Genomic DNA, 72,089 nt, shown 5'->3' with positions numbered 1-72,089 from the left:
GTCATACGTTAGAAGCGGTCTTGAGTTCAATTTTATTTAACTACAATTTTTAACAAGAGGCTTTTCAAGTATTTGTTTAAAGCAAAAGAAGGAACCTAACCAACATGCCAAATATGAATACATGTCAAGTGGTGTCATTTTGTATTTATTATTCGTTTCGACGCAGTATAACTACATATGCTTAGTAAAATTTTCCGACGAAACGGTGACGCGTGACACCACTTTGTTCAATATATGTCCACCTCTGATTCCATCCTCTAGCAAGTATAACTTATCCCGGTAGTATTTTTAATCCTAGGATAACTTATTTTAGGATTAATAACCAAAAACGAGATAAAGCGGTACTAAATTTTTATCTCAGAATTATTTTTGTTTATCCATCATACCAAAGGACCCCTAAATATTTTAGTTTTAATTGATTTTTACTCAAATTGTGAAAACAATATGTTAGTAAATTATTTTCTCATTAAATCATTGATGAAGATTTCCAGAAAAAATCAAAATTATTGCAAAGGAAAACTAAAATGTTTGGATTCTCTTCTTTGTTTTGGAGTGAAGTTTAGTTGTGCACTTATGATTTTCAGTTACAAAAGATGCCATTAAAAAACTAGAATAGTAGGTCTAAGAAAAATAACACAAACGTGTATATATATATATATATATGTGCGCGCGCGCGCTTGAAGTCCTCAAAATTCTTAGATGGAAAGATTAGGTGTATATCCATCTTTTAACAAGTAATGAGACATAATTTCAAATTTGGATTTCACAAGGGTGAGAATCATGGAATAATACCTTCTTCGTAACTTCTCAATGGAAGGACCACCTCCAAATTCAATAACGCAATGCTACCAACCAAATAATATGTATTATATTATGTTGTTCGGCATTCTGGTGCACAAAATATTCTACAATCACACATAGTCCGAGAAAGGGAAAGGGTTGCACCCAGGTAATGCTGTATTCTGGCCCGGGCCCGGGCCTTAGTGGGCCTAACGGGCCGGGCCTCGCGGTCCCAGGCTTTGTGGTCCTGGGCTCTGGCGGTCCCGGGCCTGGCGGTCTCGGTCTTCGTGGGCTTAATGGGTGGAACCGGCCCGTGACGGGCCTAAGCCCACATGGTCCTGTGCTTAACGGGCCGGGCTCGTGGGCTTCGCGGGCCTAGCGGTTTTTTTTTAAGGCAATTTCTTGTAGTATCATGGCTATATTAAAAATATATATGTAGTATATATGTATATCTAATTATTAAAGTGCTTGACGAAAAAGAAAATAACAAAACAATAGTAAAACACTAAATTGTCATGCATAATATATTTTCTTGTAGTATATTATATTGTATCTTATGTATATATATTCTCTTATATATTTTCTTGTAGTATATATATTGTATCTTATGTATATATATTCGCATAATATATTGTATCTTATGTATATATATTGTATCTTATGTATATATGTTCGCATAATATATTTTCTTGTAGTATATATATTGTATATTATGTATATATTTTCGCATAATATATTTTCTTGTAGTATATTATATTGTATCTTATGTATATATATTCTCTTATATATTTTCTTGTAGTATATATATTGTATATTATGTATATATTGTAGCTTATAAATAATTCTAAGTATAGACAAAGAAATATTGCGAAAAGAAGCTCATGGGTAGAAGCAATAAATTTTATTACCAAAAATGGCATATCTTTCTTAGTCATCCTTCCCCCAATGGAATGAGCACAACAAGGTACTAATACCACCATTAGAAGGAAAAAAAACTAAGGAAGATGTGCCAAAATACAAGTTACATATTATTCTATGTATTATCTCTAACAAATCTCATAAATCCTTCAAGGTTCGGAGGAGGTTGCGTTGGTGGTGGTGGAAAAGAAGCTTGTTCATCACCACTTCCGGGCGAAGCCGAATCCTCCGCAAGTTCCGCTATCATTTCTTCATAAGCTTCATCTATCGCCGGTTGTGCTTCTGCAATTCCAAAGTTTCTTCTTTCCGAGCGGATCCAATCTCTAAACAATACTGATTTTTCCAAGCTATCCCTCATAGACGCTCTATGATCACCTATTTGCAGTCTTGCTTGACTGAAAGCGCTCTCTGATGCAACAGTTGAAGCTTGAATTGATAAAATATCCCGAGCCATCCTTGCAAGAACAGGAAAATGTTTTTCCCTTGCCTTCCACCATTCCAAAAGATCAAAAGAGCCGTCTGGATTCTCCTTTTCAAGTCCCTGAGACAAATAAACTTGAAGCTCATTTAGATGTGAAGTTTCATCATAATTTTCACCTTGAGACCCCCTGAACTCCGTCCAAGATTTAAGAGCTTTTAAGCCCGCAACTCTTTTAGACGATTGTGAGCTAGACGAAGTAGGGGTTGGAATAGTTGGCCTAGCATGCTCTAAGGCAAGTTGATAAGCATTATAAACTGTTTGAGCATTAATCTTAATTGAAGCTTTTGCATCTGCAAGTGTCGCAATTTCCTCATTTGAAAGATCTAAAGCCTTATAAATATTTGAATACCAAAAATGAGGACCTCCCAATTTCATTGTAGGATTTAGCATTGCAGCAAGACCATAAATAGGAGGGATAGGAAAAAAATATTTTTTAAACTTTTGTTTCATTTCATTTATAGCAAGTTCATAAATATCCCCACCCTCACTAAATTCAACAAACAAATCAGATAGTGCTGCAATATAAACTAAACAGTTTGAAATAGTAGGATAATATTGCCCAGAAAATGCATTTGTAGCAATTTGAAAATGTTCTAAAAAATCTAAAAGAATTTTAACATTAGTCCAATCTTGAGTGGTAAGCATTTCATCATCATCCTCACCACCTACCCGAGAATTAAACGTTGCATTAATTGGGTTTCTATATTCATATGCTACTACTAAACTTTCGTACATACAATTCCATCTAGTCGGGCAAGGTTTAGGAACCTTTCTTTCTCTAAGGCCATATTCATCACATTTTTTAAAATACTCTCTAAGTCTACTTCTACGGTTTGAATAAAAAAGCCAATTAAGAGCCATTCTAACCTTTTCAATTTCTATGTTTAATATTCGCATACCATCACCGACAATTAAATGATAAATATGACAAATACATCTAACATGGAAAATATTAGTAAATGCAGGATTTAGTGTTGTTGTAAGCATGCCTATAGCACTGGTGTTACTAGAAGCATTATCCATTGAAATTGCCATTATTTTATCGCTAAAGCAAAAATATCTACAAATATCTGCAACAGTGTTAGCTATAAACTTACCTGTGTGACGCGAATTAATTATTCTATATGCAATTATGCGTTTTTGCATTATCCATTCCTCATCTATCCAATGACTTGTAACAGTTAGATAATCACAATCATTACCACTTCTACCAATATCAGTAGTAATAGAAATCCGATTAGGTATATGAGTAAATAAATACCGCAAATATTGTTCATATTCATGTTTGAATTTATAAATATCACTCTTAACTGTTGCGCGAGGCCAACCTTTATAAGTAGGATTAAAAACTCTTCTAATATAATGAACCCAATTAGGATTAGATGCAAAAGTATAAGGTAAGCACATAACAGTAATCATCTTTGCTAATTCTTCACGATCTCTATTTGGATCGTAATATAAAATACCTCCGGTGACAGTGTTAATTCCTGGTTGAACTAGATTTGAACATGTACTAGGGTTAACCGCAGAATCTACACTTGTCCCCTCTAGTTGCGCTTTCATTTGAAAAAATCTAGCCTTATCTCTAAGGTGTGCTTTTATGTGCCTAGTCAAACTACCTGTGCCGCTACGGTCTCCAGTATATTTATGCACCATTAATTTCCCACAAGTTTTACACTTAGCCTTATTTTGTTCTCTTACTTGAGTAAAAAAATTCCAAACTAATGATGTTTCTAGGCGTTTAGCAGGTTCTCTATTAAAAGTAGGAGTTTCTACAGGTGGGTCGACCGGTGCATCAGTTGGGTTATTAAGAGGACTAGTAGGTGTATCATCTAAATCCGGTGCTTGGGTTTCATCATCATCCTCATTTTCCTCATTATTTTCTAAGATGGTTTCATTAGGATAAAGAGCATTCATAATTTCATCATCTAATCTTTCACCTGGTGCAACATTATGATAAAATTCACTATCGGTAAATTGAAAACAAGGGTGATCACTATCAAGAATTACGGAAGGAGGAGGACGTCTAGGTTGGCGACTACTTTCAACTTGCTTATCTTTTCTAGGTCGGGGAGCCGGGGGAAGGGTAGTTGGTTGGCCACTACTTTCACCGGTTTTATCTTTTCCTTTACCAAACATTTTTTTCAAAGTAAATGCCATATTAATTATAATTATGCAAACTAAACCACACAAAAATATATTCTAAAAACGTAAGAGTTGAAACGAGTTTACCGGATTGCCGAACAACTTCTTGAAAATTGAAAATCGTTGAACACTTGAAAACTTCAATTCAACAACTTCACAATTTTTCACGAAATTTCAACAATAAATTAAGTAATTGTAGTAGAGAGATTGAGAGAGATTGAGAGATATTGATGAATTGGTGAATAAAAATGAAAGAATGAGGGGGTATTTATAGTTGAAAAATGGGGAAAAGTGTAATTATATAAAGTTTGGGGTTAAAATAAAGTTTGGGGACTAAATGGCCATTTTTTAAACTTAAAAATGGTCATATTTTTAGACCAAACGGCTAGATTTTAAATATGGCCATTGGAGAATTTTAATTTTTTTTTTTTAAAAAAAAATAGCCGTTGGGCCCGCCAGGACCGGCCCAGGCCCGCCTGACGGTCCCGGGCTAAACGGTCCCGGGCTCGTGGGCTCAAATATGAAGACCGGCCTGTGAAGGGCTTAGGAGGACCACCAGGACCGGCCCACCAGGCCCACCAGGCCCGTTAGGACCACGGGCCCGGTCCGGTCCGGTTCAGGCCCGGCCCACCGAGCAGCCCTACACCCAGGGGCGAATTGGACCCGTAACTTTTATCCTAGACCTGAATTTCCAGTATAAAATTCATTAAAATTGCTGAAAAAATTGAGATATGAACCCATAACTCAAACAAGGTGATATATGGTTCAGACTTCAGTGGTTCCGCTAAGGGGCTTTTGTTTTTGGAACAGACGACAGTATTTTGCTGACGCCTCGAATCAAGCTTTTATTGTGATATGCTATGCTTTAATTTCTCCCCATTATTAGTAGGTTGATGGGTCGCCCGCTTGAAATCGAAATCAGGAATATGTTGTTCTCATGTTATCACGGGAACAAAAATTGGATATCTTTTTAGCTTAGAGTAGATCCATACATGATAAAAAGGAATTAAAAGATAAGAGATAGAGGTCAATGGTGGATTTTGAAACCTTGTATTTTGGTGACTAAACGTGGAGTTCTATTATTAGTGTTAGATTTAGATTGTAATCAATCCACGAAACACAAAAATACACTGCCAAGATGACTTCCTCTTATTTTACTTATTTTGGTCATACAAAAAACCCTGAGCTCAGCAGACAACGTTTTATTAGAGCAGAGGCGGCGGACCCATGATTCGACGATCGCGGGGACATCATAACATTTAATTAAATTTATTATTGTTCATAAATATTGATACGGGAATCTATACTAATATTTGACTATTTTTAAAGACATTTGCAAGTATACATAAAATTTTTGCCGAAGTTTTCGGATGCTGATAATCCCAGATCACTCACAATTACAAACCATACACAAAGAGTACAGTGGCGGGTGGCTGATGTAAAATTTTGCACAACTGGTGTTTATTTATTGTTATTATTCGGTTTGCAACTGTATTTGAATCTCGAGATTATGTTAATTTTTAGATTCTATATCATGATATAAACTAAAATTCATTTTTCTAATTTTCAAACATTGTTACCCTATTTTGTGCGTGTATATAAGGGTACGTAAACATAGATCTTCTATGACAATTCATTCGAACTCAAATAGATTTGATATGAAGTACAGATATGTATATGTGAAAATTGATCAAATTTTCAGCAACATTTAATTTTACCAACTCATAATTTTAGAAGTTTAATGTTGAAAACTTAAAAATGTAACCATAATATTTAAATCCTAGACTGCATCTATATACACATATTAATTTTGAACAAAATATTATTTATAAACACACGTATAAAAAAAAATTCTCTTTTTTGCCAAGTAGTGCCAAACGACAATCCTTACTAAAAAGTGTATGATGCACAAACTTTGTCGCTACACATGCATTGGTTTGTTAGCTCTGTACTTAATAAAAATGTATATTTTTTCGTGAAGGATTGCGTATAGGTGTTCGTAAAACGCAGCGGAAGACAATAATAATCCTAGACAGATCTTTTTGTGTTTAAACTTTATTTACATGTCAAATATCGGATCTAAGACGTACCTGGTGAAGAGAGTCTTGTTTCAAAATTTCTTCGATAGTGCGAAGACTGTATGCGTATCCACACCGAGACAGATCCTTGCTATCAACTCTTTGATTAATGAAACCCGCTAACAAATTGAACAAAGAATATTGTGTTGAAATTTTTCTCAAAAATCTCAACTCAAATTAGAAGAACAAGAAACACTTTTCTTGTAATTGTATTTTCTCTCTTGGCTTTGTATTGCACTCTCACTTTCACAAAGTGATTTTCTTTCTCAAAAAATATAATACGACAACTTTTCTCCATCACCCTTTATATAGTATCACCTACAAGCCTTTTTTTATTTGGTTGAGGTAATAATTTACTTAGGGTAAAAGTTTATTCCAAAAATAAACTTTGTATAATTTTCATTAAAATTTCGAATCCCATTCAAATGGGTTTAATAGTAATGTCACGTGATTATTCCAACTCAAAGTTGGAATTGCTTTCATATATTAATAGAATACTAATCCCATTCCAAATGGGATGAAATTGCACGTGAATCAATCCAATTTCAAATTGGAATTACTAATAAGTCATTCATTTATTTTATATTTTATATGCATCTCCTATATAAATAAATATTAAGTATATATATTACATATATATTTCAACCAAGAGATATAATTTAGTTTTCTATTCCAAATAGAAAATTTCAATTCGTTCACAATATTAATTATATCCTTTGTACTAGGAAAAAATATAATAATATTTCATTTGGACTGATAAATAAATTTATTTGACTAATTAAATTCATTAATTCAATTATCAAATAATAAGTTAATCAATCCTTTAGCAAAGATCAGAACACTCGTTAGTGTGCGACCCCATAGGTTCAATACTAAACAGGTAGTAAATTGATCACATCAATATACTAATCAAGGGTAGCGTCTAGCAACACTCCTTAACGACTGGAAGGAATGAAGTATACAATTTACTCTCAAGAACCAGTAGAAGAATAAAGTAATATTTCGTTCCGTCCTTATAGCTCTGAGTCACCCTAGGATATGGTTCAACTGTCAAATCCTAATAGGCGACCAACTATGTGTTCATGTCAAATATAATCGACCATCGAATGACCTAAGAAACTCATTTCTTCTTTCATTCAATTGCCCTGACCAAGGTCTTAATTTGGTCGTTTATAATTCATGACAACATGGAGCTTAAACTCATTACCAAAAGTTGACAGATTCCATCTTGATCAATCACTAATTCTACAAGCATTTAATCATGCCCAATATTCTTTCAACTATCGCCCTAGAGTCATAGGTGTCTGGTATCAAAGCACAATAAATAACTTGTCAATTACTATGACGATCTCAAGTCAAAGGAAACTTTTACATCACATTCTTCAAGAGAATATCCTATTGACAGTTTATGGTAATTCTAACCATTAGGAATTATCCAATGAGTCGATTCAATGATCATATCTCTATATGCATCATCTATCTATGTAATTTAGTTAATGAGATCAACTAATCTTTATCCCATAAAGACGATCACATAAATATTGATCTAATCGGATTACTAATATCCAAATTAATAATCCTACGATCAAGAACAAATTTAGATTAAATTATAAGAAATTTACTCTCATTATCATGATCTCCATCACAATGTCAAGTCTCAAAATTTAATCAAGGACCTTATCAAATTAATCAAACAATTAATAATAAATATGATAAAAGAATATCAAATGCAATATATTTTTATATCAAATAATGTTTACAAAAATATGTTCAAATCATCAAATATGATATTGGATATAGGGCATATCAACTATATCCCTAACATTTTATTATTTTTAAATTGTGCATGAGATAATACAGAAGTTGGCCCTGGTAGGACCAAACAAAATAAAGAATAAAAGATAGTCTGGATATTAAAAACATCTGTATTTTAGAAATTAAAAAAGAAAAATCATTTGGAGTGCACTTTCTTGGATGGCCAAATGCATCTGTTCTGTGCAGCCATTCTTCACCTACTCTCATATGTTATACCATTCGTCAAAGTCACACTTGTGTAGTCAAATTCGATGTGCTTTTTGTTCTTAATTTTCCCGTTTTATTTTATGCGATACTATTTTTGTTAAGGGAGTTGAATAGCTTATTTTTAAAAATTACTAAGTATTATAGGTTAGAATTTCTTTTAGTCTCTAAATATGCAATTTTTATTTTAAAAGAATAAAGGAATTCATGTTTAATTCTACGATAAATATTCTGGACATTTATTCCCAACCCCGGAATTTCCGATAAGAAATTATTAATGTTTTTCTTTTTCTTGTTTTCAAATTGAATGGGGCTCTACCACATAAATCCATAAAATAAAAAGCCGTCGAAGGCAGTTCAGTACTTTGTTGAAATGATCACTTTCTTAACTGACTTTATAGGCCTATGAATGTATTAGCAGTACGATTTATCAGTAGGCCAGAGTTGACTGCTTTACTACTTCTTCTTTTTTTCCTTTTTCCTTTTTTATTTGATGTTCGCTAATGTGATTAAGGATGAAGTGATTTTATTCATCCCACTAGGGCCGGCTCTAATGTGTTACTATCTCATAAGGCTTGTGCCTTGGACTCCAAATTTGGGCCCCCCCATAGATTTATAGATATTTAAAAAATTAATATTTAGTACTTTTAATATAAAAGTAAACTTTTTCATATAAGTGGAAAGAAATTCTTTTAGATATATAAATAAAGTAACAATTTGACTTACTTAAAAATGGGTAGTATGACTAGTTTGCCTATATTGTGATTGAAATCGAATTAACAAGTGAAACATTGATGTGTCATACATCAACTAAGATATCCGATTTCTTTTTCAAATAAAGAAGAAGGATTTACAATTGCCATAATTTCAACTAACGAAATTGCATTTGAAATGAATATATAACTTAAGTTTCATAAATTGTAATAAGGGTGTAATTTATAGAACAAAATAATTTGATGAGTTTCCTGAAAATAAAATCACAAAATCTCTTGAAGTGTTATAAAATAATAAAAGAAGAAGAGTATTGCAGAGCAAAGTAGAGAGAAGAGAATTCCTATTGATATGGGATGAATTACAATGGAATAGAACCCTCTATTTATAGAGAGAGATTGGCTTAGCCACCAAGCAATAAACCCTAGAATCTCTCTAAATATAGACATTCACCTTAAATAGAATTCTATTTATAACACTCCCCCTTGAATGTCTATTCAACGGATAATGTGCCTCGTTAAAACCTTAACTAAATAAAACCCAATGGGAAAAAAATTATAAAAAAGGAAAAAGAGTACACATATCTAACAATACGCTTTTTGGTTGCCTCGTTAAAAACCTTGCAAGGAAAACCCAATGGAAAAAATCTTGTAGGGAAAAAAGAGTACAACGCGTATTAACTCCCCCTGATGAGAGCATTAATTCACATCTTTAAGCATTTGCATTCCAATCTTGTGCACCATCTTCAAAACGATCTTTGGTAGAGACTTGATAAACAAATCAACCATATTAACTTGAATGAATATATTGCATCTTGAAATCATCATTCTTGATAGAGATGTAATGTCTTCATAAACTTTCGTAGAATGGCCTTTTCAATATATCCATAGAGGTATTCTCGCTATCACATTATCATGCTTATAGTTATAGCAAGATACATATGTGCACAAATTGCACTTAGGATGTGGTACTTCAAGACCAAGAATTGTATATATTTTAAGCGACTTAAATCCTTCATGGATTGTCATATAAGTTAAGTCATATAATCCATATAATAGACTTTATATGCATATCAAGTTTTTATGTCATGCTAGACACATAAGATATCGAAAACTGATTGCACATACCATTGACTTTATACTTTCAAGTATTTGAACAACATAGACAAAATTATATGTCTTTCATATGGAATCAATTCTACTTGAATTATGTCTCTTCCATTTGGCCAATACTTTTGTGTCTATATTCGATAGACTTAAGATCCTCATCTATACTTAGCGCTATGATAAATGTCGTCGACGAACATTTCATATCGGTTCTAATATTTTTTCATAAAGACATAACATAGAGATCTCTTCATCCATATATTCAGGTACCTGAATCTCTCATGAGATTTTATGAAGTGTTATGTCATGTGATCTTCTAGATCACTTGCCTCCTTATTATGATCAGTTTGATCATTTGCTCATCTTCTTTATCAAGAAGTTTTATTTGAAACCGATTTGTCTATACGCTTTAAGCGCACCATAGACTTTGTCCTTCTAGGACTTAATATGAGCATTTGCAATGAGAATATAGTTACTTTCTTTGGGTCAGCAAATGCGTATGGTATGCTTTAAAATATATTGCAAACGAATTATCTTTTTATGAACTTCAAGTTCATATTATGATATTCGAGGATCCATATATACAAATGATAATTCGTTCCACGTAACTTTTTCTCAAGTGTTTATCATGTCTGCCCCTCATGTTAGAAAAACTAACTTGTTTCCTCAACTTTGAGAGCCCATCTTTGTGTGTCATGGTGCTAATCAAAATATACACCGCACATCAATAATAATAAGATGAAATTATTTGGTTCCTGACCCCGAACCACTTGTGAGGGGAGAATGTAATATACAAACTGATATAGGTAACTTTGTTCTCATAAGCAATAGTTTAGCTATTAAGTGGAGGCACTCAATAAATTATTTTGCTAAACTAACTGTGATGTAAACCAACTTATCAAGATAAACTTTCTTGAGTAGAAAATATGGAAATTATGCTCGAAATTAAATTATTGAGCAAGTTACCTCGCAAAACATCATATTGCGGGTTAATAATAATCGCACATGTAACCATCTCATAGATGCATCTTATGTGGTATACATGGTAAGTGAATGGGCCCATATTCACTTTTGATATTTTCAGCATTTATGGGATTCAATCCCAATTTTAGTTGGTCTACTAATTAATGAGAACAAGCAACCTAGGAGAATTCGTAAAGAACTTTCTAGTTCTTTAATGTTTACTCATTTGAATTCTCTTTTATTTTTGCACATCATCCTTAAATTGATATGACTAAACCAGCTATGTCAACTGGATATCAATAAACTCTAAGTTTATTATGATATGAGTTTTATATCAATAAAGTTCTACTTTATTGTGACATTCTTTTATTTGTGTAGTACAAACTGAAGAATAAAGCGGGTAAATTTTCACATACATATTGCCCCGCTACAAGTTGTAGTAATAGAAGATATTAAATCTTTCCTTTATTTATAGTCTCAATATAATCAACTGCTTTCGCGTGTACTTTGGAAACTGAATAAGTTTCTTTGAGACTTACTACAACACAATACCTTATTGGTAATCAATTGTGTTTCTCCAAAATAGTATAATTGGCTCTTGTAGAGTTCTCAATTAATTTTGTTGTATCACATATTCATCAACATCCATATGGTGAATATCTCTTTTAAAGAGAATGTTATATCATTATGGTTATGGTCAAAATTATATGCAAGATAAGTTTCTTGCATTAATGTTATTCTTTAATAATCACATTACCAAAATATTTTAGTGTGCAATAGGTACGTGACCAATGACCATTCATGTCATAATAATGATATTATTTTCTTATATCATCTCAAACCTCATTCTAGAGGCGAGTGTGGTATATTCACTACCACTAGCACGTTCATATTCTTCCAAGAATGAATATGTATTCATAAATCAGATGTTGTCACATTCACATCATGAATGGACCATAATCATTTATATGTGCTTTATAAAATCTCATGTCAAATCGATGACAAATATTATTATCACAGAGTGAAGAATTATATTGAGAATTCTTATTATTCTCATTATCACAATAATGACGATTATAATTTCGTCTATTGCCATATCCACATCCATTGATACCTTTACGGTAATAATTTTGTCTTCTTTCAGACTTATTACATATTGCTACCACATTCTCTTAAGGGAATGAGAATGAAGCAAATTCAACGGGATGAGTTTTTACTTCTTGTGCTCACAATCATATATAACTTTGATCATGGCAAGACATAGAAGTTTTACCACTTCAAGTAGTTATAATTTCTTACTAACTCCATTAGAGTTATAATCAAAATTAACTTGTATTTAAAATCAAATTATAAACTTTCAAGAATTTAAAAGAGAAAAATAAGATAAAATACTTACCTTAAATCCAGAATTTATTCTCAAAGCTTGGAAATCCCTTGTCTTTTTACTTTTGCAGGTGGAAAACGTACATCTCTACTGCCTTTAATATATCTCATATTGTGGTGGCTCATCAATGGACAACGTGGTGGAATTTTAAAGGAAGACAGTGGCCAGCTTTCATGATTAAGCCTCTATTTATACCGTTGCATAGGCAAAACCAATGCATCAATTGTCCAATATAATATCCAAGAAACCAGAATTAGTTCATCTTGATTTCAGTCGCGGGTGGTACCATCAAGCTCTCAAAGACGAGTATTAATATAGGCTAAATTTCAATAGATAATTAGAGAGTTGTGCTGATAATGTGTTATAAAATAATAAAAAAAAGAAGAAGAGTATTGCAGAGCAAAGTAGAGAGAAGAGAATTCCTATTGATATGGGATGAATTACAATGGAATAGAACCCTCTATTTATAAAGAGAAATTGGCTTAGACACCAAGCAATAAACCCTATAATTTCTCTAAATATAGACATTCACCTTAAATAGAATTATATTTATAACATGAAGAATCTTTTAGAGTTAATTACTTCCTATACATAGTTGATCAAGTCATATTTTTTTTGGCGCAGACAAGTTTAGAGAGAGAGAGAAGGTCCTCCTTCTTTTAGTTTCCATCATCAATAACAAATGTCTACTTCATTATCCCACCCAATACCATCATCAATTCCTCCCAAACCTCTAGATATGGTAAATTCCAACTACACTACTGAGTCCTTAACCCCTCTAAACTCTAGTTTACACAACCCCCCATCATCTTTCAAAGAGGTACTCCTTGCAAACTCCCCTGAAAAACTCATCTCACTCCAGATGCCAAACTCCTTTGCTCCAATGGAAATTGGGAACACGAACGAGGCTACTGAGCATGAAATGGAGAAGTACGAAGGAGACCTACAGGTTAGTTTTTCAGCAGACGACCTCCAGGGGATCTACCATCCTTGGAGATACTCGCTAATTATAAAACTACTTGGCAAAAGAATCCAGCACCAATACCTCAAAAGAAAGGTGCAAGATATATGGAAAATCACAGAATCATTCCCACTAATTGACCTAGGTGCAGATTACTACATTGTCAAGTTCAACTCAGAGGAAAACATGGCAAGAGCACTTCAAGAAGGGTCATGGTTCATAAATGGTTGCTACCTATCAATACAGAGGTAGTCTCCAAACTTTGTAGCAACAGAGGCTAAACCACATATATCAGCGGTTCGGATTCGACTACCTTACCTACCAACGGAATTCTACGACAGCCTAATACTACAAAAGATTGGCAACAAAATCGGTAGGCTTCTCAAAATTGATGTCTGCACATCTACAACTGTTAGGGGAAGATATGCTCAACTTTGCATAGAAATTCCTCTGGACGTACTAGTGAAATCCTACATCTTCTTTGGAATCCACATGTAACTAATACAATATGAAGGAGAACATTTCCTTTGCAAAAACTACGGCAGATTAGGCCACACCATTCTCCACTGCCCCTATGCTAAACTAACAACTGGACATATGGACTTAGTGGGGCAGCCAGATATGAAGTACAATCAACTATCACAAACTAAGGCTCCTACAGAAGAGGAATGGCAAACAGTATCCTTCTCGAGGAAACGAACCATCTCACCTCGACATAGAGCTGAATCCAACCATGAAGCGGAAGGTATCAATGTCAAAATATTTAACGCAACGACAGGTAAGTATTTAAACACTCAAAAACTTAAATATGTTAGGAAAAATCTCCCTGCTAAAACTGACACAAACAAGAAACGATCCCAATCCCACATACGAGACTCATCCCATAATCATCTTGAAAATTTGAACAAATTTGCAGAGCTTCAGACCCAGCCCACAGTTTTCGATAATACCATCTTGTGCGTAGGGGATGGTTTTCCAACAGACCAATGCATGGCCTCCGACCTGGACCCTAATAAAAAAACCAATAGCCACGTAGTATCCAATCATTCCCAATTATTAACACCTCCCACGCACTCCACCCCTGATAATCAGTCACGCACTAATCATCCCCAGCCTAATCTCAGTACTAACCACTTCAATTTGCACCACTCTCTTCCTAAAGACGTCTTCCCAGGCCTGGATTTTCCCTAAATTATGGACATTAAAAAAATAGCTACTACAAACACTCACCACCTATTTATATCCATTGCATGCAAAAGCCACATGGCTAATGGCAATTCACACAAATCCCTCGAAACTCCTCCAAAAGATTTTAGCAAATCCCCTACGTTACCTCAAACCCTCTGTATGCAAATAGACTCTATAAGTATTGATTTACCTATGCCTAATATCATCACTCCTTCTAACAAAAGCAACTTCAATATATACTAAGTAAAAAATTATGCCGAGGAGTCCATTTTCCTTAAGGAGACGATACAGAATCATCCAAACTCTGAGTCACCACCACAATCTAACAATGAACAATCTTCCCTTCAAATGCACAATCCTCGACTCTACTACACATTTCCACCCATGCCACAAAACCACCAACCACTCTCCTGGCTAGAAATGGGGCTCATGGGCCATGCAATATCATATGATGATCAATGGAAAGGAAACTATACTAATCATTCAAAACTTCCACTATCTAGCATAACTAGTCTCGAAGGGGATGCATCTAGCCATGAACAACTATGTCAACCAGTTAGGAATCAACCACATTCTACAACCACTAGCACCAAACCTAAATCCCAACCTAATCCAAGACATGCATGCATATTGGAACCTCCCCCCCCACTATCACAACCAAGCAGCACTACTGCCACCAAACAATCTGTCGTTTTTCTCACTAGAAAATCTGACCACTCTCGATCCTATTTTTGTCTCATGGGAGGCTCAACCATATCAGAACCAGAACCCTCCCCAGGAGAATGCACCACACAATGAGAACAACCAAATACCAAACCAAGAGGTCGAGGCAGAAGAAATAGAACCACACCTCCTTGAGTCGACAGTGGAATTTGCAAGTCTAAGCGAGGTAAAGGTACTATTATTTAGGAAGATGCAGGACAAGAAGTTCATCTTCAGCTGTCCAATGGCATTGTACAAGTGCTCTCTGGACATCAGGCCTCCCCAAGACCCAACTTGTCACGACCCAAACTGATGGGTCGCGAGGAGCACCCGATGCCATACTCGATCCGAGGGTACCACTCTGTAACTGTGAACTCTGGAGAGGTAACCCTTAACTTAGGCCAATGAGGCCATACTCTAAATCATCTTAAAATATCATCTCTTTCATCTGAGGGGTAAACATACTCGAAAGTTCATATATATATAACTGTGCAGGCTGATGAGGCTGCCATGAACGTCTGTTGATTGACCAAAATATATAGGACTCGTCTACAAGCCTCTAGAGATAACTGAACTATATCATGATCGGGACAGGGCCTCAACCTACCCATCAAACCTGTATATATAAAATAGTCTCCAAGGTATAGAACTGGTAACTCCGAGAAAGTGGAGCGTACCAACTAAGCTGATGTTTGACTCTGTCTACTGGGAAGATCTATCCAGCTGTGTATCAGGACCTGCAGGCATGAAATGTAGCGTCCCCAACAAAAGGGACGTTAGTACGAAATAATATATCGAGTATATAAAGCAACAGAATAACTGAAAGCTGAAACTGAAATGATAATATAATAACTGGAAGTAATTGAGAGTTAAAGATAATCTGAAGATATGCTTACCTGCTGATACTGACTCAATTCTCTCAATATAGTAAGTAAAATAGTTGTCCGGCCCTTTAAGGCTCGGTATATATATATATATATATATATATATATATAACTGGTCTGTCGTAGTAGGCTCGCTCACAGGCATTCGACCATACTAGGCTCTGTATCTCGGTCATGTTGGGCTTACTTATAGGCGTTCGATCACAGTAGGCTCGGTATATAACTTATCATCTGATCAGAGGTTGCCTAATAGGGGCTTGCCTATCGATTATCGCTCGATGGTAATGAAAATACTGTAATAATGTATATATAGGCTCTCTGCTCTCTTGACTAAAAGAAGACAATACTCAATTGAATATGATAAGGGAGAATACTATAACTTATGAGACTAGAAAAATGTACATAAATTCAGGAATATGAATTTCTCTTTATGCCTCGTTATCAAACTTGTGTAATTACGAGATCATGCCAAAATGAAGGAAAGGCTTAGCCTTAACATACTTGTATGATCTCTTCCTTATTACTCAACCAAGCTCAACACAACTTCTTGCATCTACAACAAGTGAAATGATACTGCCGTTAACATATAATGTCGTACCATCATATTTGGCTAGTCGCATGACTTAAGAAAACTCGGGCAGCAACTCCCCTATTTTTAATACATCTCAAAGACCACTAAGGGTTATCAATAGCCCAACAACAATAAATATAATCCAATATGAGTTTCTCCGATTACCTTAACAATCATATTGAGCGGCAAACTCATTTTTTACTCATAACAAGATATAAACTGAATCCAACTCTTATTCCATAAAAATGTTTACAACTTTCAGAACATCATACTTATATGTACCATATTATTTCTAGTTTAAAACCTCCACAAAATGCCTTCCAAAATAGCCACATACGTCTAGCACCTTAATTTTTATCGTCAATCACTTGTTTTTCATCTTTTCTTCTTCAATCAACTTAATTAATACCTGGGAAAACTTAACAACAACAGCCACAACATTATCAAATTATTTCTCATAATTTTAAGCCACCACAAACCATATTTTTAACCACAAAATAGTCCAACCAAAAAGACAACCGTATCTCATGTTCCTTCAAGTGCATCTTATGGTTTTTCACTCAAACAACACAACCAACACAAGATTAGCCTTAGGCACAATCAAGAAGATGTTATACATGCCTTGGACAACAACTACAACTCAAAACTCCATCCCAACTTAGCTCACAATAGCCCTCAATCATACCACAACATCATAAAAATATTCTCTTGTAGTCTTTAACACCTTTGATGAGAATTTGTGTTGATTTCTCTTGAGTTTAGTTCTTGGAATCTTGGACAAGTTCTTGGAGAGTTTGAGAGTGTTTTGCAGTAATTGATCTTTGGATATTGACGAAATATAATGGATAAAAATAACTTATAAGCCCACCGCCTCAATTCTCCAAGAAGGTGGGTAAGCTGCCTGCTTGGCATCTTGAGCAGTGCTACTTCGGACACTTGTATCTCTCTACTCTAATATCGTATTGACAAACAATTTACAGAGTTGGAAACTAGACACATAGGGCTTTAATTTTATAAATATCTCCATGTAACTCTCAATATATTGGGAGAAAATTGTGTCGCAACTTGGCCTATAAACCTGCCAGCTTCTCCGAAGTGCGGCAATGTGACTTGGTGACCCTTACTTTAAAAATCCATATTTCTCTACCCTGATGTTGTATGAATAAATAGTTTAGACTGTTGGAAACTAGGTTCCAACACCTTCATTTTGGTATAATATATGTCCCAAAATGACACCATATAACGTACGAATTTAATTTCTCAAAACAGCTAGTTACGAGGTAAATCTTAACTTGATTTTTCCGTAAGTTAAATCCAATTTTTTCCAAACTTTATATTTTATGTCCAAATCATATATATATATATATATATATATATATATATATATATATATATTATGACTTTACACTCATTAAATTATGATTAACAAGTCTTATATTCATTATGTGTCACCTTAGGACGCATAGGGTGTAATACCAAACTTGTTGACTTTCGACAAAACTTACCTTCTTCAATTCGCTTAGCTTCTAAGCCTTCTAACCATCTTGGTACTTGTTATTTATGATCTTAAATATTATTAACTTCCATGGTAATATGATTAACTTACTTTATAAATTTTTCAAAGATGATTTCATTTTTGAGCTTACATCAATTGACTTATGACGTACTCTTAAGTACGAAAACATGGGGTGTAACACAATTGTAGGGAAGCATGCAGTGATTCTAGTGCCTTGCCTCAGGCGAACCCCACCTCTCTCACTGGAGGAGGGGAGGAATTTCAACAACCCCCAAAATCCACTAATGAATAAACCTGCTAGGATTATTTTGTAGAATGTTTGAGGGGCAAACAATGACAACTTTCGTAGGCACTTTCGTGACCTTATTGATACCCATAGACCATGCATAGTTACCCTACATGAAACAAGAATGGCATCCCACACTGCTCTTCTAAATGACCATGACTTCACCAACATGATTGAAATACATGCGGATGGCCAAGCAGGAGGGATGGTCATCCTTTGGAACATCAACTTTGTTAATGTCCACAACTTCACCAGAAGATATCAAGCCATCCTTGCAATGATTGAGGTAATTACAACTCGAAAAACTTGGCTCTTTAGTTCATTATATGCTAGAAAATGCAATACCAATAGAGATATCCTTTGGGATAACCTTAAAAATATTTATACCAATTACAAAGGGCCCTGAATGGTGGGAGGGGACTTCAATGATGTTTTGATGGATCAAGATAAATTTGGTGGTAGACCCGTTAATCTTAAGCGATCATCCCTTCTTTGGAAATATATTAGTGATTGTAGACTAATTGATATTGGATTTAAAGGATGTAAGTTTACTGAAGGTGTTGGTTTATATTTAGTCAACAATGGCATGCCAATTGGAAGAGTTGGTGGAAAGAGTTGGTGTGGATGCTAGGAGGAAGCTTCCTCCTTTGATGTCACCCATGACATCAAGAGGAGGTAGTTTGATGTCACCAATGACATCAAGAGGAGGTCTTTACCTCTATAAATAGATGCACTCCTTCATTTGTAGAAACCATCCCAAAAATAATACAACACATTGTAGTGAGTAGAGAGTTAAGAGAGAAATTCTCTTAAGTGTAATTGGGAACTCTCCCCTTCCTTTGTTAATATTAAAAAGGCAACTGTTCTCTGGTGGACGTAGGATTATTTTGATCCGAACCACGTTAAATCTTGTGTTCTTTCTTTTACGTTTCCGCTAACAATTGGTATCAGAGCAACAGGATTCTTTAACGATCCAAGGAGGAAGAACAAGCAAAGATGAGTTCCATGAAGTTTGAAATTGATAGATTCAGTGGACGCAACAACTTCAATATCTGGAAGATCCAGATGATGGCGTTACTGCGGAGGGAAGGTTCAATCCATGCTATTGACGGAAAGTATCCTAAGGATATATCAACTCCCGACAAGGAGAAGATTGAAGGGGATGCATTGAGTGCAATCCAACTATGTCTTGCACCTAACGTGCTTTGTGAAGTGAGTACGGGTACCTAAGAGACGACCAAACAGTTATGGGAAAAGCTAGAAGGGATATACCAAGACCGATCAGTGACAACAAGGATGTTGTTACAACGGTATCTTCACACATTTAAGATGGGGTCAGGTACTTCGTTACAAGATCATTTAGATGCATTCAATAAACTTGTCATGGACTTACAGATTGCAGGAATTAAAAAGGAGGAGGAGACGCTTGCATGTGCTTTGCTATTTTCATTGACTTCAGGATATCGTGATATTGAAAATTCAATGATGTATAGCAAGGAGCCTATCAAGCTTGAGCAAGTGCGGCAAACACTTAACTCTAGTGATGTGCGGAGGAACATTGAAGGAGATAGAGATAACCAGGCAAGTGGGCTCTTTGTGAGAGGCCGGACTAGCCAATAGGGAAAGAGCAAATCAAAGCACAGATCAAAGTCTCGTGTGAACAAGAAGAATACAGAGTGTTGGGGTTGTGGCAAGAAGGGGCACTTTGAACGAGACTGCCCAATGTCAAAGTCCAAGGAAAAGGCGAGTGCATCCACAGTTGAACAGGTACATGATTTTGATAATGATTATGTACTAACAACATCGTGTAATAATAATAGTAGTTATGGAAACAAATGGGTGTTAGACTCTGCTTGCACTCTGCATATGACGTTCCGAAAAGACTGGTTTAGCAGCTATGAGAAAAGTGGAGGAACCGTAGTAATGGGCAATAATGCAACTTGTGCAATAGTTGGCATTGGCTCAGTTCGGGTTCGCTGCCATGATGGAGTCGTGAGGACTATTACACAAGTCCATCATGTTCCTGATCTGAAGAAGAATTTGATCTCCCTGAGTACTCTGGATGAACAAGGCTATAGGTACATGAGCGAAGCAGGAACTATAAAGGTGACTAAAGGTTCTTTAGTCATGCTGAAAGGCAAGCTGGAGAACGGCCTTTACACATTGACCGGAAGCACCATTGTTGGATCTGCAAATGCATCTACAGTGCAGTTATCTAATGATGACAAGGCAAGACTATGGCACATGAGACTGGGTCATATGAACGCACGTGGACTGGAGATATTGAGCAATCGTAACCTTTTGGAAGGTGAGAAAATCAGCACACTTGACTTCTGTGAGCACTGCGTTCTAGGGAAGCAAAAGAAGGTCAGCTTCAGCACTGGAAAACACAAGACAAGAGGAGTGCTAGACTACATCCATTCAGATTGATGGTGTCCCTCTAAACTTCCATCGAAGGGCAAAAAGAGGTATCTTATCACTTTTATTGATGATTTCTCACGAAAGGTTTGGGTGCATTTTTTGAAGGCAAAAAGTGATGCTTTTGAAGCATTTAAAGAGTGGAAGATTTTGGTTGAAAATCAAATGGAGCGGAAAATCAAGTATCTTCGCACAGACAATGGCTTGGAGTTTTGCAATGAAGAGTTTAATGAATTCTGCAAGGTTCATGGGATCTCAAGACATAGGACTGTCAGGCATACCCCACAGCAGAATGGAGTTGCCGAGAGAATGAACAGAACTCTTCTTGAAAAGGCTCGTTGTATGCTCCTACAAGCCAAAATGTCCAAAGTATTTTGGGCTGAAGCAGTTCACACTGCTGCTCATATTGTCAATCGATCTCCAGCATCGGCAATTGACTTTAAGACTCCAAATGAGGTATGGTCAGGTGAACCCTCTAACTATTCATACTTACGAGTATTTGGGTATCCAGCTTATTATCACATTAATGAAGGAAAGCTTGAACCAAGGGCTAAGAAGGCCATATTCGTAGGGTATGTGGATGGAGTAAAAGGGTACAAACTTTGGTGTTTGTCTTTACTCAAATTTATAGTTAGTAGAGATGTCACCTTTGATGAATCCTCTATACTTGATCCCCGTAAAGTTTCCGTGGAGTTTTCAGGAAACAAGAACGACGAGCAGGTGGAGCTTCCGGTGGAGCTTGCCAAGGAAAAGGATCAAGAGACTCAGGTTAAAGATGAGTCAGAAGATGTAGACCTTGAAGAACTTGCTGTCAATGAACCATACACAATTGCAAAGGGGAGGGAGAAGAGGCAAACACGAGAACCGGAACGCCTTATAAATCAAGCAAACTTGATTGCATATGCGTTCGTAGCTGCACAAGAAGAGATTAAAGATCTGGAGCCCTCCTCGTATATTGAAGCAACTTCTTGCAAGGATGCCGCACAATGGCGGTTAGCCATGACTGAAGAGATGGAGTCTCTTCACAAGAATCAGACATGGGTCTTAGTGAAAAGACAAAAGGGGAAGAGGACAGTTGGATGCAAGTGGGTCTACCGAAAGAAAGAGGGAATTCCTGAAGTGGAAGATGCTAGGTTCAAGGCGAGATTGGTTGCAAAAGGATTCAGTCAGAAGGAGGGAATTGACTACAATGAGATTTTCTCTCCAGTCGTGAAGCATAGCTCAATTCGCGTGCTACTAGCATTGGTTGCCCAATTTGACTTGGAGCTTCAACAGCTTGATGTCAAAACTGCTTTCTTACACGGTGATCTAGAAGAGACAATCTATATGGATCAGCCTGAAGGTTTCCTAGCTGAGGGAAAAGAAGATCACGTATGCCAACTAAAGAAGTCTTTGTATGGTTTGAAGCAATCCCCTAGACAGTGGTACAAGAGGTTTGATGCATTCATGACTACACATGAATTCTCAAGGAGTGCATTTGATAGCTGTGTGTATCACAAGAAGATGTCTGGTAACTCAATGATTTATTTACTGTTGTATGTTGATGATATGCTTATTGCTGCTAACAACATTACAGAGATAAATGCTTTGAAGAAACTGTTGAGTAAGGAATTTGACATGAAGGATTTAGGAGCTGCAAAGAAAATCCTTGGTATGGAGATTTCAAGAGAAGACGGTGTTGTACATCTTTCTCAGAAGAGGTATATTGAAAGGGTTCTCAAGAGATTCAATATGCATACGTGCAAGCCTGTAAGTACACCATTAGCTCCTCATTTTAAACTTTCAGAGTTACAAATGCCTCAGTCCGAGGATGAGGTGGAGCATATGTCAAAGATTCTTTATGCCAGTGCAGTTGGTAGCATTATGTATGCTATGGTATGCACACGTCCAGATATTGCTCAATCTGTAAGTGTGGTAAGTAGATACATATCCAGCCCAAGAAAGAGGCATTGGGAAGCTGTCAAGTGGATATTGAGATATCTCAAAGGAGTTTCTGGTGTTGGTCTGACCTTTCGAAAAAGTGGTGGAGGTATTTCAATTCTCAGTTATGTAGATTCTGACTATGCAGGAGATCTTGACAGAAGAAGGTCCACAACTGGATACATCTTTACCCTCGTTGGTAGTGTCGTTAGTTGGAAGTCGACTCTACAGTCTATTGACACTTTGTCTACGACAGAAGCAGAATACATGGCAGCAGCGGAGGCGGTAAAGGAAGCTATCTGGTTGAAAGGTTTAGTAGCGGAATTGAGTTTGGTTCAGCTGGAATCAACTCTTAGATGTGATAGTCAAAGTGCTATTCATCTAATGAAAAATCAGAGATTTCATGAGTGCACTAAACACATTGCTGTCAGATTTCATTTTATTCGAGATGTTGTTGAAGAGGGAACTATCGAGGTCGTGAAGGTTATCACAGACGATAATGCTGCAGATATGTTAACCAAGATAGTCCCACTCGCTAAGTTTGCACAATGCAAGGACTTGGCGGGGGTGTGCATCAACTGATGCAACTCCGAAAAGAACAGTTGTTAGGTGGATGTGGTATGTTCAACAATGGTTTGATTCTTCTTGTTTCTTACAACGGGGTTGCCCAGTAAACTTAAAAGTTTTGGCCAGAGTTGTTCACACGCACGCTCGAAACGCAAACCAAGGTGGAGATTGAAGGTGTTGGTTTATGTTTAGTCAACAATGGCATTCCAATTAGAAGAGTTGGTTGAAAGAGTTGGTGTGGATGCTAGGAGGAAACTTCCTCCTTTGATGTCACCCATGACATGAAGAGGAGGTAGTTTGATGCCACCAATGACATCAAGAGGAGGTCTTTACCTCTATAAATAGATGCACTCCTTCATTTGTAGAAATCATCACAAAAAATAATACAACACATTATAGTGAGTAGAGAGTTAAGAGAGAAATTCTCTTAAGTGTAATTGGGAACGCTCATCTTCCTTTGTTAATATTAAAAAGGCAACTGTTCTCTGGTGGACGTAGGATTATTTTGATCCGAACCACGTTAAATCTTGTGTTCTTTCTTTTACGTTTCCGCTAACATTTACTTGGTCCAACCATAGAAAGAAATCTAAAGGTCTTATTATGGAGCGCCTAGATCGTGTTTTCGTCAATAAAAACTGGCTTGACTTCTTCCCAAGTGCTTTCATTACTCATCTCCCAAAAATATACTCGGACCATAATCCTTTACTTCTTACCCTCTCCAGTAATAATATTAACTTAGGCCCCAAGCCTTTTCGACTAGAACTTTTTTGGTGCAACCACCCGAATTTTGTTAATATAGTATACTCTAGTTGGATAAATAATAATGTTATCACTGCCACTAGCCAATCCCGCGAACAAGTAATTAAGTGGAAAAACACAACCTTTGGAGACATTTTTAGGCAGAAAAGAAGAATCCTTGCTAGGTTAAATAACTTTCAGGCTTCCAATCACTATCACACAAGTGACTTCCTCAAAAATCTTGAAGATGACCTCAAAAAAGAGTACAATGGTATCCTAAAAATGGAAGAAGATTACTGAAAAATTAGATCTAAAATTGCTTGGATTAATGACGGAGACGCTAATATTAAATTCTTTCACATTAGTGCCTCCAATCGTCGAAGAAAGAATCAAATTGTCTTTTTCAAAGATGATAATGGTAATTGGTTTGACAACAAGGAGGCTATCATAGATCACACCACCAGCTATTTTAACAACCTTTTCACAACTTCTATGACTACTACCAATTGGAAGCTTATCATGAACACCCCGACCAGTTTCTCTACAATAAATCTCTCATCTTTATATAAACTTTTAGCAAATGTGGAAATCACCAATGTCCTTTACTCCTTCAAACCATTCAAGGCTTCTGGCCCGGATGACCTACACTCTTTCTTCTTTTAAGAATATTGGCAAATTGTAGGCCCCTAGGTCACTTCTTTTTGCCATAAAGTTTTCAAAGATTGTTGTATTCCACCCCCATAAACAACACCTACATCTGTCTCATTCCCAGAGTTCCTAATGCTAATAATCTCAAGAATTTTAGACCAATCAGACTTTGCAACACTATCTACAAAATCATCACTAAAATCATTGCCAATAGAATTAAACCTTTCCTAGCATCCATCATTAGCCCTTACCAAAATCATCACTAAAATTAAACCTTTCCTAGCATCCATCATTAGCAACACTATCTACAAAATCATCACTAAAATCATTGCCAATAGAATTAAACCTTTCCTACCATCCATCATTAGTCCTTACCAAGCCAGTTTTATGAAAAAAGGAAGGGTCAATGATAATGCTATTATCATTCAAGAACTTATCAGGTCCATCAATAAAAAAAGGGACCAAGATATGTAACATGCTTATTAAAATATACCTCGAAAAAGCTTTTGATAGGCTTGAATGATCATTTATATACCAAACCCTCCATCACCTAAAATTTCCTCCAAAAATTTCCAAGCTAATCATGTCATGCATCACCACTTTCCAAATATCCATCCTAGTTAATGGTCACAAAACTAGTTACTTCAGCCCTAGTAGTGGTATCCGTCAAGGTGATTAATCTCCCCGTATATTTTTATCCTTTATATGAAAATATTATCTCTCTATATAAACCATTTAGTGGACATTAATCTCTGGGACCATATAAAGGTAACCCCCAAAGATCCTCACTTCTCACACCTTTTTTTCGTAGATGACCTAACTCTAATAGGCAAGGTTACCAAAAAAACTACAGCATAATTCTAAGTTGTATAAATAGTTTCTGTAAACTTTCAAGACAGAAAATCAATCATCTGAAATCTAAAATCTACTTCTCCTCCAATTGCTCAAAAGATGACATTTCCTACATATCTAGTCAATTAGCCATCAAAAGCACTATTAACTTTGGGAAATATTTGGGATTCCCCATTCACAACCACTACCCTAAAGTAAAAGATTTCTATTATATCTTGGACAGTATGTGCTCCAGACTAGCCAACTGGAAAACCAACTTCCTAAACATCGCTGGTCGTACCACGCTTGCAATTTCTATCATAGCCAGCATCCCTAATTACATTATACAAATTACTTTTTTACCCAGCAAAATCCTTCAAAATATTAATAGAATTATTAGAAATTTTATTTGGGGTACCATGGATAGCAAAAAAAAAAGTTACATCTCCTCAACTGAAACACTGTCACAATAGAGAAATCCAAAGGGGGTTAGGAGTCAAAAAAGCTCATTCCAAACATAAAAGTACTCCTAGAAAATCTCGCTTGGAGACTATTAAATTACTCCCACTCCCCTTGGGCTAATATTCTCATAACAAAATATATCAATAACTCCCCCAAGAACAATTCTTTTATATGAAAGAGCTTAAATATTGATTGGGACATTTGCTCTAAAGGCACGGCCTGAACAATTGGCAACAATTCTTCTCTTGATATTTGGAGCTCACGATAGATCCCCAACTGTCAATCTCTCCGAAATCTTCTAATAGGGCCTCTTAATAAATCTGATTTAATTCTCACTCCTAAAGACCTCTATCAAGATAACACTTGGATGCTTAATAAAATTACCTTCGATATTCCTCCTATAGTAACAAATAAAATAAATTCCATTATCATTCCTTCCAGTAACATTCCAGATAGGATTTACTGGGGTGAAACCACAAATGGCTCCTTCACTACCAAGTCCTGCTACAAGCTCATTAATGAGTCCTGTAGCGATCAAAGGCACATTAATAACTTTGATTAGATTTGGACCCTCAATTGTCCTAACAAAATAAAAAAAAAATCTATGGCCATGCTACCACGACATAATTCCGTGTAGGAAGTACTTACAATACATTGGCATTAATATAGTCACAATTTGTATATACTGTCGAAATGGGGAAGAAGATATCAAGCACATTTTCCTGCACTGTAATATGGCTAGAAATTTTTGGCAGTCTATGTTATGCCAGCCACCACATATTTCCAACAACATCCTTTATGATCACTGGATGCTCTATTTAAAAAACTTAGAACCCCCATGATTATAACTTAATCACAATACCCAGCATGCTAAACTAGGAAGATCTCTTCCCGTTTACCATATGGAACCTTTGGCTAAACAAGAACAGGAACAACATCAACAATGCCTCACACCCTTTACTTGCCTCTACTGTTATAAAACATACCCTAAAATACAAGCTCTTCACTGATAGGGAAAACAACACTTCAAGAAAAATTCATCTATGCATTAGATGGCATGCACTTCCAACATGTTGGTTCAAACTTAATGTTGATGGTGCTTTTCGAAGAGGAAAACCAATCTCAGGAATAGGCGGCCTCATCAGGAATGCTGACTCAAAATGGACTTTTGGATTCTTAAAGTCAATACATGCAGACTCTCCTATCCATGCAGAACTCCAGGCGATCCATCAAGGATTAACCTTTGCAGCATAATGCAATTTCACTCCACTAGAAGTGGAAAAAAACTTCACAGATATTATACATTACCTCGAAAAGGGATACATGACTTATAATAACATTATTTTTTATTGCAGATGGTTAATGGTGAAAATGGGGCAAGTGGTTCTCAGACATAACTGCAGGGAAGGGAATGCAACTGCTCATCAAATGGAAAAGGAAGGATCAAGACAGTCTACCATAAATAAACTTTTGTATTACAATATTCCACAACCTTTTGTCGAGTCGAGGATGCTGGAGGACAAAAAGAGCGCATTGTTGTAGTACGCCATATGTTGTTTAATGTTTGTAAAAGTCTTGCTGAACTACGGAATGTTGATGCCATCCAGGGCATTTGTAAAAGTGGCAACACTACTTGTAATAGTGTTACGCTACTTTAGTCTATGAATAAAATGCTCGTATTCTAAAAAAAAAAGTCATTTTTTCACTTCAATTAGATTTGGATGATTTGAAATATATAAAAATATTGTTGGATTCCTATTTAGTGGTTAAAACTTGAGATCATTAGATGACGAGAATTTAAAAAAAACATTGCCTTAATCTTGAAAGTTCCTTAAAACATAATTGTTTATACTTATTTTCTAAATTAAAAATATCAAAGGAAATAATAAAAGTCAAAGATACTGCTCTAATCTATATATCCAATCAGATAAAAAGACTTATTCTTTTTTCAAATGCTTATATTGCTTATAGAATAATGTTAATGGTTTCTATAACAGTTGTCTTAGCGGAAGGAAGTTTTTTAAAACTAAAATTAAAAAATCTTACCTGAGATCAACAATGTCTCAAGAAATATTAAATGGGTTGGCTATATTATCAATTGAAAGGAATTATTAAAAGATATCGATTATACAAAAATTATTAATAAATTTTGCATCTAAAAAAACTAGCAGAGTAGACTTCAAATAAAAATATTTATTATATTTTTTTTTAAATTAGGTTTCACATTAAACTTTGACCACATACATACTTGAACCGCCCCTGCATCCTACCATAACCTTTAGTGGTGCTTTAAAGGTTCGGCAATTGTTTTGAAGTTTACTTCTTGACGTAGTTGCTCCCTAAACTTTATAATAATAATGTGATATACAAATAAATACTACTCCCTCTATTCTACTTTAAATGACAATAGTGAATAGCCACGAAGCTTAAGATAATAATTTTAAAAGGGAAATTTTTGTTCCTATACCATATAGGAAACTATATTACCAAATATGTTCATAGTTTGCATATTACCCTTCATTCTAATAGTATTTCTACATAATATATACAATGCATTAAATAAGGAATCATTATAGCTATAGGTTTCCTTATTTAGGTGAGCTAAAAAAGGGGAATTAAATATTTTCCAGATCTTCCAACGCAAATCACGCGCAGTAATCACTATCGTCTACTTCGTTACAAACTTCCAGTACTCTGTTTTTTGCGCTAAACTCTGTTTCAATATTTTCTCTAATTTCACAAATAAAAATCGACAAAATCTTCTATAATTCTTCTGCAACAAAAGCAATTATGGCGAAAATACCAATTATGCTACAATCGAAGGGGAATTGGGATAGCTATGGGAGACTTAGAGAATTCGAGGTCGATGGCATTGTAGTCGATGACGATGCGACTTATAGTCTATCGATTTCTATAATAGCACAGCAATTAATGATTGATACATCCGAAAAAATTATAGAAATCAAATACATTATGAACGAGCATTGTCCTCCAATGGAAATTAGGAACAATATGGGTGTTCGTGTATACATGGAGACGAAAGAGGAAAACAAAAACTTAGGATCATATCCGCTATGTATAACTGTTCGCGATTTTAATATGAAATTGAGTATCACCAATGAGAATACAGCTGCAGGTGTGCGATGTTATTTTTTCTATGAAATTTTGGTAAACTGGAAATGAACTACAATTTATCTACATTGTATCTACAAATAAACTACATATATATATATCAGTATGGATATCTGTAATATCTACGAAATTTCTACATTTATTCTACATTAAAACTACAAATAAATTGAAAAATTAATACTCTATGAAATACTGAATTTCAACCTTTCTACAAATTTTATACAAACTGGTGATAACAATATTTATATTTATTTTTATGCAGGTTCATCTGGAATCCTAAAGTTACTTGATATGCCAACATCTCCCGTTATATAGGAATATGAAAGTATAATAATAACAAATAGTACACCAAGTTCTATTGAAGTAGGACAAGTATACCAAGACAAGGAAACAATTGCAACTGCAATGAAGCACTATTCTGTCATGCACAAGTTCCAATTCAGGGTTAAAAGATCTAGTTCTAGAAGGTATGAACATATGAATAGTCAAATATTTTTTTTTAATTTTGTAGTTTATTTGTAATTTTTTACTTCTTCAGTTTTCCTTATGATAATGTTTAGCAGAATTGTAGTTAAATTGTAGTTATATTGTATTTATTATTATATAATGTGATTGTTTAAGCTAAAACAAGTTTTTTTTAATCTAAATTTTAACCCATTGTATAAAATCTATTTATTTTATAGCTACTGGCTAATATGTGTTGGTGAAAACTGTACATGACACTTAAAGGCAACTAGCATAAATGATTTTGCAATGTTCAAGGTCAGAAATTTCGACAAACAACACACATGCTCTTTAATGGACAATACATTCATACAACGCAAACCTACTGCCATGGTAGTTGGTAGCATGGTTATTCCAAAATATTCTGATCCTAAGACAATTTACACCCCAAAAGACATTCAATTTGACATGTTGTCTGAACACGGCGTGAATCTAACCTACATGCAAGCCTGGAGAGCAAAGGAAAAGGCTTTACAGTTTTTGAGAGGTTATTATGCTGACTCCTACAGCAAATTGCCTAGTTATTTGTATATTCTAGAGAAGACTTATCCGGGGTCTGTAGTTAAATTGAAGAAGACAGACGATGACTGCTTCTTGTATGTATTTGTTGTGATTTGTACGTCAATCAGTGGTTGGAATTATTGTAGGCCAGTTGTAGTAGTTGATGGGACCTTTTTAAAGTCAGCGTATAGGGTAATAATGCTAACAACCAATACAATGGATGCGGCAGGTACTGAAGTTTTATTAGTAGAAATATTGTAGCTTGTATGTTTTTTTAGTACTTGCAGATTAATTGTAGATATATTGTAGATATATTACAGAATAATTATAGTTTGTATATATATGTCTTCTTCTGCATTTTTACTGCAGCCAATTAATTGCTTATTGCCACATAATGTAGGTACCATATTACCATTGGCATATGTTGTTGTTGATTCAGAGCAATTCAAGCTCGCGTATGGTGAAAGAGCAAACATGTGTGTTGTTTCGGATCGGAATAAGAGTATCTTGAAGGCAACATCTATTGTTTATCCCGGCATGCCACATTATTCATGTATGTAGCATATTTGGACAAATATACGGGCAAAGTTCAAGAAGGGACATCTTAAGCTAAGTGAATTATACTTTGCCACGGCGCGGTCATACACACTTGATGAATTTAATGAAAGGATGTCAAAGATTGAGGAGATTGACCCCCGTGTTAAAGCATACTTATACGATATTGGATATCATAAATGGTCTCGAGTACATGCAATGGTGAACAAAACTTGGACTATGACATCAAATATTGCAGAGTCGTTGAATGTTGTAACAAAATATACAAGAGAACTGCCGATAGTAGAACTATTAGAGTATATGAGGACCCTTCTTGAACGTTGGACGAAAGAAAAATTATTGAAAGTAAAGGGTACATTTACATATCTTGGATACAAATTCAACAAAGAGTTGGATGACAACAGAACATTATCGCACAAGCTTAGAGTAAGATTTGATTATTTATTGAATCAAATTCATAAACTGCTCAATGTAGTTTTTTTTGTAGATATTTTGATCTTAACCATATATGAATTGTTTTTTGTTTGTAATGTACTCGTAGGTGAGAGCTTCAGCAGACTACATCCATACAGTAATAGATGGTGTGAGGCGCTATATTGTTTGTCTTGAAAACAAGAAATGTAGTTGTGGACAATTCCAGCTTGATGAACTACCTTGTCCACATGCTTTGGCTGCTTTAAGACAAAGGGATGAGTCCTTTGAAGAATATTGTTCTCCTTATTACACAAGGGCGAACCTCTTGCGTACGTATGAAATACCAGTAAATCCGATGTCTGATGAAAGTAAATGGAATGTGCCACAACATATAACTGAAGAAGTAGTAAATCCACCTAAAGGAGGGAAAAGGTAGCCAGGAAGACCTCAAAAAGAAAGATACAAATCATATGATGAAATAAATTCAAAGAAGTACAAGGTTCCATGCGGCAACTGCGAAGGAGAAGGGCATAACAAAAGATCTTGCAAGAATGTACCCAAAATAAAATAAAATTCTATGTAGTTAACAGAATATTTGATGAAAATTTGTTGGTTAGTTCTAGATAACAGATGTTGATGTATAATCGTTGATTTTTTTAAAGATCATAATGTAGTTAGTTAGGATGTTTCTATAATGAGATAATACTTTCATATATTGATTTGTTTATGAATGTTTTCTATATATAATCTATAACTCTTTTACTATATATGGAATCCTTTACATAGTTGCTAATGTATTTTTGCAGTTTATCTACAATAAAACTACTAAAAAAAATATATTATCGGGAATTACAGAGTATATACATTATAAATCTGTAGGAAAGTAGTTAAAAATCAAACCATATTGTAGATGAAGTATTGTTTACATTTAACAAAATAAATATAAAAGAAACAAAACACATTGTTATAATAATCTACAAAATATCTACAAATACAACTACAAAAAAACTACAAATATTTGTAGCTGACATAATATATAGATTAAAATTCTGGTAGAAAGAAGCTTTATGGTGGAAATAATATAGATCAGAATAACTATAAAATTTCAGTTGGAAAGGATTTAAATGCTAAAAATAATGAATATCAAGTATTGTAAAGATTCAACAAGTGAATATAAACCCAACAAAATGTTTCCATTTGAACTATAATACTGGATAAGGAAAAAAAACAAAGGCTACTATAATTATACACAAGTCTGCTACAATTAAAACATACTAAAATGTTCAAAAAATTGTCTACCATCTTTCTTATAAACTAGCATCAACTACACAATTGTACTACATGTTCCAATCAAAAGATTACAACTACTTCTTCTTCCTCTGGACTCGTGTTTTCTCATTCAAAGCTGGTGCACCTTTCCTCGCCAATTTGCTTGTCACCTTACTATCACTAATTGCCCCAAGTTCCTGCTTCTTTCTAGCATAGTCCCAAAGTAGCGCTCCATAGTGTCTACGGTGTTGGTCAATATCAGAAAGGTCTTCTGGGGGAATTGATAATTCTCCAATACTAACATACTCTGCAAAGGCAGCAACAAATACACCACAATCGCTGCAAAAAGATAACAAAATATCAATATTTACCAAACCATCAGGAAAAAAATGGTTAAATGTATAGAAAGAAAGAAGATTTTCGTTACAGTGATCCTTCTTTTTGTTGTGGTATCTCTCCAACTATCTGAATGTTAAGAGGGTCGGTAACATCTTTCTCAATGTATGCTTTTGTATTCTTGAAGTTGATGTCTTTCCGCTTCCCATAAAACCCGGTGCATGAAAAATACAAAGGGATAATAATAGAAAACTTGTCGACACAAGATTCAACAATAGGGTGATTGTGTGAAGAGACCATGGAATCATACGCATAAAGACACCTTTCTGCAATGTCAAAAACAACCAACACCCAGTGGAATTTTTCTACAATGTTGACGGGCATGATGACATAATCAACTTCATCCATGCAACATTTACAAGTAGTCTATACCCCAATATATATTCTGCTACAACATCCTGGGGTTTGACTACAGAAAACTTCTTTTCTTGAGGAGAATTTTGAACTTTTCATAAATCTGATCAATCCTAGTCTTGAAAACACAATCTGTTGTAGTAAATCTGGTGTTGTTGGGGAGGCCATACTTGCCTCTTTTTCTCAAGTAATACATTATAACATTAATGTATTGCAACAAAAACAGATTGCATTTATACTACATGTTATCTCAAAAAATCTACACAAAACTACAAACTAGATATAATACATCTACAATCAAAATACAAAGAATCTATTCATTCAGAAAATACAAAGTATCTACAATTTATCTACAAAAAAACAACAAATTAAATACATTGAATATTACTGAGTCGTTAATGACTTGTCCTGGGTGTGCAAGGGAAAAGAACCACTCCTTCTTGTCAACCTTTTCAACTTCAAGATCCAACCATGGCTTAATTTGGTTGTCCTTGATAGAATACGGAGCCTTCCTCTAATATAAACCAATAGAAATTTAAATTAAATTGTTTAATGAAGTGGATGTGTAAAAGATGAATATAGGAATATAAGTGTCAAATTGTGCAACCTAACCTCTTTAAACGTGTGTCGGTACCGTTGTATAACCACTTATGGAATTGATCCAACAACTTAGGGTCTAGATTTTGACCAATAACACTAGTAAACGGGTGCTTGAGGTGGAATATTAGAGGTCCAACCGAGGTACTGCCACCAGAAGAGTATAAAGGGAGAAATGGTGATCGGGCATACTTTTCCGGCTGCCTTGTTCTACCTTGATGCACGGGTGTTGTTTCATCTTGTATAGGCTAGCCGAACTTAACCAACTGGGAGAAGTTATCAGGCAGCTCAAAATCATCAAGCGTAACCTCCTTCTTCTCACCTCCGGATTCTTCTGAATCACCTACATTCACAAACTGTGCCTCTTCACCTACATTGTCATCTTCTGTGTACTGTTGTTCTATTTGAGCTGCTACTGTTACTCCGTGAATTGGAGATTGTGCATGCAGATCTTCCCTCTCTGAAACACCATGTATATATAACTTAATAGAATGGTAAACATATTGAAACAAAAAGAAAATATCTCTGAAAACAATTTCAAACCTGCATTCTCTTCATCAACAGCTCCTTCAAAATGTGTATATAAATCAACACGTGCTGGATGATTTTCTTCACCATGCGCACATTCAACATGTTTTGTTTTTTTTTCATTAAAAATATTAAATAATACTGGATAGTATTGGCTTGACAATTTATGAAGATATGAAGGTGTATCATAATATGTACATAAATCAGTATTGCTGTGTAAATAAGCTGGAATTAATTGTGTATATTGTGTATATATAATGTAGACAAATTGTAGTCATGTTGCAGATATTTTGTAGTTATTTTGTACATGTTGTGTATGTAATTGTAGATATATTGAAGATATATTGTAGATACCTATTTTATTGGGGCTGACCTGCACTGTTTCACCACTATTAAACTGAAATTGCTGATTGTTCTTGTCTTTTGGTTGGTCAGTATTTTTGGTTGAACTCCCAGCAAACTGTAAGTTTTATATTAGTTAGGATATATATTTTAGAGGTGACATAAATAGTAACTATTTATTAATATGATTAAGATTCAAATGTTACCTTTGCATCAACTTGATCATTTGGATTGTTTATCACCTGCAAAACAGTCTTGATTGATTCCTTTATTAGGTCTCGAAGGCTATCTAGTTCTTCAAATACATCTTCCCTAAGTTTTTCAAGCTTTTCATCGACCTGCATAATTAAAAAATACATAGTTACCTTTATAAATATGTATTAAAATACAGATACACTATTATATAAAAATCAGAATGCTTTATTAGGACTACATGTTACCATCTCAACACCTCTTTTTAACTTTTTTATTTTACGAAGAATAGACTCTTTTTCCTCTTTTCCAATTGATTCTTTGGGTTCCAATGGAGGGGCATCAACTTTTGGATTCTCAGAAACATGTTCCACCTCTTCAATTGTGTACTCAACTTTATCAGGCAAAGACATCACTGAAAGTCTTCAGGTGATTCATTTATGTTGGTGAACTGAATGATAAAAAAAAAAATTAGCTTGTTTGAGGCAGAATATGTATACAAAATGTAGATATTTTGTAGATATATTGTATTATAATGAATAAAGACCATTTACCTTCATCCATTCAGGCTTGATCATTTTGTCTTCAATTGCAGCTAACCAAATCTGACCTTTAGGAGCTGACCAATTTAGTATGCGAGGGATTGAATTAGAAATCTTTGTAGCTATATCAATGTTGACGGATGAGTAACACTCATACAACCATACTTGCATGGCTAGTGGGAATCCTCGAATGAGATAAGAATGAACGAAAGGATTTAGCATGTGCCTAACAGATCCAATCAGGTGTCTGTAAGACTGAACACCCCATGGAAATGACTCATACTGACCGGATTCAACCAAATAAAACCTAAAATGATCTACCAACCCAATATGGTCTCTCTCTCTGAAGGACAAATGAAGTATTCTATGAGATATAGAATACATAACTTAATTGCATCCTCATCATTGACCCAGCTTTTGGTTGTTACTATCTGTTTTAGGTATGTCTTCTCCACTTTTACTTTGTTTGGAAAGTAGCTACTCATTAACTTACTGACATAACTAGGAGTGTAACCAAAGTCTGTCACCTTTTAACTCAGCTGCAAACTCTCTCAATACAAAATTTAACCTCTCACCTTTTAACTCAGCTGAAAAATAGGAAGCATCAGATGATTTCAATTCATACTTCATAAGAAGATGAATAGCTTGATTTTGCATGCATAAATTGGGAAATGACAGTAAATAACCAAAACATGTCTTCTTGAACAGCTTCAAACCATTTGGAGACAAAAGCGCTATAATTTGGCTAGGAATGCTAGGGTCACATAATGTCTGGAATCTAAGCACCCCATAATCAACATTATGGGATGCAAAAAAATATCCATTCTGCAAAATTCAACAAATGTAATTTAACATTAATACAGTAACTAAAAAGCACTGATACATTTGTATGTTTCTACAAAATAACTTCAAAATTATACAATATAACAACAATGTTAAAATAGATCAACAAATCTACAATTAAACTACAAAATTAAGACAAATAATCTCACATTATTTCAGTGCTTAAAAACATAGATACATATGCAATTTATATATTCTACAAAAATCTACAAATCAAAAAAACCATAGAGTTGTAGATTTTTACCAACTAAAACAGGCGAAATAAGTAGTGAAGAAATTAAAAAATTCTTACCTTCACCAGTGAGTGTTTTCGAACATCTTGAGGAGTTTTAACACCAGGGGCTTTTTTTGGATTTTCTTCTTTTTGGGAGTTTTTGAACTAGGAGCCACCTGAGCTTTCTTTTCAGGTTTACTGATAGGCACATCTTCTATAAAATCATCATCTATAACTATCCCTTTTCGTTTCCTATCCGCTTGTTTGATTGGCCTCGAAGATTCTCCAACATCGAAATCATGTTTTTGTTTAGTCTTAGCTTCAGCCCTGATTTGACGAGGAGAAACACTATGCTTCATATCTACAATTGCATGTGCAGATTTCCCTTGTTTTGGGGGTGAATGTGGTGATAATACACCCAAATCGAAAGAAGGTACATCAGATTCTACATCTTTTTTAGGGCTGTGTTTTGAAGCTTTGTTCTTCTTCATTGAGAAATTTTGAAGCTCAAGGTAAATGTGTGTATGAACGAAATTGAAGATTTAACTTCAATTTTGACTGGGTTTGTATAAGAAGCTTCAGCAGTGGATTTGAAGCTTTGTTTTTCTGGTTTTTGCAGAGGTAAAAATGGCTAGAATCGTGTGTGTCGTGATACGTGGTTGGGGTCGTGGGTTTAGGAGAGAGAAACGTGTGGGGTAGGGATATGGAGGAATATACGGTACCTTTCATTTAGGAGTGATATAAAGTACAATTAATGTACAGTTAAAACACCTTATGGTATACAATTGGTAATTAGGTATACTAAATGTAATTAAATCAAACCTTAAACATTTAGGGTAATATATTTCCTATATGGCACAGGAATGTAAAAATTCCATTTTAAAATTACAGAGGAAGGACTGCGTTCAGAGAAAAAAAAAATCGTGGCTTACGGTATTGTTCTAGTTGCAATGTAAGAAAATATTAAAGCATTTGGTCAAAAAGTTAGTATAATAAAAACTTGACATCACCGTAAAGTTTGTGCAGTTAAACAATTTTATTTTAAAAGTTGTATAAAACGTTTTTTTTTTTTTGTAAAAACGTATTAAATATTTTGAAACAGCCCTAAATGCTATGAATATCATATAGGTTAGGACGAAGAAAATAATAAACAAAGAAATTTTGGTTATTTTAACCTAGTAAAATTGAGGAAAGAATAATTTATAGGGTGATTAAGCTTGTGAATGTAGATCATATTGCTACCAACCATAATACCACACATGCATGATAAATTGAACAAGAGCTAGGCATATAATAGTAAAGTAATAAAGCTAGACTGCACACAGAAGAAAACCCATTAAAACGCTATCTTCTCTTTCAAAATTGCATCCTTGTCAAGGATTGTATTGGGATTCTCTTGATTCTCAATAATAGGATGGTACAACTTACAGACTCACAAGACCTTTGAAACACAGTTTAAATGAGTAACTCTTGTGCACCTAGCAACCCAATGTGCTTCACCTAATTCTAAAACCTTGTGTTCTTGTTACAATTTTAAGGACCACAAGTGAGCTAACTCACTCCTATATAAATTAAAATGATACAAAGAAGATTAGCACAACCTCTACGCAAGGATAACATAAATAAATTGAAAAAATAATCCATCCCAACCCCAAACCAACTCCAAACTGCAACCATGAGAGGGTGGTAACCTCTAGATACATATCAACTCATCCGTAATCTCCCTCTTAGAGAAGAAGCCATCAACTCGTCCCTAATCTCCCTCTTAGAGAAGAGGCCAAGGGACTGATGATTTTCGAATGCATATACATCTTTCCACCCAATACGAGATATAATCAGTAAACATATACCATTTTGTAGGCCGTTCTCTATTTAATCAGAATCAGGCTCAACATCAACAATATCAGGAATTGACTCCATGGACTCGTTATCTGACTCGTGCATTAACCCTTTACCTCTGTCTAAATTCAGCATCGAAGCAAATCCATCAACGCTAGCTTCCGTCACTTCCTTTCTTGATGCATTGTCTGTGAACTTTTCCGATCCTAGTTTCTCTGCTTGAACTTCACTACCCATGGGATTTAAAACGTTGCCACCAGAAACAAGGGCACTGGATTGAAAGCTGTTTTTCCCACCACCAATTGAAGCAATAGTTTCAGATAGTTGTGATTCAACCATAACCTCGTCCCTATCCATGGGGCCTTTCTTCGCAACAGTAACAGGCGCTACTTCCCCCAATTTACTACTTTCAGAAACTTTTATGGCAGTGGTATCAAAAGATGGAACCTTTTCTGATAAAGTATCTCTCAATGTTTCTGGGGGGTGATTACTTTTATCCGTATCTTTTCCAGGATCAGCTGCCACGGTATCCGAATCTTCACCATTTCGCAGCCAATTTTCATAAAGGTCATCATTATATGAGTCTGGCTCATCAGGGGCCTTGCTGAACATCCCATTGTGGAATGTGTTATTTGCTGCACGGCCCCTGATGTGTAAATTTCCCGAAAACCACTTATTTCTGACCTCATAATTATTGTCAGTGGACTGGGGATCTAACAAAGGAAGCGCCCGGGGATGTATAAGCACTTCCAACGCCAAAAGAGCGTGTACACAACATTCAGAAACTTTAGTTCCTATTTGTTGAGTCCCTGCTAACAACAAATTAACGACAGGTAATCCATTAAAGCAGCTTGCAAAAAATTGGAAGGATGCTAAACTAGACAAGGGAACTACGAGGTGAGAACAGCAAGATCATCCTTAGATGTAAATGTTCTTCAAATGTGTTAGTAATAAAGTGGTATTTAAAATAGAAAGCACCACCCATGCTCAAGCCACCACCTCAATCATTTTGAGAGCAACTGCTGCCAAACCTTTGATAAAAATTCCAGTCCTCATAGCTAGGCAACTTACAAATCATTATCAGATCAAAATTTCAACACATTGTTTTCCTCTCTTACCGTGTCCATACATCTACTAGTTTAACTTTCAATCTCAAGAATACTCACTTCTACTTGATCGGAGTATGTTTTAAGTACATTTAGCATACGAAACAGAAGAAGACTGACAAGGAATGTGTCAGGCACACAGCAGCTCGATTAATAGAGAATTTCATGCGCAATAGTTCTTACTTGCTATTGTGTATTGTCTAAGGGAGTTTTTTAGATATGCCTGGAACAGCATAGAAGGTTTCAGCTGTTTCTAAAATAAATATGTACAATTACCTCAACAAAATTGCAATCTTACCTCTGCGGAAAAGTGCAAGCCCCTGAGATAGGTGTTGTGGCCGAGTGCGGCCAGGAGAGATGAGAGAAGCCAGAAGTGCTCGTAAAGCTGCAATTTGATAGTCTCCCCAGGTAGTGGTCGGTGAGCCAGGAACCAGTTCGCCTCTGTCATCATTGGCCCACCCTCCTTTACAAGCATTTCTGGTAACATCCAAAAGAAGGTGATCAACATTTGCTCGCCAACTCTCGGGTCTCCAAGAACCACCCTTAAAATGACAAACATAAGATACTTGCCATCAAGAACAACTTCTGGAGATAGATACAAAGGAGAAAAAGTGGATAATACAGAATAGATGGGTGTGCATGTGTGTGTATACTCAGAAATTAGGCACCATATCAATGTATAACCAGTTTATGCAATCTTCATGTACTCACTATTATCCTAGAATATGATTTATGTTAAACGCAATTATAATTATTATATGGATTAAGGGGATTGACAAGTTGGCGACAAGTACCAATTTAAGATGAAAACAATATCAGAGCATATGAGAAATAAAATGACAAAAACTCAAGCAGTCTACTCATATCGGTGAAAGAAAGTTGCGGACTACTATCGCGGATATCAGATGAATATCAACAACAACAACAACCACCCAGTAAAATCCCATAAGTGGGGTTTGGGGAGGGTAGTGTGTACGTAGACCTTACCCCTACCCGAGGGGGTAGAGAGGATGTTTCTGAAAGACCCTCGGCTCAAGACAACGAAAGAAACACTATATCAGTACTAATGCTGATTGGGACAGAAAATTTTACTTAAAACTGCAGAAGTTAAATAATGCGGAAAGAGGAGAGGATGAGGATTTTGTATTTCATAAGAAATCATAGCTGCCGATAGGTGAAGTTCAGTCAGTTTTAATTGAACCATAATAACACATATGAATGAACGAAAAACAAATTTCGTTGAATAACACGAAGAGAAGAAAAGGAATTGAAGAATAACATTGGACCAAAAAGATTATTTTCACTTTAATAAAACACACATTTCAACTAATCAATAGACATTAAAATCAAGAAACAAATAAACCTTATTGAAGTCGTAAAATCAAGGAAGACAATTTTTAACAAAAAGGTGGATTACGTATAGGTATAAAGTGAAAAGGAATGAATGCTTTCAACTGAGAACTAAGGAATTGAAGCTCTCGTGTACCATCTCCTTATTTTGCAGATGCTTAAGAGAGTGCATAAACGATTTTCTGATGTGCCAATGAACATTTCCAGGATGCAGCTCACTCTAGGAAAAACTTAGCTCATTCAGAATAAACATAAAACTGTCATCCCAAGAATAAGACAACCCTAGGTTAATTTTTTCCTGACAAAAAGGAAGAGGCACTTTCACATGCTAATAGCTGGAAAATGTTTTTTCTCCAACTACAAATCTGATTCACATTACAATTTCAACATCGAAAGCACCCAGGCAAGAATGCAGACAGAGAGCCAAGCTATAACAAGTATACTGAAGGGAGCATGCATTAGAAATTCTTGTGTGTGTGTGTGTGTGTGTGTGTTGAGGGTATGCCTGTATTCCCTCAAATAACTGTTGAAGAATTGTCATTAATTACCAGGCATTAAAAATGTCGAGTCACTCCCTTTTTGCGAGGCCTACTTTCTTTTTTGAGTTGTCCAAAAATGGTGTCAATCTCTAACATGAAACTTTTCTTTACACTTCCCAATACTTTTTTCTTATATGATATTACCAAATTGAGACCCTGCTTTTATAACTTTAGAAGTTCAAATTCATCAAAAAGTCAGCCTTATCTTCTAATTTTAGCACTCATGCTGTTATAAAATAGCTTGCAACTCTTTAAAAAAACTTAAATAATTAAATCACAACTCTTCTCTTAAAACCACAATTTGTAAGAAGTTCATTGTGAGCAAAATTAAGCATACCACGGAAAGAAGGGCTTCCAATGCCTCTAGTGCAGCTATCTTAACAGATAATGAAGCCATGTTTGGGGACATTTCCACTTCAAAAACATCTCTATCAGGCTGCTCCTCAAGCGAACTACTTGTACTTGCATGCTTCCTCTTCTTGTGGGAAGTCTTTGTCATAGTCTCTGGATGTAACTTCTGTTGTGAAACGGAAGATATGTCTCTCTCATCCAAATCCATCAATGCATTGTTAACAATCACATCGGTTAGGTGTGTAGATATCCCTGCCAAATTAAAATTGCTGTAGTCAGTGACAGACTTATAATCAAAATCACAACCACTATCAGAATCACCACTACGCTGAATGCACAGCCAGCTCGGAGCACTAGATTTAATTGACATACATGCAGGGAAATGGAACATAAGAATCTAATATGAACACTGATCACCTGCCACTCAACTTAACAAAAGATGAGTACTTCCCTGCTTGAGATTGACTAAAACTTTTCATATTAAAGGATAACTTTTTCTTCTAAACAAAAAGGTATAGGACATATATCTATAATTTGGATACTCCATACTGGAGGTACTTCTAGGAAGCATAAGGCTTAATATATATATATATGTGTGTGTGTGTGTGTGTGTGTGTGTGTGTGTGTGTGTGTGTGTGTGTGTGATAGAGAACATATATGGAATATTTACCATCCAGTAACTATAGCTACAAGAGGTATTCAATAACACTAAAGAAAATCTGCATTTAGAGCACAGAACATGGACTGGTTCCTTGAATTAGGGAGAAGCCACTACCTAATGAGGAATAACGATTTCAAGACTGACTACATGTAGTGTTGGGAAGAAAATTATCTCATGGTTCTGAGAAGATTTATTTACTGTCTCAGCTAAATTATGTAAAGCTTATTAGCATTTAGGGACATGCACACGGACAACCCAGACAAAGGCCAAAAGAAAGAGGTACAAACTTGTCGAAAATTTAAAATGCCTACCAACCCCCAGTGACATCAGCAGAGCTTTCATAATTGTGTACACCTTTATCCTTAGCTCTGGCAAAGCAGACGCCTCAAAGTAGTTGGTTAGGAGTCGTATTATAGAGGCAACATGAGGGAGCAACTGGCTGCAAAAGAGATAGAAGTGGCCCAACATTAGCGTTAGTATCCTCTAATAGATTATCCAATATGGAAAGGGGAACTATAATAAAATACAATAATCAATTAAATTTTGAAAAAACATGTGCTAGACTTTTCTTTTGAGCTGGTGTTACAATTCCATGCATGGGGTAAATGCCCAACATGTGTAATGTGCTATAAGGTTTACTAACATTTTATCCAAGTATGTACTAGTTCTCTATCATAATTTTTAAATTCTAACAGGACAATCCATTTACTGACCGAAATCGGAGAAAAAAACAGAAGGGAAAACATAGACAATTTTAAATGGCCAAATAATGATAGAACAGGTTACAATTATCAAACAATAGAAAATAGCAACAGAATAGGTTGCCGTTCAAAACCAGAGGTATAATCAAAATTAGGTGAAGCAACGATGCAACAACCACCTACAACATTGAATTCTAACATCGCAATTGTATCAACATTCGACTACATAAACCTAAAGAAGACAAAAATAGCTCCTCATACTTAGCCAACAACCAGAGTATGACAGTTTGTACTTTTTCTTAATTTTCCCCAAAAGAGAAAAGGCGATATTTAAAGAAAAACAAAGAGTGACTAATAAAGACCCTTTTTGAGTAAGAAAAAAAAGACTTTTTCTCCTTTCCGTTTCCAAGATGGCCAACGGGTGAATGTAACTGATCCCACGTGACCAGACTTAGTATTCACTCCCTTCCTTTGGAATGACCCTGGGAAAATTGATCTTTCTACAAGTCAGATTTGCCAAATATTGAAGAAACAGGACTAAAACTAAAAGTTGTCACTAAAACATGAACAGACACGTTACTAATGATCCAGTTAGATTGTGCATGCCCGAGATGGTATTTTATCCTATGCAAGAGAATCCTCACGCTTTGGGACAAAGATAGTATAACGAATAAATGTTAGCCAACTGAAACAAGACCATAGAAGAACAAATATTGATAAGCTCACCTGCCCAGTCCCTTAACAGTCGATGTAAGAAGATCCAATATGCGAGAATGCAAGACTGGGAGTTCTGAATAAATAACTTCTTGTTTCATTGTAGTCATGTAAGACATGCTTGGTGATGAGGAACCATCAACCATCAGCACTCTTTGAGCAAGAGCTATTAATGAACGTACAGGCATAGACACCTAAGCAAGAAAAGAATTAAGATAATGCCTCAGATACTTCTATAACTTGCACCACTCGTACGGAAAAAAATTGATCATGAACTCATTAAATTTGAAGCTGTATGTGACCACGGATTCTGACCTGAAATGGGTAAGAAGTAGTAAGCAATTTACAACAACAAAAGATCAGGGTAGAGATTCTGGAGATTATCAAGTGCTCAGGCCTCATTGTTTTGTCTGAAGTTTGACTAGACAAAGATTGGCCCCCTAATGGAGGCGGTGGGTCTTTCCCAGGGGGAAGCAGCAATCTCATGGCCTCAGTACTTCTAGTTTCTACAAATATATCCATAAAGATGAATCTCTGTTAGAGCTCCTGCCATGATTAGTTAGGATAGTCGATCAATATCAGAGAATCACCTTGCTCTAGACCCCGGAAGGCATCATTCAGCTGAATATTGATGGACAGCATGATCTTCTGCATCATCAATAACCAGCTATCCTCGTCCCCCCTTGATTTTGGTAGCAAAGCCAAGCAATAACCAAGCTTCTGAAAACTAAAACCAGATGAGTCCTCTGCTTTTGGTTATATCACATTCCAGCTAAAATTCAAATAAACCGTATGGTTTTTGTCTCACCTTCAACATACTAGGACTGCACTTGCCTGACATGAGCCTAAAAACAACAGCATTTTCAACCTGCCAAAATTACCACTTCAGCAAATGCATCTATATTGAAATACACATGATATCATGATTAGGACTCTCCAAAGAACAAAAGTTAGAAAGAGAAACAACAATCTAAACCTTAGAATAATGGCAAATGAGAGCAAGCCAAAAAACCAATTTCATCAATAAGGGAAAAAGGTCAATATCACAGGAAACTGTATCATAATAACCTTACTTTAATCCTTCAATATGCTGTCATCAGCATTAACCTAATTTCCTGTGTCAGATTTAACTAACAAATGATTTCCTAAACAGAGTGCTTAAGAAACTAATCCTACTGTGTAGCTCATGCTTCCATTTCTATCTTGTTCTTCATGAACAAACTAGACATTGATGCATTATGAACTTGGATCCTAATGAGCAAGCCTTGGAGTAGTTTTAATGTTACGCAAAGTAAAAAAAAAAAAAAAAATCATGAAATCAACAAAAAACTTACACCATCGTAATGCCGTTGAATGGAAGATGGGAAGATATCTAAAATGGTGCACAACAGAAAAATAGCTTCTTCCTGCACAGGTTGCAAGAGATGTCAAAACTCTAAAACAAAGGCAAGCAACCACTTCCTACGCAGTACGCAAAATTAACTGAATATTTCAAATAACGAACAGCTCAGCTAGTTTTACTAACCCATACAGCATCAAATGTATCCTCATTTAGCAGCTTCAATAATGGTTGAATAAGTTTTGTACCGAGTAATATACCATCTTTCTTTGCATTGGGCAATCCACTCAACCTGATATTCAGAAAGGCAAAGGCACATTTCTTTTTTATCAGACAAATCATCAAAAAGTCAAAAGGCCAGCCTAGACCCTTCTTACAGGCCTCTGCATAAATGTTGCCAGCTATCCAACAGAATTTACATTAAAGGGCAAAATGCTCCAAGGGAGAATCATTGAACTCGCTACAAATTTAAAATTATTGAAAATCTTGCCAAAGTAAGTTGTAAAAATGTCCCAAGGGAGAAACGTTGAACTTGCTACAAATTTAAAATTATTAAAAAGCTTGCCAAAGTAAGTTGCAAGAACATTGACCAGTTTGTATTAGTTATGTTCCTTAGTGTGCACAAATGGAAGCAAACACTTTCCACTTTTCCCAGCCTGAACTTTTACAAAGTAAAATAGCTAATCCTTAGATAGGAACATCTAAAAGACCAGAAATGTCTAAGTTTGCTCAGTCTTGCCGCATTCTTAACTAAATTACACGAGCTCCAACTTTATTAGTTTAGGATTACACTGCAGTAGACATTTTTCTTTCCTAAAGGGGCAAATTTACTGGTGCTCCTGCAATTACATTATGCACCAAATCTTAATATTTCACTCGTTGCAGCAGCTACTTTCAGGGTTTAAACCACATAGACATATCAGTGGGAAGGTGGGCAAGCTACTAAATCCAAATAAATACCGTATCATACAGGAGAAAATCAATACGGTGAGTAGTTTACTTCCGGAAACCATTAGGATCAGAAAGGAAATTTAATGTGCAAATCTAAGTTAAACAGAAAACAATGATTTCATAAAGCATCAATGGTGTAAGCATACGCAAGATTCCATTAACGTACATCAAAACAGTTTTTCCAAGTTATGAGCAACCAATAGCCCTCTCTATTAAACATAGACTCAATGAGTACAAATAAAAAAAATCTGACATCAAAAGTTACCAAACGAACCTTGTGAATAAATCTGACAGGGAGGCACAGGAAGCTACCTTCACAAAGTGGGAATCTGCAGGGGACTAGTCCAAGTACCCACCAAAACAAAAAAGAAAAGAATGCCCATTAATTTTTCACATTGATATAAAGAAACACTTTGGCAAAGATTATAAGAGGTTAGCTGTAGCCAATCTACTGTTTGCTAATCTTCACTAATTAATGAATAGAACAATATAGGATTGATCTGCTCAATACCAAGGCACCAATTTATCAGGCTGAGTAGAACAAATGATTAGAACTTTCAGTGGTTTGAAGTCCAAGTCCCTCTACTCTTTAGTCCGATGATGTCAATTTATCTACACGATCAGTCATCTTGAGGTATAGTTTTTTTCTTTTTTTTGAAATAGGTCATTCCTGCATTCCAGATCATAGTTCTTCTTCTTACAGATATAATAACATCTAAAGGTACTCTTTTGAGAAAATGACAAAAATGGTCACTTATGTTTCGGGGTAGGTTCAAAATGGTCACTGAACAATACACCTGAGCAGTTTTGGTCCTCTAATTTTCCAAAAATAGCTCTTTCGCTCTCAGTCAATTATTTAATAAACTCTGTCATCTAACATGAACTATGAGAAAAAATTTGGTAACCATAATGAGTGGAAAATGTTTGAACTTTAATTAAAACAGGAATGTGACTCCATTTTACATAACTCACCAACCAGAAGAAGATTACATAAAGAATTCTTATCAATAAACCATCAGCTTGAGTACCTGAAGGTGGAGTAAGAGTGTGTTAAACCATGCAACATAAGAAGCTAAGAAACGCTCCCTACTGCATTCTTGACACGTCACCCCGAGCAAACATATACCAGCCCAGCATTTATCTGGCTGCAACACAAACAATCGCAAAAGACCAACTCTTAATCCTTATTCCCAACACACATAAAATCCAACATGACAAAGTTCATAAACTGCAATATGTCTATAGGAACCATGTCAAAACCAGGATAAGGTTTTCATTATCTAGTCAATAAATTCAGCTGACACCCTTGGATGCACAATTTGCTTTTTAGTCCCAGAGAGAATAACATCTTTCTATATTTAGAAACAATGTAACTTTAAACTTCTCATTTTACCCTAAATGAAATAATTTATAACCACATAAATATCTATAGCTTGAGACATTTCAAAAAAAAAAAAAAATCCTTTCATTCCTTCTTAAATTCTCGTGCTTTCTTAGACTCCATGCTCAGCCAAATGCCGCCAGATAAATTAGGACAGAGGTAGTACTTATCATTATTCAATTCGTAAATTATAAATACAAACTTAGAAGCAACAAATGTATGTAGTTAGGGACAATTCCTATAGTTAACCAAAAAAAACAGTTTTTTAAGATTATTCACCGTGTCGCTGGAGGCAAGAGCGACCACTCGATTGATCCAGGAATCAACGGTGGATGTCCAGTTTTCAATCAACTTTTGATCAGATTCGGGTGGGGCCAATTCGGAGAGTAAGCGGTGAGTCTTTACAGCAGAAACGACGTATGAGAGAACTGAAGGATTCCGAAACTGATGTTTCAGGTCAGGAACGTACTCTTTGAGCAGAGAGCTAAGTAGACGAGGCTTCAATGCGACGTCGTACATGTTCTCAATTGTATCTGAGGCCGCCATTGGAGAGAGGAAAGAGAGAGCGTAGTGAAATTGCAGGTGTACTTTAGGGTTTAAGTGATAAACCCTGAATTTTAACGGGGCAGAAGGATGGTTTATTTTTTAAAAACGGGTCGGACCTTACTATTTGGTATTATTCCTTTTTTTGGTTAAAAATAAATCGTGGCACAGTTGCATACATCAATAAATTAGTGGTATCTGAACTCTGAAGTTTAAGAAGAGGAAGAAGAAGAAAAAAAGATCTATTTTCAAACTCCAAGTTGGTGGTATTTGAAAAATTCGGATATTTTGCCAACCCCTAAATGATTATTCAAAACCTTTATTTTATTTTTGTTGAGATAATCAATTATTAGATTTTGAAAAGAAAGATAATATACCTAGGTCAAAATAAATAAATAAAAAAAATCATGCATGTTGTTTTTTTTTTCCCCTTTTAAGAACTTTGTTGGAACATGCAACTATATATGTGTCTTCCCGTGCATACGTTGTTATCATTAAATCATAGTTAATGAGTATATATTTCACTTAACATATCATTCAATCGTAAGAAATTAATATGATTTGGTATAAACATTGAATGCGAGTAAATTTTTGCTTACGATACAGTAACTTAATACTATATAGTGATGTAAACCACGTAATCTCTTAAGAAATCATCCTATATACTAACACCTTTGAGGGGGAAAACACTAGTGAAAACTTGATTCCAGTTTCTTGATTCACGCAAATTCTAAGTCTGTAGTTTTTCATGATGCAACCACTAAAAATGTGTTATTTGTACATCTAGGATGTAATTTAAAGTAGGAATGTAATTTACAGACATGTTTATTTTTTTTTTAATGGAGATCTCGAATGGTTTAAAGGTGATTGCTTTTGATGTTCTATATGACTCATTGAATGAGCATCGACAAAATTACAAGATTTTTCTTTTTCGCAAGATTTATCATTCTAAAATCCCCAGGAAAGCATAAGAACAAGAGGGGCAGAAAGAAATGCATCTTTTATAATTCTGCAAGTTGCGCAAGGATCGAGTTGAAGTCTTACTTAGCTGAAAGTGCTATCCGATGTAACTGTTGAAGCTTGAATAGTTAAAATGTCTTGGGCCATCCTTAAAAGAACCGAAAAGTGTTTTCTTTGTCCTTCCACCATTCCAAAAGATTAGAGGAGCCATCGAGATTCACTTCCTCAATTCTCTATGACAAATAAACTTCAAGCTCATTTAGTTGTGAAAAATCACTACTACTAGAACCTTGAGAACCCCTAAACCCCGCCCAAGCACTAAGTGCTCTTACTCCCGCAATTCTTTTAGATGATTGAGAATCAAAAGAAGGAGTTGGAACATTTGGTCTAGCATGATCTAATCAACTTGATAAGCATTATAAATAGTTTGAACATTTATTCTGATTGAGGCTATTGCTTCCGAAAGTTGAGACAACTACTCATCTTCAAATACTAAACCTTTATAAACAGTTTCATACCAAAATTGAGGACCCCCATCCCATTAAAATATTTAAAAGCTAACTCCTTGCCACAAGTTTTATATGTTTCCGTCCGTTTGGTACGTTGTCTAGAAAAAGTAGGGGCAGTAACAGGAGTATCCGACGAGGCATCATTTGGATTATTACTAGTTAGGTTAACTTCAGGAGCAAGACTAGTGGGTGTATCGTCATCCGGTTGAGTTTCATCAAATCTATTTCCTTCTCATCATTTTCATCAATAGTTGGATTTAGAATAAAGAGCATCCATTAATTCATGGTTTAATTCTTCACTAGCTCCAATATTATGGCAAAATTGACTCTCAGTAAATTGTAATAAACTATTATCGCTATCAAGAATAACATGTGTAGGACGGATATGGGGTTTGTTTCGGGGAGCCGGGGGAAGTGGAGGAGGAACAGAGTGACCACTAGATTCGCCACTCTTGGATTTTTCCTTATTTTTACCAATTTTTTTTAAGGAAGCCATCTTAATTAATCAATAATAGAAAATAAATAAAACAAACAAACTATAATATTAAAACTTAAGAGTTGGAACGAGTTTACCGAATTGACGAACAACTTGTTGAAAATTGATTATCGTTGAAGACTTCAATTCACCAACATCACATTTTTTTCACAAATCGTAGTAATAAAGTAAGCAATAGTAGCAATTATAAAATTAGAGAGAGATTGATGATTTTGTGAAAAAAATAAAAGAATGAGGGGGTATTTATAGTTGAAAATAGAAAATGTGTAATAATAAAAAGTTTGGGGTTAAAACAAAGTTGGGGGATTAAATGGCTATTTTGTAAATAGCCAACGACTATATTTTTTAAGGCCAACGACAAGATTTTTCAAAGCCCAACGGAAAAGTTTTTTTTTTTTTGAATTTTGACCGTTGGGACCGTTTGGGCCCGCCAAGGACTGGTCCGGTCCCGGGTCTAGCGGTCCTAAAGTGAAGAACCGGCCCAGAAGCCCGGACCAAGCTCACGTACATGGTTCTAACCGGTTCAGGCCCGTTTAGGCCCAGAAGCCCGTTTGGTCCGTGGTCTCGTGCCGGTCCCGGTCCTGGACCTGTCCACTTGCCACCCTTATGTATATGACTCTATTTTAAAATGCCGAACAATGTCAATGCTCTGTTATGGTATCAACGTAAGATCATTTTCGCGACTGAGGGTAATGTCTTCGGAAGTAATAGAGAAGGCCAAACAATCTATACTATATTAAAAGCACGAAGGCCCTTAGCGAAATGTCGTTCGCCTTTTTTACCCTTTTAAAATAGAGTTGACACTAGACAAAATAGTCATTCCATTAATTATTTAGGAGTTTGAAATTAACTAAAATTATGGTTAATAAATCTTTCCTTATTTGATTTATGTAGAAAATCCTACTATGTAGGACTTTAAAGTCCATCATAATTTTACCTTATATATAAACCATTTTCTTATAAGAACTATGTTCATGTTAATATTTTTTTTTTTTTGATATTTATATTATGTTAGTCGTTCTAACATGAATAAAGAAATGACCATAACGAACAATCATTACCCTGTTGCTTGACTAACCCAAAATTATATAAAAATAAAATACGACAAAGTTCAGTTTTAAGATTCTTTTTCATTCATAGTCATATTATGTGTTGGGTTTGAACAATTCCTACGTGCTGTAGGGAATTGTCATTTAATACTTTTTTAATATTTATTATAATTACTTGTCCGTTTAATTAAAAATATATATCAACTATAGAGTGATAAAATCTTAAATTAATAAAATATTAACTTGTTATGAGTTAGAATATTTAACCAATTTTATGTGATGAATGCGACGATCCAAATAACCCGTACAATATTCGTAAGTGAGTTTAAATCAATGATCATACATGAGACATAAACCAATGATAATATATGAGACATTATAAATAAAAATCACAATTGAAAACTTTCGATTTAGAGTTGTTTATCAATTATCAATTATCAAACAACAATTCTAACATTAAAACCGTAGTACAAGATAGAAATTTACCGCAAGTGACAAGCAAATTTTCTATGAGGACGTACGTTTATGACAAAAAATGTGCAAAATAGCTTCTTTCATACTTGCAAAATTCTGATTTCAAAACAAAGAAGAAAGAACCTAATACGGTAAGCAAAGGAGAAATTGAATCCTTTATAAAATTCTAAAAACCTATCCAAAACAAAGAAGAAACGAATGGGAGAAGCCTAATATGGTAAGTAAAGAAGAAATACGTCTTTTTTACCCCTTTTAAAATGAAGTTCAATTCTGGATAAAATAGTCATTGTCATCTTATTATTTTTCTAATATTTTAGGATTTTAAATTAACTAAAATTTTAATAAATTCTGTAAGAACTATCAATATTTAGAACTTTAAATCTTTCCATAGCTAAATATTCTTAACATACTATAGAAGAAGTCAAGAAGGAAGCATATAACTAGGCATTCATGACTTCTTTAGACGTCCTTATTTTCATTAAAAATGATTATTTCAAAGAGAAATTCGTATTCTTTTATTTTCTCATAATATTCAAAAAAGTTAGAATTGGACAACAAAATTGAAATTAAAAAAATAAGTAATAAATAGTCACCGGTATAATAAAGAAAGCTTAATAATTTGAACATCGAAGTTAGCCACCAATCTTCTTACTATCAATATGTATATGCTTTTTAAAAATAAATTACCCATTGAGACAATATACACGTGCAATGCGCGTATCATAATACTAGTATATAAAAAAATTTAATAACATAAAGAGGAAAAAGATGGGAGAGTTTGACTATAAATTACAAACTCATACTTATTTGATAAATTAGAGGCAGCATATATCTTCCAGACATGTTTTGATTCTAAAAAGGTTTTCACTGGATGTATTTGAAGCATAATTCTAATATGGGCATGCCTACATAGCTTGGTCCTAGGCCATAGTTCGCCACATACAATTATGTGGTGAGTGACCCTCCCATGCTAGGCTGGTGCATCTCGCCCATGTTGGGAGGGCCATAGGTGGTCCTCCCTGCTACCACACGTTGGATCTAGGGTTATGATGTCAACCTTGGACCAAACAGTGTAGCCATGCCTTCTGTACGCATTATCAATAACTTCATAAGTAGTTGTACTATACACAAAGAATTAAACTTTCTAGAGCACATACGTAATTTAAAACATTATAAAAATTAATTTCAAGTTTTAATAGAAGAAAATTTATAATTGTAGTTTGTTTAGTAAATTTCGTTTCTTTTTTACATTATAACGCTTGAATTGACGAAGACTTCCGTTCAAACTTTCAACAAAAGGATATTTGATAGCCTTCCCTTGAAGGAAGTCTAAGCCTTTAAGAGCTTGAGCACGATATTATAGAAAGGTAATTATAGGAAGAGTGTACCGATAATAACGATAACGACAGTTGTTATAGGTAAAATGTGGTTATAAAGAAGTAAAGTTTAGCATAACTTCGATTAAAAAAGCATATCTGCTATAATGAATCTGTTATAGAAAGGCATGACCGTAGAATCGAGAAAGTGTACAAAATAAATCGTCTCACTGTTGCACAACGTTTGTCAATCATATATGTATCTTCTCTTTTTCTTTTGAAGTTAAAATCACTATGTTTTCAGAAAGAAAAAGCCTTCATTTCAAGTTAGTGATTTAAACATACGTGTTATGTATTTATTGGATTGGTGTAAACACCTATGCATAAGTATTTACCGCTCACCATCTAACCTTCTCCACTTAAATACTAAGTTTTTGTCTGTAGCAGGATTTGATCCCGCGACATACACCACATCACAAATTGCAGTCCTACCACCATATCAAAGCCTGGGGTGGGGGTGGGGAGTGGGGGTGGGGCGGCTTGAATCCAGTTTGTTGATTCAGGCAAATTATAAGTCTGCAGTTTTCCATGATGCAGACACCTTAAAAATTGGGGTAAAAGAAACCAGGATGCTGGTAATTTACAATAGGACTGTAGTATACAGAAATGTTTATTTTCATAGAGATCCCAATTTGAACTCAGTTATTAAAGTTGATTGCTACTGATTTTCTAAAAGACTCGATCAATAAGTATCGATGAAACTAAAACATTGCTGGTTCTTTACAAGATAGGACATTCTAAACCTCCAGGAAATCATGAGAACAAGAGGGCCATTAGAAATGCATTTTTTCTGATTCTGCAAGTTGCGCAAGAATCGCAAAATGGTATAATTTAGAATGCCTGACAACGTCAATGCTCTATAAGAAAATTATAATATTAATATCAAACCATTTTTGCGACTGAAGGCAACGTCTTGAGAAGTGATGGAGAAGGCCGTCGCACAGTGTGATTGAGCAGGATCATGAATGTTAAAAGAGTCAAAGCTCCTGCTTGATGAGCAGTTCCCAGAGAAACTGGGACATACGAAAGAAGAGTAGATATGCCCAACGTTACCTGCATTTGAAATCAAAATGATTCAACCACAACTTACAGTAGTCTAATGGTACCAGACCAGTGAGAGTCTTCCACACAATTGGCGTGCGTTCAATCTCACTATCATTTCCCCTTTTATGTAACAGATTTTTTTTTTAAAAAAAAAAATCCAAGAAATAGCCAACAGGGAATATTCTCGACGATGCAGTGCTAATACCTGCAGAGCAGCCATGCCCATTGTGCTTCCGATTAAGTGTCGGACAGCAGGATGCATATCCAGTTTCCTGGTTGACCACCATAACCCACCTATTGCAGCTAAAGTAGCAGTGGCAAGTATACGATGATCAAGCTGCAAAAGACAAGAATGAAATTCGTCATAAAGAGTGTGTGTCTAGAAGTTTTCGCATTCACAAAAAATGCTTAAACTGGCATTCTAATCATAGTTTTTCGCCTGTTGCTTTTTATTTTTATTTTGATAAGACAATGTTCTGCTATTGTGGCAAGTGCATATAACAAGTCTGGCTCAATGTCCAGAAACTTAAACTTTGTCAAAGCTTTATCATAAGAGAGAGAGAGAGAGAGAGAGAGAGAGAGAGAGAGAGAGAGAGAGAGAGAGAGATGACATACCTATTAAGTAGTAAAACAAATCAAATTCACCAATTATTTTTGGTTCTGTATTTAAATTAGAAGGCTAGTCAAATGCAAAAATTTAACAATGAAAATCCCAAACACATTGACTCCTGCCCTTCTGCATACGCCAAAGCAATTACTTAAAGAAACATACAGCACCTTGACTCAGTCTCTTCTGATAAAAATTAGGCCAGGAAATAAACTTTGTTAAATTTCTGAATTGACCATCAGTATCCTCTATTTCAAAATTAGTACACTTGAGGAATAGCCTTTTATGTCTTATTTATTTTTGGTGTGTCCATGAGGTCCCTGTAGGTCTAGAAGATTGGCTGTCGTTTGTAGAAAACCATATCATATAGTAAGTTTTTTTTTTTTAATTTTTGGTATACTTCTTGTATACGGGTGTTTTTTCTTTGGTCCATTGTTTATAAGATCTCATTACTCGATCAAACAAAATTAGCAAGAAGAATCAACCATTCAGGCTTGAAGAAAGGACCTCAGAATATCCAACTGTCAACAGCAACAAAAGTTTTAATTCAAATAAATTTTTATGAACAGCAACATAAAAAATGACCTCCATGACTACACTCTTTTCTACCAGCTCTTCTTTATCGTGCTAACTAAGGAGATAGATTTCATGTCAAGATTAAAATATCTGATCTTTTAAAAGTAGATAAACTGGAAAGTTCAGAAACACAAGTTTACCTGAACTGTTGCCGTATTCTCGAAGAAGTTGCGCATAATAGGTTTCATACTAAAGATATCATCAGGAATCCATGTATCTCCCATCTTTGGAAAAGTATTAAATGCTCGGCCCTGGAAGTTAACTCGTTCAGCCAATATTTTGATGATGAATTCCCTTTTACCAAACTTATTAAGAGAATAATATGAACACCATAAACTACTATCATTTTCTTAGTCTCTCGGAATTCAGCAACAAACCATCAAATACTTAACCCGTGCAAGCACAAAACTAAGGTATGGAGAACTTTAGCTACATACAGCGTCATTTCCAGCAACGAAAGCTCCTGAGATAGCAGTAATTCCGACAAGGATGCCCACAGGAAGTGCAAGCCGCTTAACTTTTGCAGCCCCACGAACATAGGCAAGCGATTCGGTAGGAGGTTCAGGCATAACAACAGAAAGAGCCGTCCAGAAGAGTCCACAATAAATAGCAAATGCAGAGGTAAGATGAGCTGCAAGACGGTAAGGGCTTACTCTTGGTTCAACATACCCAGATGGTGGCTCCTGTTGAGAAAAAATAATTTAATCAAAAATTAAAGAGCGCTGTGTGTCTTATGTGAGTTTAACAACAGCATAAATGAAATCAATTTGCTTAGTACCTCTAAACCACTTTTCACCATCCACCAACCTATGAGCCCCTGTCCAGCACCAAGAGCAAAGAGTCCAGAAAGTCTAAGTCCAAGTCTAACTGTTATGTATCCCTTACGGAGAAAATATGAGAATGGAAGTGCAAACATTATACCAAGGGCCCTTCCCCACATTCGGTGCGCATATTCCATCCAATATATGAACTTGAAATCCTCAATGTTCATCCCCTTATTCACACTGTAAGGGTTAAAATTTAAGTCAAATCACTAGGCAACCCAATACAAAAATAACTCCAGAAATAAGATTCAATAATAATCTTCATAATAAAGAATCGATATGGAATGATCCTCCGGTCCATATTTGCTTTCCACTGCTAACAACGAAATTAAGTTCATGAAGCCAAACAAAAACTACTTTTCCTAGTGTTTTAGCATCTATGTGTCTAAGATTACAGTAATTGAAGTACATTCAGCACATACTGCTGTTTGGACTAACCGTTTGTATTCGGGGGATTGCTTGTACTTCTCAAATTCAACCAACCAATCTTCATCTGTTAGAGGAGGAAGGCTCCCAGTGAACTTCCAATCTGTCATTGAAAGACCAGAACGTGTCAGCCGTGTGACCCCACCAAGCACAACCATACTGAAGACCCAAGCAGCAGATGCAAAAAGCCATATGCCAACCATTTTCCGAGCATGGGGTCCAGCAGTTACAAGGAACTTCAATCCCTCCTTGCTTTCAGCTGCCGAAGCTGCCACTGTGGAAATTTTTCTGAAAGATGTTCTATGCAAACCCTGAAATCAATTTGGCTGTCACGATGAAAATATATGGACAGAAAACAGGATGCAACGGGAAAGACATCTGCCCTAGCACTTCTAAATTTCTTTCTTGCATATTTCTTCACCTATCAACATGATAAATGGTAAATCGATTCTTTACTATTTGTCAATATGATAAATGGTACCGTTTCAACTCCATGGGAGTTGTAGGAAGAGATTAAGAAGATCAGGAAGGGATTACAACAGCAAAAATTAGAGTTTCTCTCTGTTTTGGAGAGGGCAACACAATAGCAGATAACAACAACAACAACAACAACAACAAACCCAGTTTGATCCCAACATGTGGGGTCTGGGGAGGGTAGTCTGTACGCAGACCTTACCCCTACCTAATGCAGAGAGCAACACAATAGAAGATGCTTTGGCAAAATGCGGAGGACGATTACAGTGGTCATGTGATTAGAGAACTGTTTTTTAAAGTGCGGGATATGCTCAGGGAAGCAAGGGTTGCTTCAGAAATGGACAGAGCACAACTTCTTACTTTCAGAATCAGACATGCTAAAGGAACTTCATCAACATGTCACAGTGTATAGTTTTCTGGATAGGTTTTATGTTGTAATTGATCTTTTTTGTTACATGCATTGGACAGGGGTGTAATAATCTCCTTATTTTTCTGATCTTACGTAGTAGAACGAGGACATGTACAAAGGAGGAGTCCTCATTTATCTTAGATTTGTACTATATCTTCACAAGCACGTAGATAGCAATAATTGTAAGAGGTGAGTCAGTTTTATGTCCCCCTTCTCATGTATTCACTAAATAATCAACACATCTAAACTACTCCGCAAAATCTATCACACAAATTACGAAGATTGCATAAATGTAAACCATTTCGCAAATTACGAATTACAAATATCAAAGAACTAAGACTGCTTTATATATACATAATTTTCATAAAATCCATTAAAAAAACAGGTTCAATGAACAAAAAAGGTGACATAATCTACCAATGCTTCTATATAACTATCGTATACTTCTGAACTACAGGGGAAAACACAACAACAACTATGCCTCAATCAAAAACAAGTTGGGTCCGCCTATATGAATACTCACTTCTTCATTTAAGCTCAACTACAGGGGAAATCACAACTATGAACAAAAAGAAGACAACTTTCTCAAAAATAAAAGCACAAAAAACCAACCTTGTGATTAAGGTGCTGAAAAGATCTTAAACCATAATTAGCAAAACTTCTCGCAATAGAGCTTCTGCTTGTAGGAGCAAATTTTGGGACAGTAGAAATGAACCTTTGTTGATTCAATATTGAAAAAGAAGCTTCATTTGAAATTTTTGTTGCAGTAAAACCCCATCTTCCAAGATTCGATGAAATCTTGTGACCCAAATCTTTGTTTTTCCTTAAGATTGAAATTAATCTGCTCTCCAACATTGCTTTTTTGGGTTTCGATTTTCTCTATCAAAATTGCTATGAATTGTGTGCTGTGTGTGTGTGTTGGTGGAATCTTGGGGTTTTTGCACTCTGGATTGTCCACGTTTGTTAAATCTTAGACAAGGGTTTAAGGATGAACCGGCCGGTTCACTCAAAACCTTGGGCTAAGAATAGCGTGGATATTGGTACAGCCATAAGATTTAACAGTACAACAACAACAACAACAACAACAACGATGCAGTGTAATTATACAAGTGGGGTCTGGGGAGGGTAATATGTACGCAGACCTTACCTCTACCCCGAGGGGTAGAGAGGCTGTTTCCAGGAGACCCTCGGCTCAAGAAGGCAACAAGAGACACTATATTAGTACTATCAATAGACTCATAATAAAATAACATACAATACCATAAAATCCATAACATAACATAAATACCATAAAATAACAAAATAACAGCAATATAAGAGATACAGGAAATACGAGAAAGATGTAAGGTATACTAATAAACAGCAGATAAAGCCCATCATCAGTAGCTGATCAATAGCATCCTAAGACTAATTCCTAACTGGCTAGTCTCACTCTAGTGCGCTGTAAAAAGAAATCACAATTTCCCCTAACCTACAACCTTAATGCTCGATCTCCATAATTCCCTGTTTAGGGTCATGTCCTCAGTAACCCTAAGCCGCGCCATATCTTGTCTGATCACCTCTCCCCAATACTTCTTAGGTTTCCCTCTACCTCTCCTCGTACCCACCACAGCCAGTCTCTCACACCTTCTCACCGGTGCATCAGTGTTCCTCCTCTGAATGTGCCCGAACCATCTGAGTCTCGCTTCCTGCATCTTGTCCTCCATGGGGGCCACACCCACCTTCTCTCGAATATCTTCATTTCTAATCTTATCCTTCCTTGTATGTCCACACATCCACCTCAACATCCTCATCTCTGCAACTTTCATCCTCTGGATGTGTGAGATCTTCACCGGCCAACACTCAGTCCCATACAACATAGCAGGCCTAACCACTGCCCTATAAAATTTACCTTTCAGTAACGGTGACACTTTCTTGTCACACAGGACTCCCGTCGCTAACCTCCAGTTCATCCACCCCACCCCTATACGGTGTGTGACATCCTCGTCGATCTCCCCGGTCCCCTGAATAAACGACCCCGGGTACTTGAAACTACCCCTCTTAGGGATGACTTGAGAATCAAGCCTCACTTTCACTCCCGCTTCCGTCGCCTCTGCCCCAAATTTGCACTCAAGGTATTCCATCTTCGTGCTGCTCAACCTGAAACCTTTGGACTCAAGGGCATGTCTAGCCATAAGATTTAAGAGTCTCATTTGAAAATGTTTGAATTTTTTTTACTGTTGCTACATTAGTTATGGGTTCCGACGAAATGGAATTTGTGTTAAGAAAAGCATCAAGGAAAAAAAAACATAAAGAAGAATTTAACTTGTATATCCGTACATTGTAACGAATGCATACATATTAATCTGTTGTAGTGATTATCTATTTCATATTTTAAAGTTATAAATGGCACTTATAATAGACGTTACTTGTCGTTAATTTTAATTGATCTGGTAATGGGAAAAAATTATGAAGTTAGTATATAAAAAGTTAGGCTCACAACAACAGCGATTATTGCCTCAATCTCAATTTTTTTTTTTGATAACAGGGATCTTATTTTATAGATATCACATAATAGTAGAGTTCATACAACCATAATTGTCCGGTTGGGCATTTACTACTTGACTATTACATACCATGTTCCGAAAGACATTTTGGTTCCCAAAATAAATAAGTCTAGAACAAATGTCTTTCCTAACATTCTTAATAACATAAGTCGAGCCTTCCCAGTCTGAGTTTAAGACTTCACTTGCAAAATGAGGAGGGTAATAGAGAATAGTAAGATCCCTCCATTTGTTGTCACCCAGTGCTCTCTTAGCCATCATGTGTGCCAGCTTGTTGGCTTCCCTGAACGTGTGATTGATTACCTGAACCTTCACCTGGTTCATTAATGACATGCACTAAAGGATGATGTTATTAAAAATAGTCATTCCATTTGCCAAACAATTTATGGCATCAGTAGAGTCCATTTCCACTTCCAAATTGGTAAACGCTTGCTCCTTTGCTAATTGGAGGCCTGTTTTCACAGCCAATAGTTCTGCCTGAATAGATGATAAGCCTGGAGAGGCTCCATAGAATCCAACTATCCAGTGACCCCTAATATCTTTGAAAATACCACCAAAGCCACATAGAGAGGTTGCTTGTATAAAGAAACCATCAGTATGAAGCTTAATAGTATTCGCTGGAGGCTTAATCCAGTTAACTTTGATAGGGATAAGATTATGAGTTATTGCTTCATTTTGTGTGAGAACTTTGTACTGCACTGCTTGATTAAGGGCATGATGGAGGGCCGGTTTATTAGAGGTATTATTAAAGAGATTATTGTTCCTATTTATCCAAATGGTCCACATGACGAAGGAAAAGAGATTAGTCCACTTGATGATACCATTCCCCAGTGGAATATTGTGGTCCCTGAGATTAGCTAACCAATTATGACTATAATTCCCATTTCTCATATCCAATCCGAGTTGAAGCTATAAATCCCTAACTGTTAGGCAGTCTAAGTAAACGTGTGTAATAGTTTCCCTATAGGATTTGCAGTAGGAGCACACTAAATCGATATTGATACCAATCTATATTAAATTAAAAGGGGAGTAGTGAAGCATGTGGTTAAGCCAAGTGGCAAGCTAAAATGAAGTCACTTGACAATTTTAAGACAACATTAAAAATTTGAATTATAAATGGAAACATATTTAATGGAAGTAGTAGTCCAAAATTTTCTGTAAGTGTATTTCATTATTGAAGACCTAAAAACATTTGTGTATAATTCAGTTATGCAAATGGAAGGATGCAATCTATATTAAGACCTAAGCAAATGGAAGGACGCAATCTATGCAAATGCAAATGAAAGACCTAAGCTATTAAGTGAATTTCATTCTTTAATGAAATTCACACTCACTCATACAAATTGATTTAAACATACCTTTTTTAAATATTAGGATTTCATAAACTTAAGCAATGTTTGACTTCTGCTTAGGTTTGACGTCTCTACATTGCTTAGGGTTTAGCTTCCACACAAATTTCTACAAAGTATGGCTCCAAACTATAACTATATCAGCGAAATATCAATATCCAAAATGAGTTGGAATTTGAAGGTTTGTGTTGTTAGATTGTGGCACGTACCAGACCGTGAGAAACCACAAAATTCTAATTCAATTGAATTAATTATTCAAGATGAAAAGGTGCATACTCTTTTACGTGTTGTTATTTTTTTCAAGTTGTGCTGTATTTTCAACTTATGCGCCTTACTAACTTAAATTTCTTTTCAAAATTTGTTTTAGGAAAATCGAATTCATGCAACTATTGGAAGAACTGTTATGCGTATTTTCAAAATAAATATACATGAAATGAGATTGTATGTTATGAAAAACTTTATGGTTGGACCAAACAGTATGAAAATTAAGACCAACAAATAGGACGAGCGTGGATGAAATTAGTGATCCACGGTTTAGTTTGAATATCTTCAACTTTTAGCCTTATGAGCATCTCACAAATCAACTTGAGGTTGATGAGAATGAACTATTCGGTAATTGTTACCTTTCGCTATTTTTTGTTGATTGTTTTATCACCTTATTTATAACTATTTATTTAAACGTGGTAGCTATCATAAGAGAAGTTATTGGTCATGGTAACGTAGAATCGTACAATCAAGGTGGTAAAACAAATACCTTTATGAACTTGGAGCTTGAGGATCATGAGTATGCTTGCAACCATGAATTGAATTAGTTATAGATTCAATTACTATTATTTTCTCATTATTAATTTGTGTATTTTACATATAAGAGAAACAATATTTCAGCAACATTTTGGGGAGAATTTGTAGATGAAATCTTGCCCTACTTAGATGGATTACCCAATCAACTTGTCATGGTTATGCAGCTCATAAAAGCTCACATCAAACAAATTGTATAGTATCATAAAAGCTTATATCAAACAAATTGTATAGTATCATTATTTTTTATGGAACATTTATTAGGAGATGAAATTAAAATTTTACTGCAATCTTAAAATGTTTTTAATGTTTGGCTGTAAAGATGATATTAACACTAACATATTAAACTTTACGGTGTAGATCGTTCTTTTTAATTATCTGCACGATAATTTAAATGGCTTCTAGTAGGCAGTCTATTGTGAAGATATTTCCAAAGTAAGAACTTTAGTTTATTAGGGCACTTCAGATTCCAAATCCACATAAAATCTATTTCATTAATAGGGTATTTTTCGATTAGGGTATGGCAAGATTTGGTAGTAAATAGCCCATTGGTATTGAGTGACCAAGTAGGCGTGCCACAATTGTTAGTATTAGGAGTTACAACCTTTATTTTGTCAATTAAATTAACTTCAAGATCCATGGAGATTTTAGGAAGATCCCAATTGTTATTCCTCCAAATGTCTTTTATAGTGAGCACATTATATGCTTGGGTCAAGAGGCATTTATACACTGGCAAAAAGGTGTAGTATTTTGAATCCAACGACTATTCCAGGCAGTAAAGGTTGAGGACTGATCGAGTCCAACCCTACACCATTACGAAGTGGCGAGAGCGGTCGATGCAGCTTTTACCCGAGAAGGTCGGGATCAAATCCACAAGGAGCTAGAATTGGGAATTGGATTCCTATCTAAACTAGTAGTGCGCAGTGTTTTTAATTACACTTCCAATCATAATTGTTTGTTTTGTTACTTCTAAATTTTATGCTAATGAGATACTAAATTAAACTAAGAAGAAATGCTTGTAAGGTTTTCTAAAGGGTTAAAAAAGCACTAAGGAAGTGACTTTCTCCTAGGTAAATACTTGACGGGATCTAAAGCCTAAGGTAAGGTTGTTACGTTGGGGATTGCGATATAGCCAATGCACGAGATTACTCACTCTATACCTCTCGGTAGCTTGAGTGACTTTGCCCTAATTGACTTTCTCAAGACCAATTGGGTGTCAAAATTGTGCAAGCAGTATAGGCTCAAGTCGGGTATTACTATCTCTAGATTTAACCCTTTAATTGGGGCTATTAATCTCTTGATTACATCCCAATTCCTTGTTGAACTGATTTTTCTAGACTCAAACTCTCTTTCTCAAGAAGAGCCCAAGTCAAATAGGCACAAATTAGTGTTTGCATCCACTAATTCAACATAAAAAATACAAATCAGTCCAAATATCAATTACTCATAAACATCTAAGGCTTAGAACAAAAGACCCATCAAATACCCACACTAGGATTGAGCCACAACCCTAGCTAATGGGTCTAGCTACTAATAATAATGGAAGAAATAAGATAAATAGATGAAGAATAACCCATATAATTTGATTACAAACTAAGAAATTGAAGTTTCAGTGTTAAACTAGCTACAAATTACTCAAAATGGAACAAAACCGTCGTTCACGTGCTCTGGACTCTAACCAATGACATAAAAATGTGAAAAAAAGTATTTATACAAGGCCGGATTTTCTAGACAAAAATAACCCGGACGGAGGTACTGCGGTCAGCAAGAAATGGATTGCGGCTGCAGTGGAGCTTTTAGCTTCAATTGCTCAGTCTTTGAATTTGGCCACCGCGGGCCGCATAAAATGCACTGCAGTCGCGGTGGATTCACTACGGTCCATACAAAATGGATTGCGGACCGCGCTGACTTCAATCTTCCAAACTACCAGGTCTCTGAATCCCCCTCTTCGCGGACCGCATAAAATAGATTACGACCGCGAAGAGGCTACTGCAGCCGCGAAGAGGCTACTGCAGCCGCGAGAAATCCTCTGCATATCGTAATACTTGAGCCTCCAAACTTGCACCTCTCTGAACTTATCTATCGCGGACCACACTAAATGGTATGCTGTAAGGCCCCGTAAAATTTTTACTCAAAAACCCGAGTCTTGCTGTGCCAAGTTAGGATCATGTGTTAGAAATTCATAAAATTCTTTGCGGCTCGCAAGCTTACCGCGATTCGGATCCTTTGGATTGATCTATGCATTAAAAAGTTAAAGAATAGTGTTTTCCAAAAAAGTGCAATTCTGCGGTAGCATAATAGCTATACGAACCGCAAAGTCACCGTAGAGTCAGGCAGTGTGAAGGTTAATTTTGAGGTTAACTATATGGCCAAATATGCGATCGCATAATCGATATGCGGTCCGCATAGTCGTCGCATAATCCCCTTGAAACTTTTGCAAGAAGCAGTTCTGCGGTGCATTTTGCGACCGCATAACGGGTATGCGGACCGCATTCTGGTCGCATACCCAGGCAGTTTGTCCAGATTTTGGAATCGTCTTTGCGGTCCATTTTGCGGGCCGCATGTCCGTTATGCGATCGCAAATCATGTCGGGGCTCCTATTTTCTAATTTTTAAAACCCGACCCCATCCCATTAAAAACACCCATTAGACCATTGTTTCTGCTATTTCATTGCATTTAGAGTGAGAGAGGAGGTTCTAGAGAGAGAGGGAGTGATCTCATCAAGTCTCTACCTAATTCTTGCCCAAATCTTTGAAGATTGTCAAGTGAAATTGCTAGGTCTTTACTCTAAGAGGTAAGAACTTATACTCTCTTCTATAATTTCGAAATTTCCTTTAGATTAAATGATTAGCAAGTAGGGTTCAGGGGTATAGGGGCTGATAATCTTGCATGCGTAAAATATAATGGGTATGGGGAGGTTGTGAACCAAAAAAGATAACAATTGTGGTATAGGATGACGAAAATCTCTCACAAAAGGGTCCTAAAATCACTGTGCGCTCTTAGTATTCGATAATTTACTTAAATGAGCTAGAATCTTATTCGTGCCTCTAATTCTTGGTTCAACTTGTAATTTTCATAAAATAGCAATAAGTTGCTAGGAAATTTCGAAATTTATTAGAAGGATTTAAGGGAAGCACTATTGAGGTATGTATGGTTAAACCCCGTTTTTTAGAAATTGAGCTTCATTAGTGTTTGTGTAAATATGGTAAGATTAAATCTAAATTGTTGTATTGATTGTAGTTTCACATGAATTTGGGGTTGCGACCTTATATGCGTGAAAGATGTGTCTCGATATGATCCATATGTTATTCTTGATAACTTGAAAAGGGGCAAGGAATATGAATCATGTAATGAAATGCTTAGACCTTAAATTGATTGAAGCTGCATATGTTATGCCATCTATGTGAAGTATCCTCTATGCTTATAGTGTTATTTGCTCTTGTGTGCACCTATTACTCTAAATTACAAATCTAACATTGAAATTGAGAATGATGTGAAATGTGGCCTAATACCAAATATATGACGTGATAGTTGTGGCCCCAAGTGCCTATGTAATGATATATGTGAACCAAATACTGAATTGAGATGATTGATGGAAAAGGGAAACGCCTTGGTAAGGCGGCCTAGCCGATCGGGCCGTGATCGGACGCTATACCGCACACATGGTGGTATTATGCTGATATTGAATTCCGGAAAGTGAGAATGAGATTGTGATTGAGGTACATGTCTCAAATGAGGCAACCTAGCCGATCGGGTCGAGATCAGACTCCGCTCAAGCTAGCGGTGGTATAGTGAACAGCGATGAACAGTATGAAATGCCCCAAACTAAAGGTTATGGAAACAAATGTGAAAATTGTATGATTCTCTTACCTTGATAATGTTGTGATCGTTTAAAGCTTTTGAGTTATACTTGTGATTTCCTTATGTTTGGTATGAAAGTTCTTTCTAACTAGATGGTGTTTAGTTATACATGCTAGTACTATTTCATAGTACTAACGTCCCTTTTGCCGGGGGCGCTACATTTTTAAATGAATGTAGGTGGCTCCATTGCAGATAGTGTCGATCGCGCGTAGTGAAGTACCTTCTTCTCAAAGTCTTGGTGAGTCCCTTGCTCCTTCAAGGGGGTTATATTGTACATCTTTTGTTGTGGACTCCCACTTTTGAGGTATAGCCAGAGCCTTGTTGCCGACATTGTCATACTTGTCTTTTTTATCCTTAGAGGCTCCGTAGACATATGTGTGGGTTATGTACGGGTGTTGGATGGGTCTACGAACTATGTTGTAATTCTAACTCTTGCTTCTCTAAAGTGTAATTGTATGGAATCTTGGAACTTAACTACGGCTTAACGTTATGATATAAAATGAACTAACAACGTTGAATGTACTATCTTTCCTCATCTAAATAAATGAAAGCATGGTTTTCTTATTCATATTGAGTTGGGTAGGAGGTGTTTGATAAGGCTCGCTCAGTTGGGTTCACTCGATTGAGCGCCGGTCGCGTCTCTCGAGGTTAGGGCATGACATCTGCGGCCGCGGTGGGTCTGTTGCGGCTGCAGTTGATTTTATGCCGCAGCAGTGCCTTGACTTGTTCTTGGTACTTGTGCAGATTTCACTTCTTTTTTAGCTGCTTTTGACTACTTGTCACCTTTTTTACCAAACCCTGCAAACAAGCACAAAATGTAAGCCTTTGGGACTATTTATATACATTTTTAATCAAAACTCAAGTAAAAAGGAGTGTAAAATGAACTAGAATCCCTAGTTATCAACTCCCCCAAACTTAAGCTTTTGCTTATCCTCAAGCAAACAAAATAAATCCCACCTCCTTAAGAGTAAAACCATGAAAATTTAGCTGACCTAAAGTGACCTCATTTAGCATCAATTGGGACTAATAATTGCCCTCAAATCAAATGAATCATTAACATATTCAACCCTTTAAGCACCGTGATTTTAGTGCGACACAAGAGCATCAAAAATTGACTCAACCCATCAAGAAAACTCTCTCTACTACTTTGGTCGTTGTGGAACCCAAACTCATACTCCTCACTCTCTTTTAGGCAAACCTCACTTTTAGATTGTAGCACTCAGAACGAGGATTGTGGAAACATACTCATCTCTCTCAAAGAAAGGTCACAAGTCCGGCTCTAAGTACCATATGCTTGCCCATTATGTGAATCACCACTAATGTAAGCTTCATTCAACTCAAGATCATATAGGGCTTTTGTGGAGATATAGTGAAGGATTTTGGTTTAGGGTAGGAAATATTTGGTCTAAATAGGTTCCATCTTCCCTTAAGCACTTCATTTGCTTCATTTTGGCACACATTCTCTCTAAGGCATTTACTTCTTTCTTAGGGGTTAGAGAGACACACTGTCACTCTTTCTTGTTCATTTCAAACTCATCTCTCCTCTCTAAACTTTCTACACCTTTCATCTCTTTACTTTTATTGAATCCCTTCATTTCTTCAAAATTGTTCATTCATTCTGACCTTTTGATTTTCTTTCTTTTTCATTGCCTTTCCTTTTCTTCATTTTGTACCTTTTTACACTTTGTTACATTCCTCGTCTCTCCCCCCAAACTTATGCTTTTGCCTTGTGCTAAGGAAAGATCGGGTGCCAGAGAAGGTCTTTTTAGAACGGGTAAAGGTTTGTATCATGGTCTTTGAAAGAAAAAGGGGTATGGCTCAAAAGGGTTGACTAGGGATATTATCATTGGTAGGCTATGGAAGTTTTCAAGATATCATTTGGACCAAGGAGAGCCTATAATCACTTCTCAAGTCAAACTACACCTAGGATTTCGCCTAGACAAACATTCAGGGCAAGTCTAGACTAATGGCATGGGACTTGGACTTGCAATTCAAATTATCACCACACAAGCTATATGATTGCTAAAGAGATAGAGTCGGGGGTCCACAACAACCTTAGCTAAAATTTGAGCAACATGCATGGTCCCGAAAAATCACTTGATGATTTTCGGCCAACACAAGAGTCTCAAGATCACAACTTCCACCATCCTATACACAACAATTTGTTTTTGACCATACGATCAAAGGCAAATTTGTTAGGCCAAGTGAAGCTTTGCTTGAGGCACTATTACTCATTAGCTACTATTTACACAAAACTAAAAAGAAAACAGACTCAAACCCTTAAGAAGGTTGTCATGCCATCCATCATCGGGAAGAGCCACCCGGTTCACACAAATTCCACCTTTGGAAAGAACCGTAGCATTAAGAAAACCAAAGGCTTATTGCACGTAAAACTCAAAACAAGAAGCTATGAAAATAAAGTAAGAAGCTATGAAATAAAATGCGGACAGTAGAATAAATATGTACAATAAGGGATTTAGATGAATATACATAAGGGAGAATGAATATATACATCAGAAAGTAACTTTATATACAGACCAAAGTTGCAAAGTATGAAAAGTGCAATAAACTAGTAAAATTATATACAAACCAAAAGTAAAAAGAAAACATAATTAAAAGAAAGTAGTATCATATTTACAACCCAATGTCATCAAAATAGGGCTACCCCCTCAAATGAAAGCTAGCATTGTCCTCAATGCTAGCTAACCAAAAATAACTCAATAAATGAAAGAGAGTAAAGAGAAACTCCTTATTGGCCCTCCGTCTGCATGGGATCATGAGCCTGGGTCCCTGGGTCCTGTGACTGGATCCCGATATCTTGTGTCTGCACTGGGACCTGAGGCTGCTCTGGGGCCTGAGGCTGGCTAGAGGAACCTCCCTGCAGAATCTCCAACTCTATCACAACATCATCATCTCGGCGAATCACCCTCTTCCTTTTTGCTGGCCTCTCCATCTCCTGCTCTGGCTCAGGTTGGGCTGCTGGAATCGGGTCATGCAATAACAGCTCCAATGGCAAGTGATCAACAACCTTCATTTTCTCCACTTCGGCCCTCAACTCTTTTACAGACTCTTTTGATACTCGAGTCCTTCTCAACTTCTTTGTTTTTTTTGCCAGCTCCTTTAGTGCTTTTTCATGAGTACTTACAGCATCCAAGATCAACTTCTGGTTCTCCAAGAGCTTCTTCTGGTTTTCCAGAAGCTCTTTGAGAGTCTCCTCCACTGAGGCTGGAACCTGTGGCTGTGGGGGTACGGACTGGGCCTCCACCGAGCTAGAAAGTACAGACAACTTAGAAGTAGTTGCATGCATCCAGTTGTTGATACTGGCGAGGGTTTGGCTCAGACGGTGGGCAGTTAATGGGTAAGCTGAGGATGAGGAGATATCTGGAGTAGTGGCAGTAGAGGGTCCTAGGGCAATGTCTGGTGTAGTAGAGGGAGGTTGAGAAGAAGTTACTACTACTACTAGCTCTTCAGACTGGCCAGTAGAAGCAGTGGCTTTGCCTTTAAGGTCAATAGGGTTGTCATCACCCTTGAGGTTGTACCAGGAAAAGGGGGCCTTTGGTTCACCTTCATATCGAACTTCCTTTTCTCCACATCCTGATCCTCAAAGTACATTATTAGAAAATGTGGGAAAGGGTAGGATCTATCGCCTTCATTCATCACCCTTGTAATCACCCTGGACATAACATTCCCGATGTTGATCGGGTACCCCACCATGATAGAAGCCACCAATATAGCCCGGGAGATAGGAAGAGAGTTCTTATGAGTGGTGGGGTCTATCCTGCTGCACACAAAGGTCTCCCACCCTTTTGCCTCGAAGTTCAGGGTTCTACTCAAAATTTGGACTCCTACTATCAACCATGCTGGGGTGGTACCTGGGATAGCCAAGTACTCTGCTAACCACGGACAGACAACCTCACCCAATGCTACCTTTTCTAAGTATAGTGTTTCATCCTCCTCCGAAAAGCCCAGCTAGTCATTAATTGTCTTGCCATCAAACTTCACTGTCAAGTTTCACACCTTAGTCACTTTCGTGCCCTTTTTGATGTGGGCAACATTAGCATAGAACTCATTGACTAGGTGCTCATTTGCCTCCTCAACGTTGCTTGTAAAATACTCCCAGCCCGGTCTTTCTCTGAATTGCCTCTGCACATTAGGGTTGTGAGGCAGAAGATCCTTGTCAATGAATCTCCGTTCAAGTATCAACTTCCTCTCGGGCCACCACTCTCGTAATTTGTGGTAAGCAATCTCACTAACAAATCTTCTTTTTCACACCTTGGGGTTTCTAGTTCTGTCCATACCCCCGGGTTGTGGAACACCCCCTTCCTCTTCATCCGAAACCTCATCGTCGACGGGATCCTCTCCATGTGATGAACCAGTAGGTGAGGAAGATACTTCGCTGTCACTGCCCTCAGCTGAGCCCTCAGATGACTTAGAAGAAATTGGAACTGAAGATTGAGCAGTAGGAGTGCCCGGAGGTGTATCTCTCAATCTATGCCTCTCCGGCCAGTCAGCTAAATATTCCGGCACTAAATTAGAATCAGATGCCTCCCGGGAGGGTACATACTCACTTCCCTTTGAATGGGAAGCAACTCTATTCGCAGCCTTGATTGACTTTCTGGTGTCCTTGATTGCATGCCGAACTTAGGAGGTCAATTTGATCATGCCTTGTCCCCTACCTCAGGAGGAATTTCATTTTCCCTTTTGTTTTCCATCATCGCCTCATAATTTAACCATTATATACAAGTGGAATTCAGTTAAAGCTTGTTAGTATCACAGTATCAGAAGAATCAGTGAAGAATATAATTGCAGACAGCTGACTGCGGACCGCATAAAAAGCAATGCGGCCGCAAAGAGACCACTGCGGACCGTACAAAATGGCATCGCGGTCCGTATTGAGGTGGGGGTCAGAATACCCACTCTCTGATTCCAGGCACCGCGAACCGCAAGAAATGCTGTGCGGCCGCGGTAAGGCACCGCGGACCACAAAAAATTGATTGCTGCCGCGATCCTCAAGATCAACCTCTCCAAAGTTTTACCACTGTGGTCCGCACAAAATGGCATCGCAGACCACAGAGAAGCACCGCAGATCGCGAAAAATCCATCGCGGACCGCGAAAAGCCTCACTCAGCAACACTAACCTAGGATTTCAACATTTATCTCGTTTTTAGCCTAACTTCACATATTATTAATACCCTAAGTGGTTAATCATCATTCTACACTAATTAACCATAATCTAAACATCATTAAGTAACCCTATGCTACAGATTGAAAGAAAAAAGGAAGAAAAAGAAGTACCAACTAACTAATTAAAATAAAATGAAAGATAATTAGAGACTAGGAAAAATTTGAAGTACCAGGAATGAGATGCAACACAGATGAATGTGAATCAATGATCGAATTTGTGCAGTTAGGGGAGAGAAGAACAGTGCTTTTTACTAATTAGAGCGAAAATGAGCGAAAAGGGTAAATGAGGGCCTGAGGTCCTATTTATAGAAAAAGGACATGAGACCCACTATACCTACCCACCGCGAACCATATAAAATGCACTGCGGTCCGCGGTACTGAAACACATGAAGCATTGGGGAGGCAGTCACTGCGGACCACAAGAAATGCTCTGCGGCCGCGGTGGGCCATCGCGGATCGCATAAAATGTATTGCGGCCGCGGTAACAATCTTTAAAGAGCCTCCACTTTTTACCATTCACCACTGCAGACTGCAATGAAAATTTTCCCCCGCAACAAGGCCATTGCGGCCGCAAAAAATGCATTGTGGCAGCAGTCCAAACTTCAAAGAGTGCATCATTTTTCCAATTTTAGACCTGCACTGCATCAAAACAATCCTACATACATCTCACAACTAGTTAGACCAAAATCAAATCCTATACTAAAAAGAAAATCAAAGAAAAACAAAAAGAAAGATACATGGGCTGCCTCCAAAGAAGCGCATGATTTAACGTCGCGGCACGACGCAAGTTACCATCAAATCACTTTAGATAGATTAGTGCCACCACATGGCTGTCATCAATCTTGCCAAGGTAGTGCTTGACTCTGTGCCCATTAACTCTGAAGACCTCTCCATTTTTGTTTTTCAAGTCAAGTGCACCAAACGGAGTCACAAACACCACTTCAAAAGGGCCACTCCATTTCGACTTAAGCTTTCCCGGAAATAGACGTAACCGA

General features: G+C 36.2%; 3 protein-coding genes and 1 non-coding gene across 6 annotated transcripts; 2 read left to right on the top strand and 2 right to left on the bottom strand.

The window, feature by feature from the left end:
- The first annotated feature begins 30,243 nt into the window (after window positions 1-30,243).
- Window positions 30,244-31,819, top strand: LOC104241790 (uncharacterized). Its single transcript, XM_070147193.1, has 4 exons — window positions 30,244-30,643; window positions 30,815-30,894; window positions 30,976-31,395; window positions 31,511-31,819. Exons 1-4 carry the CDS (start codon window positions 30,244-30,246, stop codon window positions 31,817-31,819), a joined length of 1,209 nt encoding a protein of 402 aa, XP_070003294.1.
- A 6,169-nt stretch (window positions 31,820-37,988) lies between these two features.
- Window positions 37,989-48,248, bottom strand: LOC104241775 (uncharacterized). Of its 2 annotated transcripts, none has more exons than XM_009796723.2 (13): window positions 47,872-48,248; window positions 47,240-47,356; window positions 46,486-46,550; window positions 45,453-45,552; window positions 45,256-45,327; window positions 44,730-44,789; window positions 44,512-44,641; window positions 44,237-44,427; window positions 43,934-44,115; window positions 42,818-42,945; window positions 41,832-42,097; window positions 39,904-40,147; window positions 37,989-39,308 (listed from the first exon to the last, which is right to left on the bottom strand). In XM_009796723.2, exons 1-13 carry the CDS (start codon window positions 48,136-48,138, stop codon window positions 38,533-38,535), a joined length of 2,598 nt encoding a protein of 865 aa, XP_009795025.1. In that variant the 5' UTR covers window positions 48,139-48,248; the 3' UTR covers window positions 37,989-38,532. The 2 variants fall into 2 exon arrangements, with proteins under 2 accessions (XP_009795025.1, XP_009795018.1); XM_009796716.2 differs by having other exon boundaries at window positions 45,447-45,552; window positions 47,872-48,246.
- LOC138869928 (U6 spliceosomal RNA) lies at window positions 38,207-38,308 on the top strand. The gene has a single exon (XR_011400163.1). It is a non-coding gene; the product is annotated as a U6 spliceosomal RNA (small nuclear RNA).
- A 5,306-nt stretch (window positions 48,249-53,554) lies between the features above and the next one.
- LOC104241784 (heme A synthase COX15) lies at window positions 53,555-58,333 on the bottom strand. 2 transcript variants are annotated; one of them, XM_009796737.2, is made up of 8 exons: window positions 57,972-58,333; window positions 56,489-56,787; window positions 56,005-56,230; window positions 55,664-55,909; window positions 55,367-55,477; window positions 54,249-54,380; window positions 53,888-54,052; window positions 53,555-53,795 (listed from the first exon to the last, which is right to left on the bottom strand). In XM_009796737.2, exons 1-8 carry the CDS (start codon window positions 58,212-58,214, stop codon window positions 53,682-53,684), a joined length of 1,536 nt encoding a protein of 511 aa, XP_009795039.1. In that variant the 5' UTR covers window positions 58,215-58,333; the 3' UTR covers window positions 53,555-53,681. The 2 variants fall into 2 exon arrangements, with proteins under 2 accessions (XP_009795039.1, XP_070001699.1); XM_070145598.1 differs by having other exon boundaries at window positions 53,686-54,052; window positions 57,972-58,331.
- Between the last annotated feature and the right edge of the window lie 13,756 nt (window positions 58,334-72,089).

The sequence above is a fragment of the Nicotiana sylvestris genome, chromosome 5, assembly GCF_000393655.2.
Source record: "Nicotiana sylvestris chromosome 5, ASM39365v2, whole genome shotgun sequence".
Taxonomy (NCBI): Eukaryota; Viridiplantae; Streptophyta; class Magnoliopsida; order Solanales; family Solanaceae; genus Nicotiana; species Nicotiana sylvestris.
This window is presented reverse-complemented; position numbering and strand designations above follow the sequence as displayed.

What these genes read in the sequence shown, in the direction of transcription:
- LOC104241790 (XM_070147193.1), top strand. Translation starts at nt 30,244, where the DNA reads ATGGTAGTTGGTAGCATGGTTATTCCAAAATATTCTGATCCTAAGACA. An exon ending in CAATACAATGGATGCGGCAG is followed by an intron (nt 30,644 to 30,814) that starts GTACTGAAGTTT and finishes CACATAATGTAG; the next exon opens with GTACCATATTACCATTGGCA. An exon ending in CATTATCGCACAAGCTTAGA is followed by an intron (nt 31,396 to 31,510) that starts GTAAGATTTGAT and finishes ATGTACTCGTAG; the next exon opens with GTGAGAGCTTCAGCAGACTA.
- LOC104241775 (XM_009796716.2), bottom strand. Translation starts at nt 48,138, where the DNA reads ATGGCGGCCTCAGATACAATTGAGAACATGTACGACGTCGCATTGAAG. An exon ending in CTACTTCTTACCCATTTCAG is followed by an intron (nt 44,116 to 44,236) that starts GTCAGAATCCGT and finishes TTTCTTGCTTAG; the next exon opens with GTGTCTATGCCTGTACGTTC. An exon ending in GCTGATGTCACTGGGGGTTG is followed by an intron (nt 42,098 to 42,817) that starts GTAGGCATTTTA and finishes TTAATTTGGCAG; the next exon opens with GGATATCTACACACCTAACC.
- LOC104241784 (XM_009796737.2), bottom strand. Translation starts at nt 58,214, where the DNA reads ATGTTGGAGAGCAGATTAATTTCAATCTTAAGGAAAAACAAAGATTTG. An exon ending in AGAATACGGCAACAGTTCAG is followed by an intron (nt 54,381 to 55,366) that starts GTAAACTTGTGT and finishes TGTCTTTTGCAG; the next exon opens with CTTGATCATCGTATACTTGC. An exon ending in TGGGCATGGCTGCTCTGCAG is followed by an intron (nt 54,053 to 54,248) that starts GTATTAGCACTG and finishes TTTCAAATGCAG; the next exon opens with GTAACGTTGGGCATATCTAC.